Source organism: Ornithorhynchus anatinus, chromosome 1 (genome assembly GCF_004115215.2).
Source record: "Ornithorhynchus anatinus isolate Pmale09 chromosome 1, mOrnAna1.pri.v4, whole genome shotgun sequence".
NCBI classification, from domain to species: Eukaryota; Metazoa; Chordata; class Mammalia; order Monotremata; family Ornithorhynchidae; genus Ornithorhynchus; species Ornithorhynchus anatinus.
The window spans coordinates 147,943,070-148,003,223 of record NC_041728.1 but is presented as its reverse complement, the minus strand read 5'-3'; the positions used below and the strand labels follow the sequence as shown (position 1 = coordinate 148,003,223).

At 44.4% G+C, this 60,154-nt stretch overlaps 1 protein-coding gene and 1 non-coding gene across 3 annotated transcripts; one reads left to right on the top strand and one right to left on the bottom strand.

Annotated features, from left to right (window-relative positions):
- The first annotated feature begins 17,894 nt into the window (after nucleotides 1-17,894).
- DCUN1D1 (defective in cullin neddylation 1 domain containing 1) lies at nucleotides 17,895-58,633 on the top strand. Of its 2 annotated transcripts, none has more exons than XM_029066526.2 (7): nucleotides 17,895-17,911; nucleotides 43,528-43,744; nucleotides 47,223-47,391; nucleotides 48,777-48,907; nucleotides 50,567-50,649; nucleotides 50,910-51,006; nucleotides 53,477-58,633. In XM_029066526.2, exons 2-7 carry the CDS (start codon nucleotides 43,570-43,572, stop codon nucleotides 53,554-53,556), a joined length of 735 nt encoding a protein of 244 aa, XP_028922359.1. In that variant the 5' UTR covers nucleotides 17,895-17,911; nucleotides 43,528-43,569; the 3' UTR covers nucleotides 53,557-58,633. The 2 variants fall into 2 exon arrangements, with proteins under 2 accessions (XP_028922359.1, XP_039769127.1); XM_039913193.1 differs by lacking the exon at nucleotides 17,895-17,911 and adding an exon at nucleotides 41,460-41,478.
- Nucleotides 35,506-35,642, bottom strand: LOC114816202. Its single transcript, XR_003763971.1, has one exon. It is a non-coding gene; the product is annotated as a small nucleolar RNA SNORA7 (small nucleolar RNA).
- Nucleotides 58,634-60,154: the final 1,521 nt, after the last annotated feature.

Genomic DNA, 60,154 nt, shown 5'->3' with positions numbered 1-60,154 from the left:
TGAAAGAGGAAAGGGACAAATTTAGAAGATTGAAAAAAGAACTGAATACACCCATTCTATTACCAAATAGTGATTCTATTTTTAATCTCTATCGATCGGTTGGTTTTAAAATAATTTTCCATCCCCAGCCCATACCCTTTTGAGAAGAAACAAAACATCCTTCTTTGGTTTCGAGCCTCATTCTGCTATGGGGAACACCTGCCCAATCTAAGGGAGAAATTCCCTTATTCTTGCCTCAGCTAGGTTGCTACCCTAAAAAACTGCCTGCTTGGCTATGGTATTCAGCATAGCGATGACACTATATTTGAAAAAAAATGGACAAAAATACAATTCTTGCATGCCTTTTGAGAGCTGTCCAACCTTGCTTGTCTGTCTGGCCATTGCCCTGTGTGTTCCAGTGGGAACACAACCGACCAGGATGATAGTTTATCACTGTAATCAGTTCCTTCATGCAGGTTTTTGGCCTCCCAATTCTTATAACTAGACCAAGGCTCATCTGTTGAGGAACAGCGTGGCCTAGGGGATAAAGCACGGGCCTGGGAGTCAGAAGGACCTGGGTTCTAATCCCAGCTCCACCACTTGTCTGCTGTGTGACTTTAGGTGAGTTACTTAACTTCTCTGTGCCTCAGTTACCTCATCTGTAAAGTGGGATTTAAGGCTGTAAGACAGGGACAGGGACAGGGACAGGGATTTAAGGCTGTGAGACAGGGACTGTGGCCAATCCTATTTGCTTGTATCCACCCCAGAGTGGGTACAGTGTCTGGCACATACTGAGCACTGAACAAATAACACAGTTGTTATTATTACCTATTAGGTGACTCCATCATTAAGAACTTAACCAAAATCCGCCCTTTCCTCTCCATCCAAACTGCGTTAATACAATCACTGAGCCTATCCCGCCTGGATTACTGCATCAGCCTCTTTGTTTACCTCCCAGCCTCCTGTCTCTCCCTGCTCCGGTCCATATTTCACTCCTCTGCCCCGATCATTTTTCTACAAAAATGTTCAGGACACATCACTCCGTTCCTCAAAAAACTCCAGTGGTTGCCCATTCACCTCCATATCAAAAAAATACTCCTCACCAGTGGCTTTAAAGCACTTCATCATCTTGCCCCCTCCTACCTCACCTCGCTTTGCTCCTTCTGCAACTCAGCCTGCACACTTGGCTCCTCTGGTGCTAACCTTCTCACTGTGCCTTGATCTCACCTGTCTCCCCGCCGACCCCTCACCGACATCCTGGTTTGGGCCTGGAACACCCTCCCTCCTCATATCTGCCAGACAATTACCCTCCCCTGTTTCAAAGCCTTACTGAAGGCACATCATCTCCTAGTTCTTCCCAGACTAAGCCCTACTTTTCCTCGTCTCCCACTCCCTTCGGCGTCACACTACCTGCTCCCTTTGCTCTTCCTCCTTCCCAGCCCCACAGCATTGTACATATCTGAAAATGTATTTATTTGTATTAATGTCTCTCTCCTTCACCTCCAGACTGAGCTTGTCGTGGCAGGGAATGTCACTGTTTATTGTTGTATTGTACTTTTCCAAGAGCTTACTACAGTGTTCTGCATGCAGTGGATGCCTAATAAATACAACCGAATGAACCACATTTATGAGGGGAGACTGCAATCACCAACAAGCGTGTCCCAAGCAGACTCTCAGCATGAGAAACATTGTGGCCTAGTGAAAAGAACATGGAATTGGGTGTCAGAGGACCTGGCTTCTAATCCTGGCTCTGCCCCTTGTCTGCTGCGTGACCCCAGGAGCAAGAAACTTCAGTTCTCCTTGCCTCATCTGTAAAAATGGAGATTCAATAGCTGTACTCCCTCCTGATACACACTCTGAGTCCTGTGTGGAACAGTGACTGGGTTCAACCTGATGAACAGTGAATGGTTCGTAGTAAGTTCTTACCATTTCTATGCCATCCCTGCACTTGTATTTGCATCCTTTATTCATCCTTCTCTCAGCCCCACAGCACTCATGTCCATATCCATAATTTATTTATTTATATTAATGTTTGTCTCCCCCTCTATATGGTAAACTCATTTTAGGCAGGGAAAATATCTATTATATTGTATTCTCCCTAACTCAGTACAATGCTGAGCACACAGTAAGCATTTAATAAATATGATTTATTGATTGATGGATTAACAATTATTAGAGTAACTGTCTCTCCTATTCTCTCTGATTGAATTTTTTTTAACCCAGAACCACTGTGATAGTCTTTCAACAGCCCCTCCCTGAAATCTTACCATCACTTCAAATTTAGTTTCATTTTTGATAACTTTACTCTCTTTTCCATTCCTCAAGTATACAATTATGGAGCCATCTTTGATTTCTTCTTTTTTTTACCCTACCTTTCAAACATTAAATTTTTTATTTAATCGAATGTTCTCGTTCCTCAGCCTAATTGCTAAAATCCATCCCTTTTCTCCTTCACTTCTTGGTTAAAATAGTCACCCTCATTTTGCTCATTTCTCACATCACTGATTCAGTCTTCTCTTTTCTGCCTTTCATCGTTTTCATCTCTAGTTGATTGAAAATGCTTTAGCCAAAGTCACCTCATTTGATATTACTGATTTCACCTTGTCTTCCGCAGCAAATTGAGGCTTCTTGGCTTTCTCTTCAAAGCTTTTATTGCTTTTCTCCTTTCTGTAACATTCTCCTCTTTGTTCCTTTCACTCCCTTCCTTCACTGCCCTGGACATTCAGAACCTCTTTTTAACGGTCTGAGTTATTGACTTCCCTTCCCTTTTCAAATGCCTTCTCAACACCCTGGCTTCTCACAAAGGAAAGGTCCTGCTCTTATGCCCCTTTGTTTTCTGGTACTGCCCTGTCTTCTGTCATTTTACCTCAGATAAAAATTAATTCATTAATTGCATAACATCAGTCAAAACTACCGGTGGTCTCTAAATGACTTGCAAAGCATTTTTTGTTGTCTTCAATCTTTTATTGGTTCTGCTTGCATTGAGAGCTGTGTAGGTATAGCACAGGGGATGATTTTATTTTCAATCCATAATCCATTGAGTATTTATCAATATACAATTTACTAGTGAGATGGTTTTTTATCTTTGGTAGATGAATATTCTATGCAGAAAATAAAACATTCAATTTCTCTTAAAACAGTGTCTGCTTTAAGGAAACCAGCACCTTGAGTAACAAAAAGTTTTGACTCCATTGCATAGTGAATAGCTCACGGGCCTGGGAGTCAGAAGGATCTGGGTTCTAATTCCGGCTTTGCCACTTGTCCACTGTGCAAGTCACTTGGCTTCTCTGTGCCTCAGTTACCTCAACTGTAAAATGGGGATTAAGACTGTGAGCCCCACCTGGGAAAGGGACTGCATCCGACCTGATAACCTTGTATCTACCCCAGGGCTTAGAACAGTGCTTGGCACCTAGTAAGTGCTTAACAAGTAGCGTCATTATTATTATTATTGCTGGCAAACACCGACAACCACAACCGACAAACAGCGTGGCTCAGTGGAAAGAGCACGGGCTTTGGAGTCAGGGGTCATGGGTTCGAATCCCAGCTCTGCCACTTGTCAGCTGTGTGACTGTGGGCAAGTCACTTCACTTCTCTGTGCCTCAGTTACCTCATCTGTAAAATGGAGAATAAGACTGTGAGCCCCATGTGGGACAACCTGATTCCCCTGTGTCTACCCCAGCGCTTAGAACGGTGCTCCGCACATAGTAAGCGCTTAACAAATACCAACATTATTATTATTATTATTATTATTATTATAGGCCGATAGTTACCCTAAGGCCAGCACTTTCAGGGTGAGAAAAGTAATCCATTACCTTAAAACCAATGGTCGGGAGTTTCTGCTTGATGCAGAAAGGTAGAGGTTTTTGAGAAGTGTGGAGATTGTGCAAAACCATTTTAGAAAAATGATCCAAGCAGCAGATTGGAAGAATGGGCTGGAGAGTGGAGACCCTGGACGCAAGGAGGTTTAGTAATCGAGTCGAGATATGAAAAGTAGTTGTGCCTCGCAGTGGCAGTGTAGACGAAGGGGATGGGGAGGAAGGGGTCAATTCTGGAGTTGTTTTGAAGAAAGTGTCATTAGGATTTGGAGACTGACCGCGTGGGCTGGTTGAGAGAGAGGAGTCAACGACAATGCCAAGTTTTGCGGGTATGAGAGAACAGGAGGGTGGGGGTGTTGTCGGAAGTGATGGGAAAGTTAGGAGGAGGGGAGGATTTGGGCAGAAGGGGGAGAGATATTCTGAAGGCAGAAGGAGATGCACGATTGTAGAAAATGAGAGAAATTGGGGCTAGTGAAGGAGATGTGGGAGTTATTTGCACAGAGGTGGTAGTTGAAGCCAGGAGAGTGGGTGAAGTTCTCCAAGAGAGTGAGAGTAGATTGAGAAGAGGAGATCCAGAACTGAACCTTGAGGGAAGCTGAGGAAGAGGTGGTGAAAGAGACCGAGAAGAAGCGGCTGGGGTTATAGGTAGGAGAACCGGAAGAGGACAGTAGCAGAGAAACCAAGTTTTTCGATAGTGTTTCCAGGAGAGGGGGTGGTCTAGGGTGTCAAAGACTGCCAAAAGGTCAAGGAGGATTAGGGCAGAGTAAGTAAAGTCCATTAGGTTTGCCAAGAAATAGGTCATTGGTAAGCTTGGAGAGAGCAGTTTCAGTGGAGTGGGTGGGGCAGAATCCTGATTGTTGTGTCAAAGAGGGAGTTTGAGGAGAGGAAGAAGAGGCAGCAATTGTAAGTCCATTAGAGGATTTGGGGGACACAAATGGAAGGAGAGAAACTGGGCACAAGCTATATGGTGGAGCGGTAAAGATGGGGTTTCTATAGGCTAGGGGACACACGGGCACCTTTTAAAACAGAGGAAAATGACCTGTCGTATAGACAGTGATTGAAGATGGCAATCGGGGAGGGAAAAAGAATGGATGTAAGTTTGATCGATCAAATTTTTTGAGTGCTTTTGTGTTCAGAGCACTGTACTGGACATGGGAGAGTACAATATAACAGAGTTGGAAGACACGTGCCCTGCTCTCAATAATAATAATAATGTTGGTATTTGTTAAGTGCTCACTATAATAATAATAATGTTGGTATTTGTTAAGCGCTTACTATGTGCAGAGCACTGTTCTAAGCGCTGGGGGAGATACAGGGTAATCAGGTTGTCCCGTGTGACAAAATCTCCGTTTTATAGATGAGGTAACTGAGGCACAGAGAAGTTAAGTGACTTGCCCAAAGTCACATAGCTGACAGATGGCCATGACCTCTGACTCCTAAGCTGGAGAAGCAGCGTGGCTCAGTGGAAAGAGCATGGGCTTTGGAGTCAGAGGTCATGAGTTCGAATCCCCGCTCTGCCACTTGTCAGCTGTGTGACTGTGGGCAAGTCACTTAACTTCTCTGTGCCTCAGTTACCTCATCTGGAAAATGGGGATTAAGACTGTGAGCCCCACGTGGGACAACCTGATTCCCCTGTGTCTACCCCAGCGCTTAGAACAGTGGTCTGCACATAGTGAGCGCTTAACAAATACCAACATGAGTATTAGTATTAAGCCCGGGCTCTTTCTACTGAGCCACAACAAGCTTATGGTCTAGAGATAAGCTTTTGGTGATGAGTTTTAGGGAGGGAAGGTGTTTTATCTCCTGAGGCTGTTTCCCTAAGTTGTTTTTATAAGGTGTGAAGGGATAGGGTTGGAGGGGTAGATGGTGGAGTTAGACTTTGAAAGCAAGCAGGTGATCTCCTCTTGGGAGATGGGCAGGAAAGATGAGAGAATAGAGTGGAGAGAGAGGAATCTGGGGAAGTGAAGTAGAGCTCTGGGGGGGTTCACATGTGATGGTTTCAATTTTGTCACTGAAGTAGAAGGCAATGTAGTCGGTGAGAGAGGAGGAAGTGGGAGGCATTTTAGGAGCTAAAACTCTGGAGTAATTGATGTGGGCTGTGAGTCAATATGTGAGTCAATATGGGAGAAGTAGTGTTGCTGAGCAGAGAAGAGGGCAGAGTTGAAGCAGGTGAGAAAGAAGTTGAGATGGACAAGGTTACTAAAGGCATTCTGTAGCAGAACGGAGAAAGATGTGGAGATGATCCAGGATTGGAGGATTGGTAGTGGGAGATTGACAGAGGGAGGGACAGAGGCGCATAAGTACATATTTTAAATTGTGTTTCAATCCACTATCTTTTAATTTTCTAGCAGTATTACTTGACGATACTAGTTGAGGCTTTTCTCATTTTCTACTATTTGTGAATAAGACCAAGGGAGCAAGGTATAGCCTGTAATGCCATGTTCCTTCAATCACAATGTAATTGATTAATTACATTCTCATGGATGATTTAGTATCATCCCTAGTCCTTGGAGGCTCATAAATCCTTTTAGCGTTTAGAAAATCATTCCTCTGAAAAGCCACTAAAAACAAACAATCCATATATTTCGAGGTAGAGACAGGCTCTGGTGAGTATTTTCATGTCCACGGTATATTGGATTTAGATGTTTCCTTATTTTTATGGTTTTTTTATGGCATTTGTTAAGTGCTTATTATGTGCCAGGCACTGTACTAAGTGCTGGGATAGATACAAGCAAATCAGGTTGGACACAGCCCATGTCCCATTTGGGGCTCACAGCATTAATTCCTATTATTCAGATGAGGGAACTGAGGCCCAGAGAAGTTAAGTGACTTGCCCAAGGTCATGCAGCAGACAAGTGGCAGAGGCGGGATTAGAATCCAGGTTCTCCTGACTCCTAAACCCATGCTTTATCCACTGGGCCACACGGCTTTCCTTAGGGTAAATTTTTTTTTTTTTAATTTTAGCATAAAATTTTTAGTAGAAGTATTTCCCTCTAAACCATGGGGTTAGTTTAGGAAGTAATCTACTACTTCTTATTCAGAAGTACAGATAACGACACTGCTTTTTTTATGGTATTTGTTAAGCGCTTACTATGTGCCAGGCACTGTACGAAGCACTGGGGTAAATACAAGCTAATCAGGTGGCACATAGTTCAAGTCCCACATGGAGTTCACAGTCTTAATCCGCATTTTACAGATGAGGTAACCGAGGCCCAGAGAAGTGAAATGACTTGCCCGAGGTCACGCAGCAGACAAGTGGCAGAAGGGGGATTAGAACCCAGTTACTTTTGATTCCAAGGCCTGTGTTCTACCCACTAGGTCACACTGCTTCTCAGTTGCTGTTTCCCTGCCCTCCTTTGTGGGTTGCACAGTGCAAAGTTTCTGAAGGAAGGCAGGTCCTTCTTACGTGCCATTGCATTGTGGAAGTAGAACTGATGAAAGGAAGGGGAAGGTTTCTACCCCTTGTCTGCTGAGTGACCTTTGGCAACTCACTTAACTTCTCTGTTCCTCAGTTACCTCCTCTGTGGAATGGGGATTAAACCCTCCTCTCTCTGACTTAGGCGTTGTGCCTCGTAAGAGACAGGGACTGCCTCTGTTGCCAAATTGTACATTCCAAGTGCTTAGTAAAGTGCTCTGCACATAGTAAGCGCTCAATAAATACTATTGAATGAATGAATCAATGACTGGGTCCAACACAATTATCTTGTAGGTACCCCAGCGCTCAGTGCGGTGCCTGACCCAAAGTAAGCACTCAACTCCCATTTTTAAACAAAGAAGAGGTGACTTTACAGACTAACATTTGAGCCTCCTTTTTCCTCAGTAACAAGAGCAGCAGAGTTTGGGGGACCAGGACTATTGCCCACAGTGGTTAACTCGAAGTGAAGTAATCAGGAAGATACTTTTAAAATGCATGCTCAATGATTCAAAAAATCAATAAACTCCAAGCCTCCAAGGCATGGAAATATCTGGTAGGAAATAAGCAGGTACTTCCTCTTGCATTACAAACATGAACACTTAAACCGGCCTTAAGTTGAAAAACATCAGGAAATGATCCATGATCACATTCAGTGCCCAACATACTGAAGTGATCTTTTGATCTTGGTTTGTTCTGGCCCAGTCCATTTAGTACAGTGATCGGTACACAGTGTTTTACCACATTCCTGGAGGGTGCAGAAATGGACCAGGTGTGACTAAATAATTTATATTGTTCTGGTGTGGTGGATAAAGTCTTTTTTTTAGCCTGAAAGTCCTTCAGGAGGCCAGGTTCCTTGTGGTACTGAGTGAGGATTTCTAGACCCACATGTAATAATAATAATAATAATGTTGGTATTTGTTAAGTGCTTACTATGTGCCGAGCACTGTTCTAAGCGCTGGGGTAGACATAAGGGAATCAGGTTGTCCCACGTGGGGCTCACAGTCTTAATCCCCATTTTACAGATGAGGGAACTGAGGCACAGAGAAGTGAAGTGACTTGCCCACAGTCACACAGCCGACAAGTGGCAGAGCTGGGATTCGAACTCGTGAGCCCTGACTCCAAAGCCCGTGCTCTTTCCACTGAGCCACGCTGTACGCCCATGGGGATGGCTCAGTGATGCACAGTAGATCAGCATTCATTCATTCAATCAGATTTATTGAGCGCTTACTGTGTGCAGAAATCTAATTCAATCAGATTTACTGAGTGCTTACTGTGTGCTATACTAAGCGCTTGGGAGAGTACAATACAACAATAAACAGATACGTTCCCTGCCCACAATGAGCTTACAGTCTGGGGTGGAGGGGTGGGGGAGACAGACATCAATACAAATAAATAAATGACAGATATGTACATAAGTACTGTGGGGCTGGGAAGGGGGAAGAGCAGAGGGAGCAAGTCAGGGTGACAGAGAAGGGAGTGGGAGAAGGGGAAAGGAGGGGTTTAGTCTGGGAAGGCCTCTTGGAGGAGATGGGCCCTCAATAAGGCTTTGAAGCGGAGGAGAGTAATTGTCAGAATTGAGGAGAGAGGGCATTCCAGGCCAGAGGCAGGACTTTATTCATTCAGTCATTTTTTTTGAGTGCTTACTTTGTGCAAAGCACTGTACTCTTGGGAGAGGACAATATAATAGTAAACAGACACATTCCTTGCCTATAATGAGCATGGCCCCTTTCCCTTCACTTGCTTTTCCCCGCAGCTTAAAGGTACATCTTTCTTCAGAAGCAAAGTTTGCTTGGAAATTGACCCCAGTTGTTCATCTTGCATTGGCATAAATGTTACAAGTTGGGAAGAAGAGAGGGGCTTGGATGATTTCCTCGGTCACTTTTCCAAAGACTTCTTGTCTATAACTAAAGTGGAGATGGCTCACCTTAGCCAAGATTTGTTTGGCCTGGCAAGATTTGTGAGGTCCTCTAGATTGTAAGCTCCTCGTGGGTAGGGATCCCCTTTGACCGACTCTGTTGTGTTTTCCCAAGCGCTGAGTGTAAGTGCTGAATAAATGCCACTGATTGACATAGTGAGTTCATATTTTATGAATGCTAGTCTTTGTGATTTAGAAGTCCTCTAAACATTGATGACAATTTACAACTTGGGCGGTGTTCAAAAAAAACAATCAAACTGGGACCGGTGAGCCCTGGACCCAAAGAAGTTGTAGGATATAATCGGTGTTTAATAATGTTAATAAAATACTATTTATTCTATTAATCATACTTCAATTTAATTGAAGAAATTATTGAGCACCAATCATGTCAGAAACTGCTCAGAACACAACATTAGACAGGTTGTCGCTCTCCATCTATATTAATATAGAGGCCAGAAAAAAACCCAATTCAGCTGTAGGGTGACAATGGTTTAAGGTGGGAAAGGAACAGTTTTAATTCTGCTTTTTTCCTGCCACTTTTTCAGGCAGTTTCTTCTTCCCCCACTCTCACCAAGATGCTCTTCCTTGTCCCAATTCTCCCTGCTCCATCCCTTCAGTCTTGGAATATTTAGAAAGCTACCCTTTTATGCGTTTCAAGGCTTGAGATGCACTGAGGGCTAGTGGAAGGAGCACAGGACCAAGAGTCAGGAGGCTTGGAAGCAGCGTAGCTTAGTGGAAAGAACACGGGCTTGGGAGTCAGAGGACACGGGTTCTAATCCCCGCTGTGTGACCTTGGGTAAGTCGTTTAACTTCTCTGTGCCTCAGTTACCTCATCTGTAAAATGAGGATTAAAACTGTGAGCCCCATGTGGGACAACCTGATTACCTCGTATCCACCCCAACGCTTAGAACTGTGCTCGGCAGATAGTAAGCACTTAATAAAATACCATAATTAACCCGATTAGACTGTAAACCTGTCAAAGGGCAGGGACTGTCTCTGTTACCGATTTGTACATTCCAAGCTCTTAGTACAGTGCTCTGCACATAGTAAGTGCTCAATAAATACTATTGAATGAATGAATGAATAATCCCAGCTCTGCCATTTGCCTGCTGTGTGACCTTTGCTAAGTCACTTAACTTCCTGTGCCTCAGTTTCCTCATCTGTAACATGGGAATTAAAAACCGGTTCTCCCTCTCCCGTAGCCTGGCAGTTCCATCTTGGACATGGACTGTCCCCCTCTAGCCTGTAATCCCCGTCTAAACTGTAAACTCACCGTGAGCAGGGAATGGATCTGTTATATTCTTACACTGTACTCCCCCAAAACACTGAGTATAGTGCTCTGCACATGGTGAGTACTCGGTGAAAATGATCGATGGACAATTAGCTTGTACCTACCTCAGGGGTTAGCCCAGTCCTTGGCATATAGTAAGTGCTTAACACACATTCATTCATTCAATCAATCGTATAAATTAAGCGCTTACTGTGTGCAGAGCATTGTACTAAGCACTCGGGAAAGTGCAATTCAACAATAAACGATGACATTTTCTGCCCACAAGGAGCTCACAGTCTAGAGAGGGGGAGACTGATATCAGAACAAATAAGTAAAATTACAGAAAAATATGGACCGCTTCAAGAATTTGTGTGACCACATGTTATTTAAACATGAGAATAAATTAATGGTATTTATCACAATTATTATTAGTCATGTTTATTGAGCGCTTACTGTACTGTACAGAGCACTTGAGAGAATACATTATAATATCAGACACATTTCCTGCCCACAATGAGCTTATTGAGCGCTTACTGCCAACGAGGAGCTTACGATCTGTGGGATGTCGAATGAGATTGTTGTCTGGAATTTGATGAGTTTTTAAAAGCCCAAACTTAAACTTGACAAAAAAGGAATACCAAAAGCCATAATGGAAGGATATGCCCTAAACAAAAGTATGAAGGGAATTCTACATTAACACACTGAAAAGAGAGGGTTCCTATTTTCCACCTGACATAATAATAATAATGGTATTTGTCAAGCACTTACTCTGTGCCAGGCACTGTACTAAGCGGTGAGGAGGGAAACAAGCCAATCGAGTTGGACACAGTCCCTGTCCCACTTGGGGCTCACAGTCTCAATTCCCATTTTACAGATGAGGTAACTGAAGCACAGAGAAGTGAAGTGACTTGCCTAAAATCCCCCAGCAGACAAGTGACAGAGCCAGGATTAGAACCCATGACCTTCTGACTCCTAGGCCCGTGCTCTATCCACTAGGCCATGCTGCTTCTCCTGTGTTTCTTGTGAAGAAAAGAACATGTCAATAATCACTCTATAAATGTGAAATGGGATGAAGAATGAATACAGATATATATTTCATTTTTATGAAGTGCTTTTTTTTGTTGTTGGAACTTCCCAACCTCAGTAATTCTAATGTTTGAGCTACAGTGAAGCCTTCCTAAAGTTTTCCTAAGAAATATTTGTATGCTTCTGTATAAAGGGGTTCTGAACCTTCTTTTGTTCTGTGTTAACATCAATAAACGATGATGATAGTCGGAATAATGGTTCTCGTTAAGCCCTTACTATATGCCAAGCACTGTTCTAATCACTGGGGTAGGTACAAGTTGAGCAGTTTGGACACAGTCCCTGTTCCACATGGGGCTCACACTCTTAATCTCCATTTTACGGATGAGGTAACTGAGGCCCAGAGAAGTTGGTATTTGTTAAGCGCTTACTATGTGCAGAGCGCTGTTCTAAGCGCTGGGGTAGATACAGGGTCATCAGGTTGTCCCACGGGAGGCTCACAGTTAATCTCCATTTTACAGATGAGGTAACTGAGGCACAGAGAAGTTAAGCGACTTGCCCACAGTCACACAGCTGACAAGTGGCAGAGCCGGGAGTCGAACTTATGACCTCTGACTCCGAAGCCCAGGCTCTTTTCCTCTGAGCCACGCTGCTTCCCACCCAGCAGACATGTGGCGGAGCCAGAATGAGAACTCGTGTTCTTCCAATGCCCAGGTCTGTGTTTCATCCAATAAACCATCACTAGTATTTATTAAGAATCTTTCTGTGTGCAGAAGCGCTGTACCAAGCACTTGAGAGAGTAAAGTGCACTTGGGTGACTACTATACAACAGAGAAGCAGCGTGACTCAGTAGAAAGAGCCCAGGGTTTGGAGTCAGAGGTCATGGGTTCAAATCCCAGCTCTGCCACTTGTCAGCTGTGGGACTGTGGGCAAGTCACTTCACTTCTTCTCTGTGCCTTATTACCTCATCTGCAAAATGGGGATGAAGACTGTGAGCCTCATGTGGGACAACCTGATTACCCTGTATGTAACCCAGGGCTTAGAACGGCGCTCGGCACATAGTAAGCGCTTAACAAACACCACCCTTATACAACAGAATTGGTAGACGCATTCCCTGACCACAAGGACCTTACAGTCTAGATGGGATATATTAAAGTCCCCAAATTGACATTCTTTATGTGTGCACAGTGTGATGAGGACTGTGGGTGGACAGTCACACCACAGGTGAATTTCACCGCCGATGACGTCTTCTTTAAGTATGAAAGCCATATATAAGTATACATATATATGAAATATATATGAAATTTATATATGTATATATATACATATATATATATATGAAATATACCCACTCCCTTCTCCCACAACATCCCATTCTTTGCTCCTCCCAAGGTAATCTTCTCATTGTGCCTCATTGTCAACGGTTAATCTGTTACATCCTTCCTTCTTCCTCCTTCCCAGAACTTCCTTCAGATCCAGAAAACCACTGCTCTCCCCATTTCCAAAACAAATCTTCCCCAGGGGCTTCTCCTGATTCACTCACTTGGCTCACTTCCTCACTTATGCACTCGAGTGCTCAACCAATCGATGGTATTTTAATTTTTTTCTTTACTTATGTAGTACAGAAGCATTGTGGCCTAATGGCTAGAGCACAGGCCTAGTAGGAGTCAGAAGGTCATGGGTTCTAATTCCTGCTCCGTCACTTGTCTGCTATGTGATCTTGGGCAAGTCGCTTCACTTCTCTGTGCCTCAGTTACTGCATCTGTAAAATGGGGATTGAGATTGTGACCCCCTCCCCCCCCCACATGTGACAGGGACTGTGTTCAACCTGATTTGCTTGTATCCACAACCAGCACTTAGTATGGTGCCTGGCACATAGTAAGCACTTTACCAAAACCATAATTATTATTTATGTAACCTCCAGTCCCATTTCCCTCATAGCACTTACATATACATCCTTAAACTCTCTTCCTTTAATTTTAGTGTCTGTCTTCCCAAGCTAGATTATAGGATTCTTGAGGGCAGGGATTGTGTGCATTAGCTCTACGGTGATCTCCCCAAGAGCCTAGCACAGTGCTCAGCACCGAGGAATTGCCGGTTCGATACCAAAATAAATTACTCCTGGGAGGAGAAAGACCTGGGATCTAATCCCAGCTCCGCCACTTGTCCTCTGTGTGACCTTGGACGGGTCACTTAACTCTCTGTCCCTCAGTGACCTCATCTGTAAAATGGGGATTCAGGGGCAGACGGAGAGTGAAGGGAAACATTTTATTTTAGCTAAAAAGAAAAAAAAGGGGAATTACTTTTTTCTTTTTGGTCTTGCACGCTTGGCCAGTACACATTCGGGGGTTGGGGGGGTAAGAGCTAAAGGGTGGAGGCTGGAGTGAGTGTTGTGTGTGTGCGTGAGTGTGAATTCATTCATTCATTCATTCAACTATATTTCATTCATTCAATTGTATTTATTGAGCGCTCACTGTGTGCAGAGCACTGTAATAAGCGCTTGGAATGTACAATTCGGCAACAGAGACAATCCCTGCCCAACAACGGGCTCCCAGTCTTGCACTGTATCCTAAGTGTACAACTGTAATTGCATCGAGCGCTTCCTGTGTGCAGAGCACTTTCCTAAGCGCTTGGGAAAGTACAATACAGCAATAAAGGGAGACAATCCCTGCCCACAAGGGGCTTACAGTCTAGGGGGGCAGGGGGTGGGGGGCAGACAGACATCGGTACAAATCAACAGACATCAATAGAAATAAATAAAATGCCAGCTGTCTAGCTAAGGGCTGGGGGTGGGGGGTTCCTCCTCTTCCTCCTCGTCCCGGCCCTTGACCTGAGGGGAGGCTGAGGGCAAGTTGAGGAGAGGCTAAAAGGGGGGGCTGAGGATGAGGCTAAGGGGTGACTGAGGAGAGGCTGAGGGAGGCTAAGAGGCTAAAATGGGAGGCTGCGGAGAGGCTAAAAGGGGAGCCTGAGGAGAGGCTGAGGAGAGGCTTAAAGGGGTGGCTGAGGAGAGGCTAAAAGGGGAGGCTGAGGGGAGGCTAAGGGGTGACTGAGGAGAGGCTAAAAGGGGAGCCTGAGGAGAGGCTAAGGGGTGACTGAGGAGAGGCTGAGGAGATGCTAAGGAGAGGCTGAGAGGAGAAGCTGAGGAGAGGCTGAAGGGTGACTGAGGAGAGGCTAAGGAGAGGCTGAGGGAAGGCTGAGGGAGGCTGAGGAGAGGCTAAGGGGTGACTGAGGAGAGGCTAAGGAGAGGCTGAGGGAGGCTAAGGCGAGGCTGAGGGGAGGCTGCGGGAGGCTGAAGGAAGGCTAAGGAGCGGCTGAAGGGAGGCTGGGGAGAGGCTAAGAAGAGGCTGAGGGGAGGCTGCGGGAGGCTGAAGGAAGGCTAAGGAGCGGCTGAGGGGAGGCGAAGGAGCGGCCGAGTGCAGCCCTCCGCTCCCGGCCTGGTCCGGCCCAGCCCGCCGCCCCCGACTGCGCATGAGCAGGAGCGGCCGAGGCCGGGAGGGGGACACCCAACGCCGCCGCCGCCGCCGCCGCACACACACACACACACCCCGCCGGCCATTCGCTGCGGAGCCGGGACGACGACCAGGAGGAGGAGGAGGAGGGGGAGGACGTCGACCAGGAGGAGGAGCAGCGGCGGCACCAGCAGCAGCAGCAGCAGCAGCAGCAGCAGCAGGAGGAGGAGGAGGAGGAGGAGGAGGAGGGGAGAGGCCTGGAGGACACCAACATGGTGAGGCCCCCCCCGCCGCCCCAGCCGGTCCTTGTTGCCCCGGGCCTCCCTCCGCCCTCGTCGGCCTCCGGCGCTACGCGAGAGCCGCGGCGGCGGAGGCTCCGCTCGGGCCTAGTCGTCGGGCCGGGGTCCCCGGGGGTCCCCCCACCCCGAGGGGACCCCTCCATCGGGGCCGGGACCCCCCCGACCTCTGACCTCTGACCTTCCCCCGCAGCCGGGGGGGCGACCCCGGGGAACCCCCTCCCCCCCCCCGACAGGCCGGGCCTTCCCCCTTTTATTTTGCGCACATGGTGCTTTCTCGGGGGGGTTATTTCGCGTCGTCCTAAGGGCTTTTTTTTTTCCTCTTGATTTCCCAGGACGTGACGGGCCCGGGGTGTCGGTCGTCTCCTTGTAGAGAGGCCGCTTGAAGTTTCTCCGTCTCCCCGGGGTTTGGCCTCCCCTTTTGGTTTTGTGTGTCTCTTTGCTGTTGTGGTGGTGGTGGTGGTTTGAAGCATCCGAACAGCGTGGCGTTGGCGGGCTGAACCCGCCGGTTCCATTGAGTCTCCTCGCAGACGAACCGTGGACCCTGTGGGCGGGATAGGGGTTTCCTTTTTTCCAAGAGGTTTGGCATAATAATAATGATAAGGGTGATGTTGCTTAAGCCTTGATCACGGTTCTAAGCGTTGGGGGGGCCGATACAAGGTCATCCATTAGACTGTAAGCCCGTCGAAGGGCAGGGACCGTCTCTATCTGTTACCGATTTGTCCATTCCAAGCGCTTAGTACAGTGCTCTGCACCTAGGAAGCGCTCAATAAATACGATGGAATGAATCAGGTTGGCCCACGCCAGGCTCACGGTCCTCATCCCCCTTTTAATAATAATGTTGGTATTTGTTCAGCGCTTACTAGGTGCAGAGCACTGGTCTAAGCGCTGGGGGAGATGCAGGGTCATCAGGTTGTCCCACGTGAGGTTCACAGTCTTCATCCCCATTTTAATAATAATAATAATGTTAGTATTTGTTAAGCGCTTACTCTGTGCAGAGCGCTGGTCTAAGCGCTGGGGCAGATACAGAGCCATCAGGTTGTCCCACGCGAGGCTCACGGTCTTCATCCCCGTTTTAATAATAATGTTGGTATTTGTCAAGCGCTTACTCTGTGCAGAGCACTGGTCTAAGCGCTGGGGGAGATCCAGGGTCATCAGGTTGTCCCACGCAAGGCTCACAGTCTTCATCCCCATTTTAATAATAATGTTGGTATTTGTCAAGCGCTTACTCTGTGCAGAGCACTGGTCTAAGCGCTGGGGCAGATACAGAGCCATCAGGTTGTCCCACGCGAGGCTCACGGTCTTCATCCCCGTTTTAATAATAATGTTGGTATTTGTCAAGCGCTTACTCTGTGCAGAGCACTGGTCTAAGCGCTGGGGGAGATCCAGGGTCATCAGGTTGTCCCACGCAAGGCTCACAGTCTTCATCCCCATTTTAATAATAATGTTGGTATTTGTCAAGCGCTTACTCTGTGCAGAGCAGTGGTCTAAGCGCTGGGGCAGATACGGGGTCATCAGGTTGTCCCACGCGAGGCTCACAGTCTTCATCCCCATTTTAATAATAATGTTGGTATTTGTCAAGCGCTTACTCTGTGCAGAGCAGTGGTCTAAGCGCTGGGGCAGATGCGGGGTCATCAGGTTGTCCCACGCAAGGCTCACAGTCTTCATCCCCATTTTAATAATAATAATAAAGTTGGTATTCGTCAAGCACTTACTCTGTGCAGAGCACTGTTCTAAGCGCTGGGGGAGATCCAGGGTCATCAGGTTGTCCCGCGCGAGGCTCACAGTCTCCATCCCCATTTTAATGATAATAATAATAATGTTGGTATTTGTCAAGCGCTTACTCTGTGCAGAGCACTATTCTAAGCGCTGGGGGAGATCCAGGGTCATCAGGTTGTCCCACGCGAGGCTCACAGTCTTCATCCCCATTTTAATGATAATAATAATAATGTTGGTATTCATCAAGCACTTACTCTGTGCAGAGCACTGTTCAAAGAGCTGGGGGAGATACAGGGTCATCAGGTTGTCCCACGTGAGGCTCACAGTCTTCACCCCCATTTTACAGAAGGGGTAATTGAGGCACAGAGAAGTGAAGTGACTTGCCCACAGTCACCCAGCTGACAAGCGGCAGAGGCGGGATTCGAACCCATGACCTCTGACTCCCGAGCCCGGGCTCTTTCCACTGAGTCAAGCTGCTTCTCTATTTGCAGGATAGGTATTTCTTTTTTTTCAAAGAGGTTTGGCATAATAATAATAATGGTGATGTTGGTTAAGCCTTTACCACTGTTCTAAGCGTTGCAGGGGGGATACCAAGGTGATCAAGTTGTCCCTTGTGGGGGTCACAATTTTTAATCCCCATTTTACAGAGGAGGTCACTGAGGCACAGAGAAGAGAAGTGAAGTGACCTGCCCACAGTCACACAGCTGACAAGCGGCAGAGCGGGAATTAGAACCCATGACCTCTGACTCCCAAGCCCAGCCTCTTAATAATAATAATAATAATGGTGGTATTTATTAAGCGCTTAGTATGTGTTCTAAATACAAGGTAATCAGGTTGTCCCACACGGGGCTCACAGTCTTAATCCCCATTTTACAGATGAGGGAACTGAGGCGCAGAGGAGTTAAGTGACTCACCCAAGGTCACACAGCTGACAAGCGGCAGAGGCGGGATTCGAACCCATGACCTCTGACTCCCAAGCCCGGGCTCTTTCCACTGAGCCACGCTCGCTGCTTCTGTATTTGCAGGACAGGTATTTCTTTAATTCGCAGACATTTGGCATAATAATAATAATATTAATGGTGATGTTGGTTAAGCCTTTACTACTGTTCTAAGCGCGGGGGAGGCGGGAAATACAAGGTGATCAGGTTGTCCCTCGTAGGGCTAACACTTTGATCCCCATTTAACAGATGAGGTTGCTGAGGCACAGAGAAGTGAAGTGACTTACCCACAGTCACACAGCTGATACCTGGCAGAGCCAGGTTTAGAACCCACGATCTCTGACTCCCAAACCCGGGCTCTTTCCACTGAGCCACGCTAATAATGGTTGTGTTTAGGTCCTTAGCATGTGCCAAGCACTGGTCTAAGCGCTGGGGGAGATACAGGGAATTCAGATTGTACCCCATGGGGCTCACAGTCTTAACTTCTCTGTGCCTCAGTTACTTCATCTGTAAAATGGACATTAAGACTGTGAGGCCCACGTGGGACAGCCTGATCACCTCATATCCCCCCCAGCGCTTAGAACAGCGCTTTGCACATAGTAAGCGCTTAACAAATGCCACTATTATTTTTATGAACCGTGGACCCTATTTATGGGATAGATATTTCTTTTTTTCGAAGAAGAGGTTTGGCCTAATAATAATAGTGGTGGTGTTTGTTAAGCCCTTACCATGTGCCAAGCACTGGTCTAAGCGCTGGGGGAGATACAGGGTATTCAGGTTGTCCCTCATGGGGCTCACAGTCTTAAGAGACTTAACTGCTCTGTGCCTCAGTTACCTCCTCTGTAAAATGGGCATTCAGACTGGGAACCTCACATGGGACAACCTGAGCACCTTGTATCCTCCCCAGCACTTAGAACGGTGCTGGGCACATAGTAAGTGCTTAACAAATGCCATTATTATTATTATTATTAATAATAATAATCCCCATTGTACGGATGAGGGAACTGAGGCACAGAGAAGTGAAGTGACTTGTATAACCGCGCAAAGATATATGAATGCACGATAAATCATCATCATCATCATTATAATAATGATGCTGGTATTTGTTAAGCACTTACTATGTGCCAAGCACTGTTCTCAGCACGGGGGTAGATACAGGGTAATCAGGTGGTCCCACGTGGGAGTCACAGTTTTAATCCCCGTTTTACAGATGAGGTAACTGAGGCCCAGAGAAGTGAAGTGACTTGCTCAAGGTCACACAGCACTCAAGTGGCAGAGGCGGGATTAGAACCTACGTCCTCTTGACTCCCAAGCCCGGGCTCTTTCCACTAATCCACGCTGCTTCTACGATGCTCTGTAGTTACCCATGGAAGAGACAAAGAATGATGGTGGTCTGTGTGTCCTTGGCCGATAGAAGGAGTTTTAGAAAGGACGAGAAAAATACCCCCATATCTTTGTGTCCAACTTGATCTATTCCTGCTGAATGTCTCATGTTGGGCCCTAGAAGTGGCTGCAATTTACTGGGATTAGAAAGTGGTTCATTTGTCCAGAATGATTAATAATAATTATGGTGTTGGTTCAGCGCTTACTAGGTGCCAAGCGCTCTTCGGAGCACTGGGGCAGATAGAAGGTAATCCGGTTGTCCCACGTGGGACTCACCGTCTTAAACCCCGTTTTACAGATGAGGTTACCGAGGCACTGAGAGGTGAAGCGACTTGCCCAAGGTCATACAGCAATCAAGTGGCGGAGCCGGGATTAGTAATAATAATAATAATGGTGGTGTTAAGCGCTTATTATGTCCCAAGCACTGTTCTAAGCGCTGGGATAGATACAAGATGATCAGGTGGTCCCACGTGGGGCTCACAGTTTTAATCCCCATTTTACGGATGAGGTAACCGAGGCACAGAGAAGTGAAGTGATTTGCCCCAAGTCACACAGCTGGCAAGCGGCGGAGCCGGGATTAGAACCCACATCCTCTGACTCCCGAGCCCGGGCTCTTGCCACGAAGCCCCGTGCCTTCCCATGTATTCATGCCTCCGCTTCTTAAATTCAGTGGCCCAAACACATCAATCTCAGTCACCCACTCCTTGTTTTCGATTGTTGCTAGAATTTTGCTATCCGGTTAAATCTCTGATATACTTGAGAATGGTTTGTGATGTTAAACTGTGAGACGGATATATTGCCATTCCAAAAGATGCCCTGATTATGAGAAGCACCTTGAAAGTCACAGCTTTTAGAAACAATACAAATGAATGACAGAAGTACAGTTACGCTTTTACGTTTCAGTTCTCTTGACATTTAAAGTGTCTCCTAATGAGAGAGTATAGTCTGAGCGTAAAAAGCACCACTGCTTGTCTGTGACACTATTCTGAATGCAACCTTAAATCTCTATTTTTAAGATAAGCTCCAAAACATTTAACTTGAATTTTAAGGAAAGTATACTCTCAGTAGAGTCTCTTTAAAGGCACAAAACCTTTTGAAATTTATCGCTTAATATAGTCCAGGCATTGATGTAAATTACTAGGTAATTTTTATTTTCAATGTGGTTTCCTGCCTTAAATTTCATATTCATTCCAAATATTCTGTATACTAAGAATATGTGTTTTTCGTTGAAATTCCAATTCTGAGAATGGGTCATGTTCTTAAGAGTTTTTCATTTCTCCACCTGTTTGTATTAATTATTGCACCCTACTATCCAAAACTGCCGGTAGCACTTACATTATTACATACCGTTATTTAGGCACTCAATTTTCTAATTTCTCCTGTCTTGTGGCAAAACATTTTTGTTCTGTACTTCACGAGTGCCTCGTTCAGTGCACCGCGCAGAGTATTCAATAATGACAATAATATTAATGGCGGGATGGGTGCCGGGGACCGCGCAAAGTTCTGGGATTGAGTCAAGCAGATGGGGTCGGACCCCGCCCGGGTCCCACGTGGGGCTCAAGGTCTTCATTCCCATTTGACAGATGAGGTGACCGAGGCCCAGAGAAGTGATTTGCCCAAGGTCACCCAGCAGGCAAGTGGCAGAGCCTGGACTAGAACCCAGATCCTTCCGACTCCCAGGCCTGTGCTCTGTCCATGAGGTCATGGTACTCCGAATACCCTACCGCTGCTAGATTGTAAGTGTCTTGAGGGCAGGGGTCCTGTCTATCGTACTTGCCCGTGAGAGTTCAGTAGAGTCCTCTGCATGCTCGGAGCTCCATAAATACTGTTGCTTTATGATGCGGCAGTACGGTGTATTCAGGCAATCATATTTGAGTGCTAACTCTTTGCAGAGCACTGCTCTAAGCATTTGGGAGAAAACACGATTACAGAGTTAGACCTGTCCCCAGCCCGCGAGGAGCTTAAGGGGGCTTACGGTTCTAGAGAAAGACTTAGGAAAGCCCAGCAAATGATAGGATTTGATAAATACTCTTCCTTTATGATGTGACGGTACAGTGTACCCACATCTGATGCTGCGAGACTTTTCATCTGACTGTTTCATAGTCAGGAATTAATTGGTTTATGTCACTTTCTTGTTCCTTAAGAGATGCTCCAAGTTTAGATGTTATGTTTAAGAAAGATGACGTTTAAATGAGAGCCATTCCCATTAAAAACGGATTCAGTAGCCTTTTGTGATTACAAAATCGCAGCCCGAAAAATTGTGTGTTGGTTTTCGTGTGCGGATTTGAATGATAAGGACTGTAGGAATCGAGGGGTTTAGGATGGCAACGAATGAAGCATCGGGTGTAGGCGATGTGATTGTAACTTGTTATGTTGTTGTATATATTAGATTACCCCTTTTAGTTCTGTCATGTATTTTTTGAATTTGAGGGTGTTGTGACTGTAATAGAACATTAATTTTTTCGACACATGGAAGTATGGGTTAATGCAAAATAACACCGTGCTTTGTCGATTTAGGTTTTTTGCATGTTTTGTATGTGTGTGTAAATCTATTTGTATATATTGTGTGTGTATATATATATACGTGCATATTAATGTATATGTGTATGTAAGTATACATATATATTCATGTATATATATTTTAAATCTAAACCAAAATTTTACAAAGAGGCTTAGAATCTAAGGTTTTAATAGCTAAAATGTTAACGGAAACCTTTGTTTTTTGAAGGAAGTAAATACAGTTAACCCTTCTATAATTTGGGGGTTATGTTCTTGACAAAAACCTTTATTCTCTGAAGGAAATAAATGCAGTTAACCCTCCTATTACATAGAGTTTAGGTTCTTGGCAATCTCCACTTTAAGGAAATTTAAAGTTTAGCTTCTGCCGCCTTGCCTGATGCCATGCTCATGTGTGATACCATTTTTTCCAGCGTTGTATTTCATTCTGTTGGTTGGATATGGACATTCTCTCACCTCGTCCAGATGGTGTCCTGATACAGTGTCGTGGGTACCGGTAATTTTTTTTCTATTTGACACTGTCTCTCCTGAGACTATTAGAACCTCCATATCACTGGCCCATCATAATTATTAGCCTTCTCATGTCAACAGGCTGCAATGGAATAATAAATAGGATTTACATACATTGTAGAAAATGCTTACTAGTCAGTTGGAAATATCTTTGAGAATCATGAACTGCTTTAAAAGGCCCCAAAAAAATCAAGCAAACTTCTTAGCATTCCTAGTTGATGACAGTTTATTTTTCACTGTGTGTAGAAGTTAAAAAATCATTTTCGTAGCCGTTTGTTAGTATGTATTTCATGTAGAACCATTGTGGTTCCGGAAGAAACTACAGTAAAACCAACTAAAGCAGATAGATCACTTGCTAGTGCACCAAAAACGGATATTCTTGATAGGAGGTGTGTTGAATGCAGATTTATAATAAATAGTCCAAAATTCGTGCTCAGAAAATATAGCCTCCTGGATGCCCTTCCAATAGCTCTGATGTCCTAGGCAGGCTTCAGTGTAATTTGTTTCTCAGCTCATTGGAGTGGTGCCTAGTTTTGGTTATGTAATAATTGTACATCAAATTATTTGACCTATACTTTCTCTTAAAAATAAACAATTGTTTCATTTAGTTTAAACATTCCGAAATAAAATCTGACTGTACACTCCATTCTGCCAGAACCCGTGTTATCACCTCGTTTTGGCTAGAAAATGGCAGCACGAAAAGGACCACCCTCCCAATAACGTACATCCGCTAGGATACAACGTGACATGGGTCGGAAGAACCCGTTTTGGGCATGCTCACGGCATCGATTATGGGGTGAATTCCGCAACTGAGGCTGAAGCGATCAGTGGATTTGTACTGGAGCAGGAGGTGGGACCGAGCCATTTAAAGGTTCCTGGTCTTTCTGGCAAGACCAGGTGTTGGCACAGGCGCGTGGGGACAGGAGGGGAAGAAGAAACTTTGGCCACGACTTCCAGTTCACCCCGCAGCCTGGTGGAGATGACGGGACCCCGACGGACCCCCGGGCCAGATCGGGGGATGTCCTGGCTACACTGGATCTCCTGCACTGGAACGGCTCCCGTGCTCTCTGCACCCTGCCCGGGAGTCGTGCCCACCTGCCGCGGGAATTGGCACCGCTGCCGCTGGTAGCCAACTGGCAGCTTGGCATTCCTGCAGCCTGGCCCCAGGTTGCCATCTCGGCCAGAAACCGGAGAGGCGTCTGGGCCCTATCCGCTCTTTGTCACGCACGTGTCGGTGGGGCGATCCAGCCCCCGTGCCGCCGCGGAGGCCCACTGTCTGATAATTCAGTCGGCAGTGGGCACCCTGGCACTGTTTTTCCAGGGTCCCGTCCCAGACCGTTCTGTCTTACTTCCACCCCGACTACACCACAAGCTTTTCTTTAACAAGTGTACCCCCTCCCACCTCGGAGGGGAATGAGTGAACCGAAAGGTCAAGTTATGGAACTAGGTATTCTGTAAGGGGCAAGGGCCAGTTCAGGGAGTTCCAGGTGTGAAGAAAATATTGAAGAAAACATTCTTTCCTTAATTGGATTTTGCATTTCTGGTTGGAGTGGGATTGGGTATGAAATCTGTTGGTATAGTTCCAAGTAGGATTCAATAGGTGTGTTAACGCAAGCCATCCTTGAGTCTTGTCTTATGCCGTCGCGTCGTTTCCGACCCATAGCGACACTACGGACACATCTCTCCCGAAACGCCCCGCTCGCCATCTGCAATCGTTCTGGTACTGGATCCAGAGAGATTTCTTGGTAAAAATACGGAAGTGGTTGACCATTGTCGCCTTCCACGCAGTAAACGTGAGTCTCCTCCCTTGACTCTCTCTCCCATGCCGCTGCTGCCCAGCATGGGTGAGTTGTGAGTTTTGACTTGTAGCTGGTGGCCTTCCACTCGCTAGCCACTGCCCAATCTAGGACTGGAAGGGACAGGCCTCTGCTTGACTCTCCCTCCTGTAATCGAGACTGGTGGAGTCCTGGAAATGCTCCAGGTGTGACCTGAGAGGGAAATCCTTGAGTACCTTACTTAAAATCAAATTTTGTGTTTTTGTCTAGACTGTAAAGTCATTACGGGCAGGAAACGTGTCTGCTAATTCTGTTGTAAGCAGCGTGGCTCAGTGAAAAGAGCACAGGCTTGGGAGTCAGAGGTCATGAGTTCGAATCCCGGCTCTGCCACTTGTCAGCTGTGTGACTGTGGGCGAGTCACTTAACTTCTCTGTGCCTCAGTTCCCTCATCTGTAAAATGGGGATTAACTGTGAGCCTCACGTGGGACAACCTGATTACCCTGTATCTATCCCAGTGCTTAGAACAGTGCTCGGCACATAGTAAGCGCTTAACAAATACCAACATTATTATTATTATTGTACTCTCCCAAGTGCTTAGTATAGTGCTCTGCGCATTGTAAGTGCTCAGCAAATACCATTGAGTGATCTATTGATTGATTGTGGGGAACACCTACCAAACCATTCTAATTCTTAGTGACTAAGCGCTCTTAGAAATTGATTCAAGTAAGCTATTTTGATCAGTAGGCTTTTTTCTGACATTGTTTAATTTTTAGTGAACATTTCCCCTCAAACTTACAACAGATACCTTTGTTGAATGCTTTGTTGTACTATTGAATGATTTTGTGTATTGTTCCTTTGTTTGAAATGTTCATTCATTCAATAGTATTTATTGAGCACTTACTCTGTGCAGAACACTGTACTAGCGCTTGGAATGTACAAATCGGTAACAGAGGCAGTCCCTGCCCTTTGACGGGCTTATGGTCTAATCGGGGGAAACGGACAGACAAGAACAGTGGCAATAAATAGAATCTAGGGGAGGAACATCTCATTAAAACTAGCAAATAAATAGAATCGGGGTGATGTACATCTCATTAACAAAATAAATAGGGTAATGAAGATATATACATTTGAGTGGACGAGTACAGTGCTGAGGGGATGGGATGGGAGTGGGGGAGGAGCAGAGGGAAGGGGGGAGAAGAGGGTTTAGCTGCGGAGAGGTGAAGGGGCAGGGCAGAGGGAGCAGAGGGAAAAGGGGAGCTCAGTCTGGGAAGGCCTCCTGGAGGAGGTGAGCTTTCAGTAGGGTTTTGAAGAGGAAGAGAATTAGTTTGGCAGAAGTGAGGAGGGAGGGCATTCCAGGACCGTGGGAGGACGTGGCCCGGGGGACGACGGTGGGATAGGCGAGAACGGGGGACGGTGAGGAGGTGGGCGGCGGAGAAGCGGAGCGTGCGGGGTGGGCGGTGGAAAGAGAGAAGGGAGGAGAGGTAGGAAGGGGCAAGGTGATGTAGAGCCTCGAAGCCTAGAGTGAGAAGTTTTTGTTTCGTGCGGAGGTCGATAGGCAACCACTGGAGGTGTTTAAGAAGGGGAGTGACATGCCCAGATCGTTTCTGCAAGAAGATGAGCCGGGCAGCGGAGTGAAGAATAGACTGGAGCGGGGAGAGACAGGAGGAAGGGAAATCAGAGAGAAGGCTGACACAGTAATCTAGCTGGAATATTACTAGAGCCTCTAGCAGTAAGGTAGCCGTTTGGGTGGAGCGGAAGGGTGTAGACCACATAGAAATCAGTTGCTTAATTAGATAAACCTTGAATTCTCCTGTAAATATTTCAAAAATAGTTGGGGTGAAAGTTGAAACTAATGACTTCATTGGAGTTTTTGGATTATCAGTGGGTGATAGTTCTCCAGGTTATTTCCAGTTTATTCTACCTTGGAAAGTCAAAAGTTGCCTACTGGATTTGAAGAACATGGATGGAGTGCTGGGTCTGTGTGTCCCCGTCCCCACCCGCCAGTCTGTGTTTTGCGTTTTCTGTGGCTAAATCAAGATCGCTATTTTGCTTTCCATGGGAGTAATTTGATGACTCTCAGTGAACATTGTCAGTAAAACAAGAATAACAAAAAGTCACAAATAATTTTGTTGAATCAGAGTCTGAAGTAGCATGAACATGTTGCTTGGAGCCTTGGTGAGTAGGAAATAAAGAGGACCTCAAAAGCACTCCTACTTTAAAAGGTAAAATAATTCTAACCCAAAATAACTTTAAACTTAAATGATTATTTCTTTGAAGCATATAGAGTAGAAATCAGAAATGAAATAAAAAAACAGTATAACAAACCTCATTTATGTGTTTAGTGAAATCATTATTCCAGGTAGATTCCCATTATACTCTCTCTCTGCTTTAATTATATAGTCTCTGTATTGCCTGTCTGACTTCTAGTAACAATTAAATGCGTTTTAAAAGCAGAGTTAAATTTAAGTATTATTCAGAAAATTATGAATGAATGAAAAGCAAGTAGGCACATGCCATAAAGGAAAGAGAAAGTAATCATTTTTTAGTAACAAAATACTGTCACTCATATTGTACACAGTTTCATATACGTTGAAATCACAATTGTATTTTTCCTCCAGATATCCTTGTTAGAGTCTTGAGAACTCTTTTATGATATTGCCCTTTGCCAATCTCTTTTTTCACTTTTAAAGCCTCAGTTTGCAGCCTCTTTCCTTAACAGCCCTGTTCTGCAAGCCTTTGAGGGGACTGCAACCTGCAGTTTTGCAAGTTGAAATACTGTTTGATTTTATGCATTTACCTAAAAAGTATTCTAATCTTCCTTTTTAAAGTAGAGCAAGTGCAGTGTCATTACTCAAAGCCATTCTTTCAACTCAGAGTCTAAATATGTTTTTCTCAGTTGGAAATTTAGGATGAAAGCGTCATTTTTATTTGAGGAGTGTAAAAAGTTCTCTTCTAATTTCTATAAAAAAAAGCTGAAAGGTTTTAAACTTCAAAATTGGGGCTTCTGGCTGTAAAAAAAAAAAAGACCTTTTTATTTCCTTTCCTCCACCCTCCCCAGTTTTCATATCCTTTCTCCACTCTCTTCTCCCTTTGCTCTTTCCCCTTCTCTATTGGGCACTTGTAGGGATAGCAGATGACAGGGAGAGTGTGTGTCATTCTCCATGGTGTGCCCTTTAACATTTTTCCCAAGGTGGGGTCCTTTTCTGCCTTTGGGTTTCAGGGGAGAAAGGCCCCTTTGGGTGGGTGATCAGGGCTGGGTGTGCAGCTGTGAGGCTGGTTAGAACCTCATAGATCGAATAGAACGAATAGATCATCCGAATATGATGTATGAAAAACATTGCTTCTCCAAAAGCAAGATAGAAGTCTAATCATGGGATGAGATACACATCAACCTCATTTGCAGTTTGTCTATTGGCTGGAATCAGGGAGGCAATATTTTCCTATCTGGGAAAACTCCTCTGCAACCAGAATTTCAGTTGAAATAAATTTAAAGCTTAGCGATGTGATAATAGGAGCATTCGTTGTCTTAAATGAGAATGACAAGTGTTTTTTGTCACTCATTTAAAATTATATATTGGGCTTTTTTGGTGATGGGTTGGCGGATGGGGGTCAGATTTACTCAGAATTACTCAGAAGTAATTTGAGCTGAACTGAGATAGTCATATAAGATTATTATGAACGAGGAAAATAATCAGTGGTATTTACTGAGTGCTTTATGTGTGTAGAGTGCGGTACTAAGTGCTCGGGAGAGTACAGTACACCAGAGTTCGTAGACCTGTTTGCTGCCCACAAGGCATTTACAGTCTACAGGGGGAGAAGGACATTAAAATAAATTACAGATATGTACATAAGTGCTATGGGGCTAAGGGTGGCGTGAATATCGAGTGCTTAAAGAGTACATATCCAACTGCAAGGAGAGGGAGAAGGGGAAATGAGGGCTTAGTACTGGAAGGCCTCTTGGCTGATTTGTGATTTCCTCTTGAATGACTTGTGATTTCCTCTTGGATGACTTGTGATTTTAATTAGGCTTTGAAGCTGGGGAGTGTGGTGGTCTGTTGGATACCAAGGGGTAGGGAGTTCCAGGCCAGAGGGAGGATGTGGGCAAGGAGTTGGCGAGATAGATGAGATCGTGGTACAGTGAGTAGGTTGGTGTTAGAGGAATGAAGGTGAGCAACAGGGTTGTGGTAGAAAATCAGCAAGATAAGATGGCCCGGGGGTGGGGGGTAAACCGACTGAGTGCTTTGAAGCCAGTGTAAGGAGTTTCTGTTTAATGTGGCAGTGGTTGGGAAAACACTAGAGTTTCTTGAATGGGGAATTTTTGTTTTGTTTTTGTTTTTTAGAAAAATGAGCCAGGCAACCGAGTGAAGCTGCTGGGGAGAGACAGGGGTCAACAAGGAGACTGATGCAGTAGGTGAAGTGAGATAAGTGTTTGGATCAGTGTAGTTGTAGATTGGATGGAGAGGAAAGAGTGGAATTTAGCAATGTTGTGAAGTTAGAATAGGCAGGATTTGGTAACAGATTGACATGTGGATTGAATGCGAGATGTCAGGTTGATGCTGTTTACAGCGATGGGAAAGTCAGCGGGAAGACAGGGTTTTGGGTGGGAAAATGAGTTCTGTTTTGGATGGGTTAAGTTGGAGGTGTCAGTGGGACATCCAGAGAAAACTTCAACTTTTAAGAAAACTCAAATGGAAAGGTGTGAAAGTTAAATCATTTTTAATGTTGTTTTAGACTGAATTAGTATGTTGGTTTTCATCAGAATCACCTTTTCTGATCTTTACAATCTAAAGGCTGGACTGCTGAAGCACTTAACAGACACTTTTTATCTTTAGGACCATTTTACTGTGGGTATTATGTGGGTATGCTTTTGAGACCAGGAATGGGGACTAGGAAGAAACTAGTGAAAACCTGGAAAAATAAGAAATATATGAATATTTCTCTAGGCTAGTGTCAGAAAAATTGCTTCTCGTGTTTAATGTTAAAACATTGTGAAATGACATATATTTAACTAATATTCAAGCTGTTAAACTAAATTTCCTTTAAATCCAATGCTTATTTCTTGAATAGAACTTTCAAAAAATACCAAAGGTAGATGATAAATGAATAGAAACTAAAATACACTGTCAACTACCATTATGCAGGTGTGTATATGTTTTTGTCGTGTAAGTATGTGTACCTTTTCAGAGATCCAAATTATAATGGTAGTTTGTTTTTCAGTACTGGATTTAATATTTCTATTACTGTTGGCAAGAAGAGTTTGTTATTTTCTTAGTAGTATGATAAAAGAAACAATCGATAGTTGAGGCCCTGGGTTACATAAATGTTACTCTGACATTTTGCATAACCTTTCCAATTTCTGTAGAAGTAATAATAGTATTTACAACCTCCCACTGGGTTCGATGCACGGGAAGTACCACATAAGCAGCACCTTTCCTGCCCACAAAGAACGTACATTCTCATGGGGAGACGGGCGTGAAAATACTTAGAAATAAAGCAATCAAATGCACGACCAAATAGCCTACGTTCAAAAACGCTCAGGCTTGAAAGTGCTGGAGATGGCTGGTGGGTTTGTATGACTTGGGATGCTGGGGAAGACTTGTCGTAGGGGGTTATATTTTAGGAGAGCTTTGAATGTGGAACCCTGCAATGGGAGGGAGTTTCAGGCTGGGGGACCAGGGTGGTCAAGGGAACGGAGGTGAGAAGCAGCGTGGCTCAGTGGAAAGAGCATGGGCTTTGGAATCAGAGGTCATGGGTTCAAATTCTGGCTCGGCCACTTGTCAGCTGTGTGACTTTGGGCAAGTCACTTAACTTCTCAGTGCCTCAGTTACCTCATCTGTAAAATGGGGATTAAGACTGTGAGCCCCACGTGGGACAACCTGATTCCCCTGTGTCTACCCCAGTGCTTAGAACAGTGCTCGGCACATAGTAAGCGCTTAACAAATACCAACATTATTATTATTATTATTAGGTGGGAGAGAACGAGGTACAGTTCACGATTGTCGAGTCTCATTTAATAGCTGCTTAGTGCCAAACAAATAGACTTTACTGTCAAGACATTTGGCATTAGATTTGAATTGACTGAACTTTCATAGGTGTGAGAGACTGGTTTACTTGGGCTTGCATTTGGTTTTGATTTTTTTTAAAGAAAAATCATTATTTCACTTCTTCCTGTCCCTGATCCTCATCAAAATATGGCTATCCTTTTCCTATGGAAGAGTTCAGCTGCATGAAATTGTGAAGACTAAACATAATTTCAAGAGAAGTTCAGATAAATTCAAGGATGCATATATTTCTCCATCAACCACTCCCATTCCTGCAACCTCTAATAGTAGCCCAAACCTCTAACTCCCTGTTGTACACCCAGTGCCTCCACCGCCTTCCTCACTAAACTCTGATCGCCTTGCCAACTGTCTTGTGGCAAAACAAAAACGATCAGGAGTGAACTTCCCAAAGTTTCTCTGTCACCTCGTCACGTTGCCACCTGCTGCCTTTCTTTCTTTCCCTGTCCAGCTATCAATCAGTCAGTTGTATTTATTGAGCACTTACTGTGGGTAGAGCACTGTACTAAGCGTTTGGGAGAGTATAACACAACAGTATAACAGACACATTGCCTGCCCACAATGAGCTTCCGGTCCAGAGAATGAGTTTTCTGTTTAGAGGATCAGCCGTCTCTCAAAAGTGATCTCTCCCCACCCACAAGACCACTTTTGTACGTCTTTATACTCTCCCTTTTCTCCTATTTATAATTTATTTTAATGTAGTTCTTCTCCTCTAAACTGTGTAAGCTTCACTTGAGCAGGGATCATGTCTAACAACTCTGTTATATTGTACTCTCCCAAGTGCCTACTATGGTGCTCTGCACATAATTAATTAATTCCATTATTGATTATTTGGTCAGACTACTATATCAACCTTTTTTCAGTCTAACAGCCTTTAACCTCTGCCCTTTCAGTCTTTACCACCCACTCTATTCTACCCAGAGAAGCAGTGTGGCTCAGGGGAAAGAGCCCGGGCTTGGGAGTCACAGGTTTGGGTTCTAATCCCGGCTCCGCCACTTGTGAGCTATGTGACTTTGGGCAGGTCACTTCACTTCTCTGTGCCTCAGTTACTTCATCCGTAAAATGGGGATTAGGACTGTGAGCCCACATGGGGCAACCAGATTACCTTGTATCCCGCCCAGTGCTTAGAACAGTGCTTGGCACACAGTAAGCACTTAACAAATACCATGATTATTATTATTACCCAATGCTGCCTAGGTCAGCTTCCTGAAACACAGTTTGGCACACATCTCACTACTCTAATACATTAAAGTGTGACCCCCTCGCTCACACTTTTCCCCTCACGTGGACCCTCCCTCTAAATTTTGCGGACCACAGCTTTCCCTGTCTTTAAATCCCTCTGAAAATCCCATCCTCTTTTGGGAAAATTTCCTCAGTACCCAAAATACCAAATTCGATAAACCCCATAATCTCATATTTCTTCCTGCCTTCATGGTATCTCTACTTGGATGTCCCGCCGACACCTCAAATTTAACATGTCCAAAACAGAACTCATATTCCCACCCAAACCTTGTTCTCTCCCGATTTCCCCCTCACCGTATACAACGCCACCATCCTCGCTGTAACCTTGGTGTTATCCTCCACTCATCTGTCTCATTCAAATCACATATTCAGTCTGTCCCCAGATCCTGTCGGTTCAATCTTCACGTGGTTAAAGTCTGCCCTTCCCTCTCCATCTGGTTTCAGTGGAAAGAGCCCGGGCTTCGGAGTCAGAGGTCATGGGTTCTAATCCCAGCTCCGCCGCTTGTCAGCTGTGTGACTTTGGGCAAGTCACTTCACTTCTCTGTGCCTCAGTTACCTCATCTGTAAAATGGGGATCTAAACTGTAAGCCCCATGTGGGATAGCCTGATGACCTTGTATCCCCCCAGCTCTTAGAACAGTGCTTTGCACATAGTATGCGCTTAGCAAATGCCATCATTATTATTATTATTATCTAAACTGCTATCACATTAATCCAAGCATTTATCCTATCTTGCCTCGATTACTCACCCGCCTCTTTGCTGATCTTCCTGCCTCCTGTCTCTCCCGCCTTACAGTCCATGCATCGATAAGATGTTTTAGATTATTTTTCTACGAAACCCTTCCTCAAGAACCTCCAGTGGTTGCCCATCCACCTCCGTATCAAACCGAAACCCTTTTCCATTGACCTTAAAGCACGCAATCACCTTGTCCCCACCTATTTCACCTCTAATTTCCTACAATCCAGCCCACATTCTACACTCCTCGAATACCAACCCACGTCCTGCCTCTGGTCTGGAACTCCCTCCCCCTTCGTGTCCTTCAGGCAATAATAATAATAATAATTATGTTGGTATTTGTTAAGCGCTTATTATGTGCAGAGCACTGTTCTAAGCGCTGGGGTAGACACAGGGGAATCAGGTTGTCCCACGTAGGGCTCACAGTCTTAATCCCCATTTTACAGATGAGGGAACTGAGGCCCAGAGAAGTTAAGTGACTTGCCCACAGTCACACAGCTGACAAGTGGCAGAGCTGGGATTCGAACTCATGAGCCCTGACTCCAAAGCCCGTGCTCTTTCCACTGCGCCACGCTGCTTCTCTCAGGTGGGGAGGCAATCGCTCTCCCCACCTTTAAAGCCTCATTTCCTCTTCTCCCCCTTCCTTCTTTGTCACCCTTGCCCTTGGATTTGCTCCCTTTATTCACCCCGCCTCTGCCCCATGGCATTTATATACAGATTTATGATTTATTTTTATTAATCTCTGTGTTCCCCTAAAGACTGTAAACCTGGGGGCAGGGAACGTGTCTACCAACTCTTAGAGTGTGCTCTCCCAAGCTCTTAATATACAGTACTGTGCACAGAGTAAACTCTCAGTAAATATGAGTCATACATCAACTGATTACTAAGCGCTTGGGAGAGTACAGTATAGTTGGTGGACGTGATCCCTGTCCTCAAATAATTAGTTTATCAGGGATACAGATGTTAATACATCACAGATAAGAAGCAATAGAGTGTATGGATATGAACTTAAGTGCTGTGGGTGTGGCGAGGGGGTGAGTGCCTAAGTGCTTAGCCTGAGTGAGGCAGGAGGGAGGGAAAATAAGATGTGGGGAAAGGCTTCCTAGAGAAGATATGTAGATTTGGGAATCATGGGTGTAGAAACTATGGGAACTGAGTGAAAATAGAGTAGAGGGGGACCCAGGATGGAGCCTTTTGGGACCCCCACAGTGAGAAGGTGGGAGGCAGAAGAGGAGCTGGCAAGAGACCAGAAAAAGCAGCCAGAAAAATAGGAGAACTAGGAGAGAGGACCGTGTCAGTGAAGCGAGGTTTGATAGAGTTTCCAGAAGTAAGGGGTGCCGGCGTAGTGTCAAAGGCAGCTGACAGGACAAAGAGAATCAAGATGGAATACCCTTCGATTTGGCAAGGAAGTCATTGGTGACTTTGGAGAGAGCAGTTTCATTGGAGGAGAGCACGTGTCTACCAATTCTGTTCTCTCCCAATTGCTTAATATAAGACTCTGTACACAGGAAGTAATAAATAAATTGAGTTGGAGGAGAACAAGTAGAGGCAGCTGGAGTAAACACTGTTGAAGGAGTTTGGCCAGGAATGGTGAGAGAGAGAGAGATGGGGCAGCCAGTGATAGATAGATATGTGGACTCCAGTAGTCACCTGCGTGGACCATTAAGGTGATCATAATTCTGGAGAAGCAACATGGCCTAGTGGATAGAGCATGGTCCTGGGAGTCTGAAGAACCTGGGTTCTAATTCTGCCACTTGTCTGCTGTGTGACTTCGGATGAGTCACTTGAACTTCTCTGTCCCTCAGTCACCTCATCCATAAAATGGGGATTAAGACTTTTAGCCTCATGTGGGACTTGGACTGTGTCCAACCTGATTAGTTTTATTTAGCCCTATGCTTAGTACAGTGCCTGGCACATAGTAAGTGCTTAACAAATACCACAATTATTATTATGTTCTCTTTTGATGATCCTCTGCCCTCACTGGGTTTGGAGAGATCAGTGATGGATGTTTCCCCGCATGGCTCAGTGGAAAGAGCATGGGCTTTGGAGTCAGAGGTCATGAGTTTGAATCCCAGCTCTGCCACTTGTCAGCTGTGTGACTGTGGGCAAGTCACTTAACTTCTCTGGGCCTCAGTTACCTCATCTGTAAAATGGGGATGAAGACTGTGAGCCCCACGTGGGACAACCTGATTCCCCTGTGTCTACCCCAGCGCTTAGAACAGTGCTCTGCACATAGTAAGCACTTAACAAATACCAACATATTAAATGGGAGAACCAGGATGGCAAACTGTAACTCTCTGAGGTTCCTGAAGCCAAGCCTTAATGCCTTCATGTGATGGAGGATTTGGAAGTCAGGTAAAACTTGTCAACCCCAGCTTTACTGAAGTTGGGTGCTCCCTCGGGGCATTGGCTCCAACTTCCACAATGGGAAGCAATTGATAAGTGCCCCTTGCCCCCCTGGGCATGATTTAAGAACCTGCAGAGAGAGCTCCTGGAAATGACAGAAAGAGGCACTTCCCTATTTTTGTAGATCTAGTCCCTGAAACTCATCAGTTTCCCTCCTAGGCATTTTTTAGATGCCCAGGGGAGATGGGCGGGAGATATTGACAATGGAGCCCTACCCTTAAACACTTTAAAAACATTTGTAAAATATTTTAAGTTGTTATTGAAATTCCCCCCATAGCTTCAAAATGATAGGCGGAGCTGTTTAAAGCAATTAGTGTATAAGGCACACCCTTTTTCCAATGGTATTATGCTGCCCTGGTATTTGTCCCTTGCCTTCATACCCCTCTTCTCTGAAAAATTCATCTAAGGCATTTTCTTACCCCTGCTGTCCCGGAATTCTTTTTACAACCTCTTTTCTGCCAGGAAGTCACAAATCTAGTAGCGAAACCTTGACTCATGCAGAAGTAGGAGAATCCCTCTTTCCTAACCACATTGAAAATACGGTAGCTGAAAGTAAGTACCAGAGTGTCTGGCTTAATACAGTGATAGGAGCCTATGTTTAGAGAAGCAGCGTGGCCCAGTGGAAGAAGGACGGGCCAGAGAGTCAGAGGACATGGGTTCTAATCCTGCGTCTGCCACTTGCGTGCTTTGTGACCATGGGCAAATCCCTTAACTTCTCGGTGCCTCAGTTCCCCCATCTTCAAAATGATCGCCTTCCTACGTAGACTGTGAGCCCCATATGGGACCTGATGATTGTGACTCACCCCAGTGCCAGCACAATGTTTGGTACCTTATCTTGTCTTCTGCCGTCGAGTCGTGTCCGACCCACAGCGACCCCATGAACACATATATCCCAGAACGGCCCGCTCTCCAACTGCAATCCTCTTGGTAGTGTATCCAGAGAGTTTTCTTGGTCAAAATACGGAAGTGGTTTACCATTACCGCCTTCCGTGCAGTAAACTCGAGTCTCCGCCCTCGACTCTGTCCCGTGCCGCTGCTGCCCAGCGTAGGTGAGGTTTGACTTGTAGCAGATTGCCTTCCACCTGCTAGCCACTGGCCAAGCTGGGAATGGAATGGGTATGTCTCTGATTGACTCTCCCTCCTGTAGCCGAGACTGATAGAGTACTGGAAACTCTCCAGGTGCGATCTGAGAGGGGGTTTGGTGCCTAGTAAAAGCCACACAGTATTGTTACCATATCCCTCTGGACTGTAAGTCTGAACCCCCCGTTTAGACATGTCTAAAACTGAGCTCCTTATCTTCCCTCCCAAACCCTGTCCTCTCCCTGACTTCCCTGTCACTGTGGACGGCACCACCATCCTTCCCGTCTCACAGGCCCGCCACCTTGGTGTCACCCTTGACTCTGCTCTCTCATTCACCCCACACGTCCAATCCGTCACCAACACCTGCCGGTCTCACCTTCACAATATCGCCAAGATCCGCCCTTTCCTCTCCATCCAAACCGCTATCGTGAAGCGTGGCTCAGTGGAAAGAGCCTGGGCTTCGGAGTCAGAGGTCATGGGTTCGACCCCCGGCTCTGCCACTTGTCAGCCGTGTGACTGTGGGCAAGTCACTTTACTTCTCTGTGCCTCAGTTGCCTCATCTGTAAAATGGGATTAACTGCGAGCCTCACGTGGGACAACGTGATTACGCTGTATCTACCCCAGTGCTTAGAACGGTGCTCTGCACATAGTAAGCGCTTAACAAATACCAACATTATGAGAAGCAGCATGGCTCAGTGGAAAGAGCCTGGGCTTTGGAGTCAGAGGTCATGAGTTCGAATCCCGGCTCTGCCACTTGTCAGCTGTGTGACTGTGGGCAAGTCACTTCACTTCTCTGGGCCTCAGTTCCCTCATCTGTAAAATGGGGATTAAGACTGTGAGCCCCACGTGGGACAACCTCATTGTCCTGTGTCTACCCCAGCGCTTAGAACAGTGCTCTGCACATAGTAAGCGCTTAACAAATACCAACATTATTATTATTATTATTATTACAAGCTCTTGTAATATCCCCACTGGATTATTGTGTCAGCCTCCTCTCCGATCTCCCTTCCTTCCTGTCTCTCCCCACTCCAGTCTATTCTTCATTCCGCTGCCCGGATCATCTTCCTACAGAAACACTCTGGGCATGTCACTCCCCTCCTCAAAAACCTCCAGTGGTTGCCTATCGACCTCCGCACGAAACAGAAACTCCTCACTCTGGGCTTCAAGGCTCTCCATCCCCTTGCCCCCTCCTACCTCACCTCCCTTCTCTCTGCTGCCCACCCCGTACTCTCCACTCCTCTGCCGCTCACCTCCGTTCTCCGTTCTCGCCTATCCCGCCGTCGACCCCCGGCCCACGTCCTCCCGCTGTCCTGGAATGCCCTCCCTCCTCACCTCTGCCAAACTAACTCTCTTCCCCTCTTCAAAGCCCTCCTGAGAGCTCCCAGATTGAGTCCCCCCTTTTCCTCTGCTCCCCCTCCACCCTCTGCTCCTCCCCCTTCCCCTCCCCTGTGCTCATTTGTATATATTATTTATTACCCAATTTATTTTGTTAATGAGATGTACATCCCCTTGATTGTATTTATCTTGATAATGTTTTTGTTTTGTTCTCTTTGGCTTTGCTGTCTGTCTGCCCTGATTATACTGTGAGCCTTTCACTGGGCAGGGATTGTCTCTATCTGTTCCCCAATTGTACATTCCAAGTGCTTAGTACAGTGCTCTGCACATGGTTAGCGCTCAATAAATGCTATTGAATGAATGAATGAATGACTGTAAGCTTGTTATGGGTAGGGAACATATTTGCTAATTTTATTGTATTGTACTATTCCAAGTGCTTAGCACAGTGCTCTGCACATAGTGAGTGCTGAATAAATAGCTGTGATTGATTGGTAAATTGAACATTGTGGAGATACATTCTAGGTGGGCTGTGTGTGTATGTGAATGCTTGTGTACACAGACTTTTTTAGTTCAATGGGTTAAGTGATTTCTAACACCTGGAAGTTAAGTGGTCATAGTGATGTCACATTATTATTATTATTATGATTATATCAATAAGCACATACTATGTTCTGAGTGCTAGGTTAGATAATCAGGTGGGACTCAGTCCCTGCCCCCCATGGGGCTCACAGTCTAAATAGGAGGGAGAGCAGGTATTTATTCCCCAATTTGACATAGAGGAAACTGAGACACAGAGAAGTGAAGTCACTTCCCAAGGTCATCAAGCAAGCAACTGGCGGAGCTGGGATTAGAACCCTTGTCCTCTGACTTCCAAGCCCATGTTCTTTTCATTAGGCCATGCTGCTTCTAGGTCATATAAACTGTGAGCTCATTGTGAGCAGGAATGTGTTCGTTATGTTGTACTCTCCCGGTGCTTAGAACAGTGCTTTGCACACAGTAAGTACTCAATAAAGTATGATTGAATGAATAAATAAACTTGGCCTTCATAGATTCTGTGTCCCTTGAAGGACAGGTGTGTGTCTAATTCCCACCGATTCTCAGTATAAGGCTCCGTACACAGGGGCTTAATGAATACTTTTACTAAATCTCATGCTTATGTGCGTATCCAGCAATTTAATGCAGGAATCATTTTGGCTTTCTTTGTAGTATCCTATTGTGTTGTATTAAAAGAATTTGGATTTACAGTTTGTTTTTGTAAAAGAAAAAAATACTTTCAAAATATTTATAGGTCCCTTCTACCTCTCCAAAATACAGACTAACTCATATATCCAGAACGGTACAGATATAAGAAATATATAAAGATATAAATTCAAATGGTCTCATGTACAGTGACATAGTCAGGATGTCGAAACCGCTTCATCTTCTTCATCTTCATCTTGGAATAAAATGACCAAGCTCATTCATTCAATCAGTAGTATTTATTGAGCGCTTACTATGTGCAGAGCACTGTACTAAGTGCTTGGAATGTACAAATTGGTAACAGATACAGTCCCTGCCATTTGACGGGCTTACAGTCTAATCGGGGGAGACAGACAGACAAGAACAGTGGCAATAAATAGAGTCAAGGGGAAGAACATCTCGTAAAAACAATGGCAACTAAATAGAATCAAGGCGATGTATATTAAATTAACACAATAAATAGGGTAATGAAAATATATACCTCAGTAACTTCAGCAGCTAGACCCGTGATAGCAGTGGTGATTATAACGGGTTTATTGTTCAGAACCTAATCCCAAATGATCCAAATGGAGGCAAACATTGAAGACCCACCAAATGCAGTGCAAATGCTAATTCGGAAATGGTATGTAAAAAATGGAAATACAGAAAAGTGGGGGCTCAGGTTATGATTGGGAAGCAGCATGGCCTAGTGGAAAGAGCACAGGCCTGGGAGTCAGGGGATCTGGGTTCTTATTCTGGCTCTGCCACTTGTCTGTTGTATGACCTTAGGCAAATCACTTAACTTCTCTGTGCCTCACGTGCCTCATCTGTAAAATGTGGATTAAGACTCTGAATCCCGTGTGGTTCATGGACTGGGTGCTTTTAGTACAGCGCCTGGCACATTGTAAATACTTAAATACCTTAAAAACAATAGTAGTCTCCCATCAGAAATGACAGACATGCCTCAGGGATGTCACTTCCAATTCTGCATGAGAAATTCAGCACTAGTTATTCTTTAGTGTTTAAAGCCTCTTTTCACCTTGTCCATTTCTCCTCGGCTGCAGCGAGGTGTTTGTCCTTAACGTCCTGAAAATCTGATGCCAAGAGGCCTTGTCCCAGTCCCTGCAGTCCCCAACACTGGTGATGGTGGAGGACAGCCTGAGAGTAGCCCTGTTTGTTTTTGTACCCTTTCCTCTCATCACCTGTGGAGTGTGTTTCAGTGTTAAGCTCTTCATGAAAGGTCATCCCGAAAATCCTTTTGTCATCCATTCCTGTCAGGCCATCCCAGTTTGTCTCTGATCATCATCATTCAGGGCCTATGATCCCACAGTGTCACTAACTCCATAGTTAGGGATGCGGTCGTCCCTTTTTTTGCGGGTTCCACCTCTGCCAGATGGAAAGGGCCGAGTTGTAGTGTATTCATTCATTCATTCAATAGTATTTATTGAGCGCTTACTATGTGCAGAGCACTGGACTAAGTGCTTGGAATGAACAAGTCGGCAACAGATAGAGACGGTCCCTGCCCTTTGACGGGCTCACGGTCTAATCGGGGGAGACGGACAGACGAGAACGATGGCGATAAATAGAGTCGAGGGGAAGAGCGTCTCGTAAAAACAATGGCAACTAAATAGAATCGAGGCGATGTACATTTCATTAACAAAATAAATAGGGTAATGAAAATATATACAGTTGAGCGGACGAGTACAGTGCTGAGGGGATGGGAAGGGAGAGGGGGAGGAGCAGAGGGAGATGGGGGGAAAAGAGGGTTAAGCTGCGGAGAGGTGAAGGGGGGCGGTGGAGGGAGTAGAGGGAGAAGGGGAGCTCAGTCTGGGAAGGCCTCTCGGAGGAGGTGAGTTTTAAGTAGGGTTTTGAAGAGGGGAAGAGAATCAGTTTGGCGGAGGTGAGGAGGGAGGGCGTTCCGGGACCGCGGGAGGACGAGGCCCGGGGGTCCACGGCGGGATAGACGAGACCGAGGGCCGGTGAGGAGGTGGGCGACGGAGGAGCGGATTGTGCGGGATGGGCGGTGGAAAGAGAGAAGGGAGGAGAGGTAGGGAGGGGCAAGGTGATGGAGAGCCTCGAAGCCTAGAGTGAGGAGTTTTTGTTTGGAACGGAGGTTGATAGGCAACCACTGGAGGTGTTTAAGAAGGGGAGTGACATGCCCAGATCATTTCTGTGGGAAGATGAGCCGGGCAGCGGAGTGAAGAATGGACCGGAGCGGGGCGAGAGAGGAGGAAGGGAGATCAGAGAGAAGGCCGACACAGTAGTCTAGCAGGGATATAACGAGAGCCTGTAGCAGTAAGGTAGCCGTTTGGGTGGAGAGGAAAGGGCGGTGTATATCGACGCTGCCATATCCACCTTCCCAGCCGTCACGGCATAGCACAGTAGATGTTGATCTTTGTTTTTCAGCTGCTTCCCCTTTCATTCATTCATTCATTCAATAGTATTTATTGAGCGCTTACTATGTGCAGAGCACTGTACTAAGCGCTTGGGATGAACAGGTCGGCAACAGATAGAGACAGTCCCTGCCGTTTGACGGGCTTACAGTCTAATCGGGGGAGACGGACAGACAAGAACAATGGCACTAAACAGCGTCAAGGGGAAGAACATCTCGTAAAAACAATGGCAACTAAATAGAATCAAGGCGATGTACAATTCATTAACAAAATAAATAGGGTAACGAAAATATATACAGTTGAGCGGACGAGTACGAGTTCCCCTTCCTCTCTAGAGTCAAGTTTTCAGTTTTCCAGGTGCTCTGTCGACCACGCCAGTACATCTCGAGGTGTCCATCCCCTTGCTTCTATTTATCGTGATTATGTTGTCTTGTTTTTGTCCATCTGTCTCCCCTGATTAGACTATGAGCCCGTCATTGGGCAGGGATTGTCGCTATCTGTTGCTGAATTGTACATTCCAAGCGCTTAGTACAATGCTCTGGACATAGTAAGCGCTCAATAAATGCTATTGAATGAATCTCGAGATGTCATCATCAGTAACTAATTTGTGAAACCATCCTGCCTGAGTAGGAGAATTTTTAATCAACTTTAAAATCTGCACCATTGGTTATCACTGAAGCAGGGTGTGTGGAATTGGGCTTGGATTGAAACGTGATTCTGGTCTTTTCCAGACTGACTGTGAGCTTGTGTGAAATGTTAGCCAACAATTTAAAGTCTTGAAGAGTGCTGACTTGCAGTGTGCAACTATCAGCAGATAGCTCACAGATGAAACCCTTTGCCACCTTTGTTTTTGCCAGAAGTTGCTGCAGTCCACTGTGTAGACAACGTTGCCTGAAGACCCCACACTCCATGCCTTCGAATGCATCGCTCTGACGATGACTCTCTGAATTTGTGTGCATGTGTGTGTGTATCTTGCCCTGGGTATAGTACCAGCAGCACACAGTAGGTGCGTAACAAATACTGTACATGATTAAATCATCCAGCAAAGATAACATAGTGAAGCACATTAGTGCGAGAACACAGTCCTTGCTTGACAAAACTGTCATAGTGAAGGCTTGACCATAACCCAGCCTTGACCCAGACCTGTGACTGTCGTTCAATTTTATTAATAATGGTATTGGTTAAGCGCTTACTATGTGCCAGGCACGATGTTAAGCACCGGTGCAGTTACAAGCAAATCAAGTTGGACACAGTCCCTGTCCCCTGTGGGGTTCGCAGTCTCAATCCTCATTTTATGGACGAGGTAATTGAGGCACAGAGTAGTGAAGTGACTTGCGCAAGGTTGCACAGAAGACAAGTGGTGGAGCTGGGATTAGAACCCATGGTCTTTCCTCTAGGCGACGCACTTTGAGTGACCATACGCTGTTGTCAAACTTCTCCGGATAGCCAAACTTACAAAGGGTGGCCTTCCGATTTACTTAGTCGTAAACCTCTGAGAGGTTAATGTAAAGCTTGTTACGGGTCCTGTTCTCTGCATTTCTCCTGCGGCTGCCTCGCCGTCTGTAGTGCTTGGATTGAAAGCTTCACCGGTTTACAGGAAGAAATTTTTCCATCGGTTGGGTGGTTCTAGGATGGTTATCCTTGATGGTCATCCCATAAGGCACGACGAATTGTCCTTCCTTTGTGGCGCCTGTGGAATGTCCACCCATTCCCACATGGCGCAGCACCGATCAGTAAGCCCTCATTGAATCGTATTTATTGAGCGCTTATTGGGTGCAGAGCACTATACTGAGCGCTTGGGAGAGTACAGTCTACCAATAAGCAGACACATTCCCTGCCCTCAGGGGAGCTCAGGTCCTCCACACTTGTTCACCTCTGTAGGAATGCCACCTGCCAGTGGCTTTTCTCTCTGAAGCCCAACGTCAATTGGCCTTGGGTACTTCTGACCTGGGGGCAGAAATGCACGATGATGAATGGAAGGAAACCACTCCCTGGATCAGAGCAGCACCCGAGATGGTCAATTTAGAACTTCGTCAAAGCCATCAGCCCGCTAACGCAGCTCTGCGGTATGATCGATGTGTAGTTGTGACTGTCAGCGTTTAGTAGGATGGGTTTAGCCCCAGTGGATCTTGGTCTGTAGACTTCGTGGAACTCAGTGAAAAACTTCTTGCTCTGTTTGCAGTTAGCTGCTGCTCACAGCTCCCTAAGTTTTTTTTTTTGTCACCCGCCACTTCTCCTCCAACTGGCGTCGTCAGGCGTGTGACAGCTGCTTAGTGAGCTAGAAGGCCACTTTTTTCCCCTCAGCGCAATTCCTGTCGAAGTTGATGATCATCCACGGTTTCCAGCTGCTCGGTCTCACTCCCATTCTCATCGACTCAGTCGTGGTCTTTTCTCTTGGTGAATTCCAGAATATCCACAGCCGGCGCCCTTGAATAGCGACCGTGTGGTATCAAGATCTGTGCTGTCAGGATGTTGAGAATGAGCCAGGAGCCCGATGCATTCTGTTGACCAGCTCACAATGTTTGGTTGCCAGAGCCAAAGCTCACACGTTGATCTTCTTTGTAGGTGGCTTACGATGATGGTGTCATGACTGTGTCAGCTCAGGTCTCATTCTGTTGGCCACAAGATGATGATCAGACAACATGGATATTTCTCTCACAAGACCATGTGACCATGACATCCTGCCGTACAATGATGTAATCTTTTAGATGCCTGTGATGGACGCACGGGTGCATCCGTGTGGTTTGATGTTCTGCCGCCAGCTGTTCAGTATTGCGTACCATTGTATTCTATTGTTAAATACAGTCGCAAGTCTGAGATTCTGTATGCTGTGCTGTTCAGTAACTATGTGACTGCAGAAAGAAGTTTCCAACGGAAGAAAATAAGCTTTCTCTGTGTAGAACACTGGATAAATCAATCTTTTCTATATCTAAAATAAGTAATTCTAGCTTCTTAAGAAGGGAATTTTGCTTATAATGGGAGACTACAACAGTTGTGCTCAATTTGAAGAAATTCAAGGTATTGTTTCAGCATCTTTTCCCCTTGATTTCACTAGAACAAGTTGAAATCTTCGCAGAAGGATAAAGTTCGTCAATTTATGATCTTCACACAATCTAGCGAAAAGACTGCAGTGAGTTGTCTGTCTCAAAATGACTGGAAGTTAGATGTTGCCACAGACAATTTTTTTCAAAATCCTGAGCTTTATATTCGAGAGAGTGTTAAAGGATCACTGGACAGAAAGAAGTTAGAACAGCTATACAATAGATACAAAGGTGAGTTTTTTGTTTCTTTGTCGATCTCTATTTCCTGTGTATTTTGAATTTGTGCATCTCAATCAGGAAACATTAATCTGGAATTGATAATTCGTAGAAGGATGTGAACAGATTCTACCCCCATATGAAGATTTAGCTTAGAGATCTCAATACTGTATTAAGCAGTTCTATATGCCGCTTTTTTCGTAGTTTGCTTTTAATATTTGACAAGTTAGAGTTAACTTTTCTTTGCCAAGGACATAGCAGGATCTTTTTGTGGGCTCACTTCTGTTACTCTCCTCTTGGTTTCTCATGTGGGGTCAGGAGGAGCTTTTGGAGAGGATTAGTGCCTGCTTGTACTTTGTAGCATTTATAGAGAAATGTTGACCCCATGTATTTTTTCCTTTCAAGCCTAAGAAGAATAATTGTGGTATTAAGTGCTTACTATGTGCCAGGCACTGTACTAAATGCTGGGGTGGATACAAGCAAATCAGGTTGAACACAGTCCCTGTCCCACATGGGGCTCACAATTTTAATCCCCATTTTAAAAGTGTGGAACTGAGGCCCAGAGAAGTGAAGTGACTTGCCCAAGGCCACACAGCAGGCAAGTGGCCGAGCCGGGATTAGAACCCATGATCTTCTGACTCCGGCCCGTGCTCTGTCCACTACGCCGTCCTGCCTCCCTAGGTGGTGGTGCTTATGTCTTGGATGGTAGATAGATTTAAGTAGCCCACCGGTCCCGAAGTTATCTCGCTCATATGTTGGGTCGGGCCAAAAAAGAATTCCTCTGGATTTCAGCCGGGCCCAGATTTCTTTCCTGTATAGGGCCAATGAGGTTCAGAGAAGTAGGGCAAAGTGGGCCTCCCTCAGCCCTCAAAGATCATTATATGTGAAGGGTCAAGGGCCATCCACAGTGCAGGGCCCATCAGGGCAGTTGTTCTGGGCAGTAGCCTTAGGGAACCACTGGACATGTCCTTGTCTTTTTTTTTTTAAATGGCATTCGTTAACTTCTTACTAAGTGCCAGACAGTGTACCAAGCACTGGGGTAGATGCAAGATAATCAGATTGGACCCAGTCCATGTCCCACTGAACTGTAAATTCGTTATGGGCAGGGAACGTGTCTGCTAATTCCGTTGTACTTTCCCAAGTGCTTAGTACAGGGCTCTGCACATAGTAAGCACTCAGTAAATACGTTGCTTGATCGATTGATGGGACTCACAGTCTTAATCCCCATTTTACAGGTGAGGTAGCTGAGGCACAGAGAAGTGAAGTGATGTGCCCGAGGTCACGCAGCAGACTAGTGTCGGAGCTGAGATTAGAACCTTATCACTACAGGAGGGTGGGAGCAGTTGCCCTTCAAATCCTTGGGACTCCCGTGCTCCCCCTGTATCTTCCCCAACTCCCCAGCTTCTCATACCACAGTGCTCTCCGGAATCCTGCTCGCTTGAAGGACTTAGGAAAAGTGGCAGTGACGGGTCGGTCTAGGGAGGAGAAGTAGTTCTGCTCTTTAAATCTTCTCTCCTGCCCTAACCTTTTCCGCTGTGCCCCACCACCTTCAGACTGACGTTCTGCCTCCACCTCCACGCCCCACTGTCATCCCCTTTTTGACAGAACCCTGGACAGTGAGTGACAGCAGCTCTCTGGGGTGCTCATATTGGAAGGTGCAAGGTCCCCTAGGAGTTAGGGGTTCCTGGAGGAGTCCCGTCAGGAGGGATGGGAAGACAGTGATGTCATGCTTGCCTTGGATATGTTTGGAGGGGGTTGCTATGGGGAGGGGAAGAGATTTTTAAGGTGGAGCTTTTGTCTTCTAAGTCTTTCATTCATTCAGTAGTATTTATTGAGTGCTTACTATGGGCAGAGCACTGTACTAAGTGCTTGGAATGGACAAATCGGCAACAGATACAGTCCCTGCCCTCTGATGGGCTTACAGTCTAATCGGGGGAGACAGGCAGACAAGAACAATGGCAATAAATAGAGTCAAGGGGAAGAACATCTCATAAAAACAATGGCAAGTAAATAGAATCAGGGTAATGTACATCTCATTAAACAAAATAAATAGGGTGATGAAGATTATTATACAGTTGGGCCACTGCCCTAGGACCACCTATCCTTGCTAGTAATGGCCCTGGCGTTCCCTGTCGTCAAAGGAAACCTGGACTGCTTTCTGCTTTCTGAATCTGATTTGACCTGTCCCAAACTCCTAGACCTGGATTAGGCCAAGCTAAGATCTTTGGCCTTTGTAAGGAAGTTTCTTTCGATTGGGTGGCCATTAACATCAGGCCAGCTATTGAATCATTTGCATTGACCTCCTCAAGGAAAGTCGGAGCATATAATCCATTTTGCCTTTTAGAAAAGGTCCTAGACGACCTCCACCCCCCTTCCTTTATTCCTTCCTGATTTTCAAAGAATGCCGGCAAGCAACGTCTGTTCAATGTGTCCGGATTTTTTTTTCTTCTGAGGAATGCTGTTTAAAATTGCAGTTTGTCTTCGTGTTAATGATGTCTTCCGGTTAAGAGTTGAAATACCAATGTGATCAGCTGAGGAATCTTTTATTTTTTGATGATTATGCTTGAGAGAAGAACTTTGGCATTCGGAATAGCAGTTTAAATTTAAATACACAGTAGTCTCTCAGTGTTCACAGAAGAACTGTACCCACCGCCCCAACTAATGAGATGAAACCCCGGATTCCATCTGCATTCGACAGCGAAGGTTCGGCCATCGGGACTTTCTGGGGTGGCCAGCCAGTCCTTGAAGAGGCAGGGCCACGTTACTGATGGCCAGAGACACCCCACCAGCGGAAGCCAGGGCAGGGCCTGCTGACGCAAATGAGTATGGGTCCGGCTAACCACAGGTGGTTGAAGCGGCAAACAGCAAAAAAAATCCATCAATGCACAGGGGCTACTGTATTTAGAGGTTTTGTTTTTAAATTAGAGGCACATGCCCCCATTTAAAGGCTCATGGCCTTTTTTTTAAGGCTTACATGCTTCCCAGAAATGTAGTAACAGTTATCATTGAGTGCTCAGCCTCCACAAGATTCAAAAGTTTCTTCACGATGCTTTTTAGGGGGCTCTCTTAAATGGTTTTAATGGCATAATGCTGCCTTGTCTTCATGTCTTTGAACTGTTTGCAGATGAACTACAGAAAGACTGAGCCTTGATCCCTTTGAACGTAACTGGGCTATCAGAGGATTGTGCAGGTTCATATCAGGGCTTAAATCATCATTTGCGAGAGGAGACTCCATCATCATATTATTTACACGGCCCATAAGCTGTAGCAGTGCACCGATCCAGTCCCCTAGAGGTCTCAAAATGTTCATGTCGTTCTCCCCCGTCCCCCGAAGTGCTAATTTATCCTGGAAAGTCACGTCAGTTCCGGGAAAAATCGGCCGCTCTTTAAAAATACAATTGCTGGTGTGGTGTGGTTCTGGGGAGATAGTAGCATAAGGAGTGAGATTGTTTTGTTATTCTTTGTATTTCATACTTTTTTTTATGCTCCAAAGATCCTCAGGATGAGAATAAGATTGGTATAGATGGTATACAGCAGTTTTGTGACGACTTGGCACTTGACCCAGCCAGCATTAGTGTACTCATCATTGCGTGGAAATTCAGAGCGGCAACACAGTGTGAGTTCTCAAAGCAGGAGTTCATGGATGGAATGACAGAACTAGGGTAAGTATACAGTGACTTAGGACACTGAGTATATAACTCTGTATAGAGTAATATCAAGGCTTTGTAAAAAATAATAATGGTGGTGTTTGATAAACGCTTACGGTGTGCCAGGCTCACAGTCGTGATCCCCATTGGACAGTTGAGGTAACTGCGGCACAGAGAAGTGATTTGCCCAGGGTCACACACTCAGACCCAGCAGATAAGTCGCGGAGCCGACATTAGAATCCAGTTCCTTCTGACTCCCAGGCCCATGTTCTCTTCACTGGGCCTTGCTCCCAGGCAGAAGCAGCAGCAGCCACTGGGAGAGAGAGTTTAAACAACATAGACCATTTATAGTCAAGCTGCCTACCCTGATAGGGGGAGAGTTTGCAGGTAAGTGAGAGGATAAGCAGAGAAAGGGTGGGAAAAGGCAGAGGGAGGAAGGAAAGCTCTTGTTCCATATATATATATATATATATATTTAGGGCCCATCGTTGCAGTTTTCCCCTTTACTAGTTGGGAAATTTAATTAGAATTTGAGAAAATCCAACTTTTTTCAACTCTCCCCCACCTTCTATGAAATGGCAGCAAAGTGGCATGTAATTAACTGGCAATAAGATTTTTGCCAAATTTTGAAACAGAAAACCTCAATCTTGGAAGAAGCTTGGGGAGGGAAGTTATCCAGTGGAAGATTGGAGGTATGTTAAAATGGCTTGGTAAAAATTGTTATGGCCCGCTAAAATTTTGGAAACCTCAGGGATCAGCAAGTATGTACTACACTCTCCCAGCCTTTGGTTCAGGGACTTTGAACACCTTGGAATAAAGATGCTACTTAATTACACATGGAATCAGACTCTGAATGGGTATTGGAGGGTGTATCGTCTGGCCGATACATAATAAGCAGTTGTGAAATGTGGTTGATGATGTCATAAATCCTCAGTGGGTAGTTGCTTATGAGAGGCATGTCCTCCATTCCTCTCCTGCACAGCACTTAGACATTACTCATTGTACACGCCTGTGCAGCTCTAATGCATACTTCAGGTAATTATGTTTTGGGGGGTGGAATAGCAGGTGCTCTGTGTTTTTTCTCCTCCTGTATACTCAGTGGTGAAAATTTATAATGAGTGCCTTGTTTCCTGACCGCCAATGCTCGGTGTGATTCAAGTGGCTAATATGGGAGAGGAGAGAGCGGAGGAAGGATGGTCTTCCCTCTATCTCTCTCGAGTGGCAAGGGGGAGAATTCAGTTCAATAGTTGCCATGGCTAATTGAAGGATGAAATTCCATCTGCGATATCAGTTGCTTCCTTTATAATAAAAGCTGGATTTCACAGGAATAAATGCTAAATTCTTAATTCACATTATAAAAAGAAGTAATGTTTGGATTCACTTAAATTTTCAAAATATAGATGCGACAGCATAGAAAAACTAAAGGCCCAGCTACCCAAGATGGAACAAGAGTTGAAAGAGCCGGGACGATTTAAGGATTTTTACCAGTTTACTTTCAACTTCGCAAAGAATCCGGGACAAAAAGGATTAGGTAGTAATTTTGATTATGTTTTGATGCCAATAAAGTGAAACATTGCTTGTTTGGGTGTGGTAAGCAAAGATGTTTGTAATAATCACAGGCTTACATTACTAGTAAACGTCAGGGTGCACTTTTCAAAGTAGAATTGCTTGTGCTGACTACCAAATTTTCTGGGTTCACCCCCCCACCCCCGTGAGTTTCTTTATCCTTCAGAAAAGCCCCTTCCAATTTATTTTATTCAAACCACCTGGCCAAAGCGGGGTCTTTGACTTAAGCATCCGAGTTCAATCGCAATCCATGCCTGAATGGAAGCTAGTTTAGGCCGAACTGAGAGTAGTCCGTTCTCTCGGCCGGCGGGCTGGGGGTGTATCTGAAAGCATTGTCCTAAGTGCCATAGCCCCTTTGAGACTGTTGGGTACCTGAGTCCTATCAGCGGGAGAGTATCCACACGTCTATGACCAGGTAGTTGACGGGTGGCCTTCTGGAAGAGAGGCCTGGCCCACTTCCTGTTCATTTTAAGTGTGTTCTGGGTCAGCAGCACCCAGCTGACTCACTGGATCCCACTCAGCTTGAAATCCCCAAATCAGAGTGGTTTGACTTGGTTCAGCACAGTTTTAGGAACGTGAGGCTGATAAGGGTGACTGGTTTGTGGCCCTCCTTGGGCTATATGCCTTTAAATATAATGGATTTGGGTGGATACATTGGTGTGCCAGTGTAGCGTTCTCTCCCTGGTTTTGAATCCCATTGCTCTGTGGAAGGTGGGGAAGCTACTGCACGTGTATAAGTTCACATCTGCGGGTGGCCATGGCGGGACTGTAAAGATGCCCCAGCAGAGGGTTTCTCTTAGCCAATGGGGACTGCACTACATGTGTGCCATAGTACTCTTTCCCCTCCTAACCTCATCATGCCCTCCCAGCCCCCCAGTTCCGCAAATACCGATCGAACACGGATGCTGGAGATTTGGTGTTGACTGGGAATGCCTTAGCTGACATCAGAAGTGGGGCTACAAAGAGTCCGAACGGGTATTTAGCAGGGCTCTGTGCCTTTTCATAAGTTTTTTGTGTGTTGGTTTGTTTCTGGCTAAAACATGGATTATTTCCACAAAAGACTTAAAATGAAAGCAAAGAATTGCCAAACGTGACTGTCATTTGAAATCATAATAATGCGTAATGGGGAGCAAAATCAGGTATTGTTGTGACTTGTCTTCAGTAGAACACAATACGGCATTAGAAATGACAAGTGCTGATTTCACAGAGAATGGCAAATGCCTTCTTTAACTAAAAAATTCTTGTCTAGTGGTAAAATTCAAACACTTAAAAATGAATATATACTGTCACTAAACTTGATTTTGTTGGAAAAAGGAGTTAAATTCCTTTTAACCGTGCATTAATTCTAGCCATCATTGTTAGCCTAGTTGCCCTTTTCTTCTCAGAATTTTAGAACTCTCATTTTTTCAAGCCGTACTGGAAGTTTAGGATATTTAAGAGCTATGGGGATCTAGGTCTGGTAGAGAAACGTTATCAACATTTGAAAATCTCTGAGTATATATGTATTGGAAAACCTTTGCTTTTCATGCCAGCAACTTTTTCTTGTCCCTATGGATTTTATAAGACTACATGTTGAAATAAGTGGTTCAGGTATCTAAATATGTAATATATTTCAATATTGCAGATCTAGAAATGGCCATTGCCTACTGGAATTTAGTACTTAATGGAAGATTTAAATTCCTAGACTTGTGGAACAAATTTTTGTTGGTAAGTTTTACACTTTGTAACAGGACGCAGTTTTCTGTTTGTGTTAGCTAAGTCATCGGTTTTTCCTTGAAGTAGTCATGTATTTAAAGTCTTGAAGACTCATTCAGGCACTGTGTAGAATATTATGTTGTTTTTAGAAGAGAAAATTGACTGTTAGGACTTTGCGGCTAGGCTCAGAGGTTTTTTAGTATTGCCAGACATTTAAACGTTTTGAGGCATTCCTTATTTTCTTTAAGTATCTTTTTTTTCCCCTCCAATAGGAACATCATAAAAGATCAATACCTAAAGATACTTGGAATCTTCTTTTAGACTTCAGTACAATGATAGCAGATGATATGTCTAATTATGATGAAGAAGGTAAATATTTTACTCTGGTATTTTACATTCTTTGTTAGTAGAGGCATCTTTTCTAAACAATTCTGTAATGTTAAGCAGCTCCCTTGTGTGACTGGTCATAACCATTTTACAGGCATCTCTTCTGCACGTTGATACTTTTTTTACTCACTTTAAGTTATTTTAGTTCATCATATTTATTGAGTGCTTACTGTGTACAGGGAACTGTACTAAGCGCTTGGGAGAGTACAGTATGACAGTAAACAGACACATTCCTTGCCTGCAGTGAGCTTACAGCAAATAAGGCACTAAATAAGGAAGGGTTAGATTCTTGTTCTCCCATTCTCCATATTACCTGGGAATCAGTGCTAGAGAAAGACCAAACTCATTGACTTTCTACCTGAGTAAGCTCCCTTTTCCCTCTCTCCTTGTCCCAATTACCCCACGTGCTGGCAACCTCAAGGTTATCGCGACTGTCGGGGCCACCCCACAGATTTAGAGTATTGACCATTTATTTATCACTAATCAGAATTCTTCAGCGGCCCGTTCTGTGATTCTTAAGTTTATTTTCTGCTTGACCACTCCAGTGGAGCAAAGTTCTTCCCTCTTTGAATGGATTATATATACCTGTTGTCTCCATTCCTTCCTCTTTCTATGTGAATTTTAGAACCCAAACAATCTGAACTTTGTTTCAGTGAGACTGGAAGCAGCGTGGCTCAGTGGAAAGAGCCCGGGCTTGGGAGTCAGAGGTCATGGGTTTGAATTCCGGCTCTGCCACTTGTCAGCTCTGTGACTGTGGGCAAGTCACTTCACTTCTCTGTGCCTCAGTTACCTCGTCTGTAAAATGGGGATTAACTGTGAGCCTCATGTGGGACAACCTGATTACCCTGTATCTCCCCCAGCGCTTAGAACAGTGCTCTGCACATAGTAAGCACTTAACAAATACCAACATTATTATTATTATTTTCAAAAGAATACAGGAAATGCTACTGCTGGCTCAGACCAGTGGTCCAGCTCGCTTCGTATTCTATCTCTGAAAGTGGCCATAAGATTGTTTTAAAGAACTTTGTGATGATTGCCTTCCTTGACATCCAAGCTATCATTTAGAATCCCTAATTTTGCCTCTAGTAACCCATATTGAGGTGTTGACATTCATTCAATAGTATTTGTTGAGCGCTTATTATCTGCAGATCACTGTACTAAGCGCTTGGAATGTACAATTCGGCAACAGAGAAAATCCCTGCCCACTGATGGGCTTACAGTCTAGTCCATAAGTGTATCCAAAACCCTCTTGAACCTTCTGATATTTTTGTCTGGCACAACTTCCGGTGCCAGTGAATTCCATGTGCTTGCCACCTGCTATGTGAAGAACTGTTTTCCTTTCATTTACTTTGGCCCTGACCACCGTTCAGCTTTCGTGGGGGCCTCCTTGTCCAGTTGTGGGATTTACTATTGCATCTGTCTTCTCTCCTGCTAAACAACTCCATTATTTTCTCCTAAATTTGGGCAGCTTCCTCTGGCTATTCACTAATTCCTTAAACTAAGTGTAGTCCTTCCTAAACCACCTTCCCGTCATCCGTTGACCCTAAACATCATCACCATCCTGCTCCCAGAAGTCCAGAGTCTTGAACTACTCTCTTATTTACCTTCCACTTTCAGTTCTCTTCCTAAGGCCTGCTATTTCTTCCTCAATACTATATCATGGAACCCTTCCTCTTCGGTTTTTCTGTCCCGAGTGTGAACCTTAGAAACAGCCTCCTTACTGGCTTCCCTGCTTTCAGACTCCCCGTTTCAGCCTGTCTTACACGCAACTAAACGTAATTTAAAAATTTCAATCGTAGCACACCACTTTCCTTGTCAAAAAAATTCATTGGCTCCCCCACTGTTTCCTACAAAGAACCAAAGTCGTTGACCATTGGTTTCAAGGATGTGCGTGAGCAGACATTCACCCTTTTTCTAGCTCCTCTCTTTTCCCTCCTAGCTCACGCTCTTTTGTCTTCCCAGGCAAATATCCTGACTCTTTTTCACCCTCGATTCTCCTGCCTCTGAACAGTTGCTCACAAATTCCCCCATTTTGGGCCACCTTCCGAATTCAACTTTGACCGGCCATAACCCTTTCCCTCTCTCAAAGTTCTTTTGAAAAACTCCCTTGAGGTAGTCCCTGATTAATTTCAGTCATGATCCATCAGCCTGTTTATCAGGCCTCATCAATTTATTTGTTTACTGTGGTTTGTTTCCTTTCTCACGATCTCCTTCCGTTCATTCGTCCCCTGGAAACTCGTTTACCCTACTGGACCGTGATGTCGAGAGCCGGGATCTGTTTGTTCCCCCGGTGTTTTGTGCAGTGCTTTTCATAATATTGGTGCCTAATAAATACTGTTAATGAAAATAATAATTTAATTTTGATTCATGAGGAACAGGTGAAATACCTCGTTATAACATTCATATGCCACTTTTCTTTCTCTGTTCCCTTCTCCCCCATCCCCCTTTTTAGGAGCGTGGCCCGTTCTTATCGATGACTTTGTGGAATTTGCACGCCCTCAAATTGCTGGGACAAAAAGTACAACAGTGTAGCACTAAAGGAACCTTCTAGAATGTACATAGTCTGTACAATAAATACAACGGAAAATTGCACAGTCAATTTCTGCTGGCTGGACTGAACTGAAGATCAATCCTCACAATAAGGGCTGAGGGTTGAGACAAAACTTTAAGGATACATCTTGGACCATATCATATTTCACTCTTCTAATGGTGGTTTGGGCTTGTCTTCTAGTCTGGGCCACTTTTGCCAGTTATAATTCCAACATTGTGGATTTCATCTTATATCTGTGGACCATCCTAGATTACTCGCACACATAAATCTTAGAAGCTTTGTGGTGATTATTTTGAGGTTTCCATTGTCACATAAAGCACAAATGCTCTCATCAGACAACTGTTTGGCATAAGAGTTAAATAGATCAGCATCACAAACACTTGATTTAAAACTCCCTAAGTATATGCTTTGGGCTAGTTGCAAGGACTATGCTGATAGCACTTCCTAAAAAAGTGATATATTTAAGTGTACCAGTTCTGGGGTTTTTTTTTGTTTCGTTTTGTTTTTTTACACCCCCCTCCCCCAATCCCCCCGGCAAATCACATGTATTGTCCAAATTAATTTTGAGTGTCTGAAGAAAACAGTTGTAGAATCAACCAGTATAAAGACATTATTAGGATAACTAGGTGCCTCGCTGAAATGTTAATTGTACCTTCACCACCTAGTTTTAAAAACAAAGGTACCACAGGACGTCTCTGCACTTAATTACCCATGTTTAATATATAAGTTGGCCTACCGTGAGCTTTGCCGACAAAAAGGTTTTCCCGTAATGTTAGACTTTACTACTCTCTACATTATGCAATATATAATTGGATTTTATTGCAATTTTGAAATGCTTATCTGCCTGTCTACTAAGTTAGAATATTGGATTTATGTTTTGAATGTTTTAAATTGCTGTACAACACAATATTCTAAATTTAGGCATGAGTTTTTTGTCATGACAAAATAGGACAGCAAGGAGCTACCCTTAATTTATGAAAACCTGGTGAGTCTAGTGTGAATCTAATATCTGAAGTGGTTGGGATGGGTCATTAAGTTCAATCTTTATAACACATAGGTACTACTGTTTCAAAAAAAAAAAGCCTGCTTTCGACGACTTCTCATATTTTATTGAACATTTGTGTAAATAACTACAGTTGATTGTGGTTGCCAAATACCAGTTTCAGAAGTAAAGTTTCTCAAGCAGTCACAGATTAGATGCAGAATACCACACTGGCTTCCTTTATTTCCTTAAATTATTTAGTTGTTCCACTACTTTCATTCGTCTCAATGCAGATAAATTAGGACTGTTTTCACATAAAAGCAGAATTTTATCTTGTATGTTTACATTGCAAGACTCAATTGCTTTCTCGCTGAAAACGGTAATTTCAATGTTCAGTTATTGATGTGAGAAGGGGCTATTGTTTTCTTGAAATAAAGATTTTTTTCAAAAAGCAGGTTTAAAAATAGCAAATTTCAAATGTTAAATTACTAGTGTCCGAGGGATAGAAATTTATTATGTTTGGTAAATCCAGGCAATCTCTTGTTAAGGTCATAATTAGTAAAGAAATTAGTAAACAGGACGTGCAGTTCATTTTTATGCAGTTGCTGAAATAATTTTTAGGAAAAAATGACATTATTAAACTGCTTTTTTTACACACATGCTTTGAAATTGACTAAAAGACTTCTCTCACTGGTGGCAGTGCTGCTTTAATAATCTAATCACACCTTTATTTCAAGAATACACTCGTACCGAAAAAAGGTTGCAAATCTCTACTCAAGCTACTGGAATTGGCTATGCCAAAAATTGAATATTGCTGCTTTCAGTGTTTCCTTTTTCATTTTTTGTAAATATGAATGGGGACTTGAATTATGAAAACTTTTTAAGGTATTATGGTGTGCTGTTTTGTTTTCTGTCTTGAGGGTTTTTTGAGTTTTGGTACAGTTTCAGATTGATTAATTCAAGAATGCTGTGTTTTGAAATCAGATCACATTCATTTTTATTCCAATATAGATTTTGTCTTTCATAAAAGTCTGATATTGGTTAGTGGCCCAGTGCCTTGGTGTTTTAAAGATTTTTCCTTTTGAACGTGAGACCTTTTCAACAAAATAGCGTTTGTCATCTGTTTGGTACTAAACAGTTATAATTACTGTGTAATTATAAAAGAAAACTACTTAAAGCTTGGAATAATTATGTAGCAGAAAAGTTAAGGTTGTTGAATCGATGGTCGCGTATAAGAATTTAACACAGCTATAATGTTGAAAATGCAAGATTGATCTAAGATGGTGGGGTTATTTTAAAGATAAATGCCTGGTTACGGGGAATATTTTGTATGGAAAAGTGCTCACTCACATGGCCATGTGTTCGTACGGGTGTGTGTGTGTGAGAGAGTATGAAAGTGTGCATGAGTTAAAACTAAGATTGCTTTCATTCATAAGTGCTTCAGTCCTTGTCTGATAATAAACACCCCATAAATTTTTTTTTTCCAAACTGTACCAAAAGGTACCATTTTCTTTTTGCCAAATGTCAAAGAGGTACACACATGAACTGTAATGCTTCCAAATACTTCAGTGTATAAAATTAGAAGTGCCCACATATAAAAATACTTAAGATCAAGAATATCTCTAGCGAATATCGTCATCTGCATATCTCTGTAAAGTCAACTGTGATTTCTGACAATCCCTGTCATACTGCAAACAGAGGCAATAAAGCTTCAGTGAAATTGCCGTGATGAAATCTGCTCACACATTATTTCGGTGTATTCTGTAGAAAAACCTGAAGTCTTTCTGAACTATTTAGGAAATAGTTTTCCTACTGGAAAAAGCACTGAGTGGCAAGTTTTTTGAGAGGAAATATCTAAAACCAGATAAATCACTTTTTTGCCACATTAAAAAACATGTTTACAATGTCAAAGGGGCTTTATTTATTTCATCTGCACTGTGGCTGTGGAAAAGGTGTCTTAACTGCGTGCAGTTGGTTTTTTTTTTTTAATGGGCTGGTTAGAATATCGAGAATATATTCTAATCCAGTCAATAAAATGATTTATAACAAAACTCCTTAACGGGATATCCTTCTTAAAGAAAAGCATTATTTTGAAAAAAAAATAAAAGAAATGTCATTTAATAATGTTGCAAGAAGTTTGTGTAGCTTTAATCAGTTGGACCTCAACATCAATGCTATTTTTTTAGCGCCTATTGGGTGCAGAGCGATGTGGAAAGTGTTTGGAGAGTACACCAGGAGCAAAAGACTCGGTCCTTACCTCCTGAGGGCTTACGATCTGTCCGTAGATGTTGGATAGCTGTTAAACGTATCACTATTAAATGTTCAGAGACACGAAGAAAGCTAAAACCTAAAGCAAACTAGTATTTTAGGTAGCAAGTTGGGAATGGCGTTCAGCCTTTTCATTCATACTCGTCAGCGTGGAATGCACTTTAAAAAAGAAATCCTACTCTAGGTGTGTTTTTAATAGAGCATTCCCGTTTGGTGAACCACGATTTAAAATTTTTAATTTCATTTTCCCTTCTAATTTGACTTTATTATGTAATCATAGCTATATTTAGGGGCCCACGTGATAGAGATATTTATTCTTCTGATAGGAATGAAAATTTGTCACTGTTAAGTAAAGATACGCTGAAGGAGAAGATTAAAAAAAAAAATCTAGCCCCTGGTTGTTACCAAATAGTTGCCATTAAATAGTTCTCGGGTCTCAAGGAGCCAGCGTTACTAAGGAATCTTACCTCCCCTCATTCTCTCACCTTTTCTTGCCTAACTAAAATGTAGAAATAATTCTAGAACTTCTTTGAAGAAACAAAAGTACCGAATGTAACAAATAGAAAACTAACATTTGAGAAAGGGGTTTTGAGTTTAAAATTGAAACTGTATTACAAAATGTCTTAGTGGAGGGTAAGATACCAATTATGATTTCTATTTTAATAGAAAAGCAGTATAATATAGGATTATGCTTTCCCTTATTGTGACCCTGGGTGAATCACTTAACCCCTCTGTACCTTAATTTCTTCTTTGGTTAAAAGGGCATAATACCTTCTCTTTCGCTTGGGTGATGTGAGCATGCATGAGATAAACCTGTAGAGATACATATGCCTTCAATTTACACATATACACACACACATATGTGTGTGTGTTTGTGTGTGTGTGTGTGTGTATATATATACACACACATATATATGAAGGATGATGTTTAAATTGAAGATGGTTTTGCTATTAGTGTTGATTTTGAGTGCTTTTTGAGTTATGGCTGGCTGCTGAAGGGCTTGTTGATTATTGTTTCTTTTTAGTTCTTCCACCTCTTTAAAGAGTGCAGTCAGATTACCTGCCATCCCACCATTCATTCATTTATTCAGTCGTATTTATTGAGCCCTTATTGTGTGCAGAGCACTGTACTAAGCGCTTGGGAGAGTACAGTATAACAATAAACAGATATATTCCCTTCCCCCAGTGAGCTTACAGTCTAGAGGGAACCACTGTGTCCTCACCAGGTGATAACATGACATTTCCTGTTGTGATTCTGTGATTCTTCCCTTCACATTTTCCCAGGCCCAGATTTCCTTCTAACGAGTCCTTTGTTGGCTCTTGGTGCTTCTGTTTAGTTGGTCAGAGATGCCGGTACTTCCTCAGGCAAGGGAAGTATAGTATATTTTCCTTGCTTCAAAATTACCTACTTGGAATGTTCACTGTTAAGATCTTCTTGTCATATTATACAGTGGTCATAATGCATCTCTTGATTTACAGGGAACATTTTGACTTGGAATCCACCAGTCACTAGCAAGCCTTCTCCTGGGATGGAACAGCTAGAGTGGAGTGTAACAGATGAAATCCAGGTTCACCAAATCTGAAGTTTAAAAAAAAGCTTTTGATCAAAACAAAAATTAGATTAAAACCGGGGAAATTAAGTGGAAAAAAATGACTGATCAAATGAAGAAAATGACTGAAAATGAAGAAAATACTTTTCTGTTTGACTAGGTTATATATGTGTATATATACCTAGAAATATTTGAAAAAAATTAGAAATATGAAATAAGTCTTTTGTGATGGAATAAAATGGCTGCATACGTTCCTGACTTTGAGTCTTCTAACAGCTTGCAGAAACTACACCTACAAAGAGCGTGTTGGCACTAAGAAGAGTTATCAGAAGCAGAGAAGCAGCATGGCGTAGTGGACATAGAAGTCAGAAGGTCATGGGTTCTAGTCCTGGCTCCGCCACTTGTCTGCTGTGCGACCTTGGGCAAGTCACTTCACTTCTCTGTGCCTCAGTTACCTCATCTATAAAATGGGGATGGAGACGATGAGTCCCTCGTGGGACAGGGACTGTGTCCAACCCGATCTGCATGTATCCATCAGCGCTTGGTACAGTGCCTGGCACATAGTTAAGTGCTTAACAAATACCATTATTATTATTATGAAAAAAGAAAGGGCTGGGTCAAGAACGTATTGCTTGTGAATTAGATACGGGTCTTCCTGAAATCGAATGCGAATGTGAAGTTATTACCCGAAGATTGGGCACCATGAGTACCCTACTTAATTTAACCTTCCCTGAAAAAGCAGTGTGAGAATTTGGACAGGAAATGGCTGGGCCACCCCAACCCTTTGTACCCGAAAGGGGCTGAGGAGAGCCAAGATGGTGACTCCATGCCCCCATTGGATGGGAGGGCGAGCTCAAGTTGCTCCTATCCCCTCCCTTCTCAACTTCCATCTGGTGGTTTTCTTAACCAGTCAACCAGTTGTAATTTTTGAGTGCTTACTGTGTGCCGAGCACTCTACTCATTGCTTGGGAGAATACGAGTTGGTAATAAGAAAAGCATCGTGGCTCATTGGAAAGAGCCCGGGCTGGGGAGTCAGAGGTCATGGGTTCAAATCCCGGCTCTGCCACTCATCAGCTGTGTGACTTTGGGCAAGTCATTTCACTTCTCTGTGCCTCAGTTACCCCGTCTGTAAAATGGGGACTAAGCCCGTGAGCCCCACGTGGGGCAACCGACCTTGTGTCCTCCCCAGCGCTTAGAACAGTGCATTGCACCTAGTAAGCGCTTAACAAATGCCATCATTATTATTATTATTATTAGACATGTTCCCCGCCCACAGGAATATACAGCCTAGTGGGACGGCCGTTAAAATACATTACAGATATGTTACTTAAGTGCCGTGGGGCTAGGGTGACTATCGAGTGCTTTTTTAAAAGGTACAATTCCAGTCGGCAGGGCGGAAGGGAGAGGGAGTAGGGGAAATGAGGGCTTAGTCGGGGAAGGCCTCTTGGAGGAGATGTGATTTTAATAAGGCTCTGAAGGCGGGGGGGGGTCTGTTGGTTATGAAGGGGGAGGGAGTTCCAGGTTAGAGGCAGGACGTTGGTGTGGAGTTGACAGAGAGAAAGATGAGATCGAGGTACAGTGAGTAGGTTGGTGTTAGAGGAGAGAGATGAGCCTTCTAGGTGAGAGGAAACGAGCGAGGCCCCATTCCTGCCAACGCCAACATTGCTGCCTAATTTGGATGTCGTTACTGCTGCTCATGGTATGATTACGGTACTTCTTAAGCACTTACTATTTGCCAAGCACTGTTCTAAGCTGCTGGGGTAGATCCAAATTAATCAG

What these genes read in the sequence shown, in the direction of transcription:
- DCUN1D1 (XM_029066526.2), top strand. Translation starts at nt 43,570, where the DNA reads ATGATCTTCACACAATCTAGCGAAAAGACTGCAGTGAGTTGTCTGTCT. An exon ending in GATGGAATGACAGAACTAGG is followed by an intron (nt 47,392 to 48,776) that starts GTAAGTATACAG and finishes TTCAAAATATAG; the next exon opens with ATGCGACAGCATAGAAAAAC. An exon ending in TCCGGGACAAAAAGGATTAG is followed by an intron (nt 48,908 to 50,566) that starts GTAGTAATTTTG and finishes TCAATATTGCAG; the next exon opens with ATCTAGAAATGGCCATTGCC.